The sequence below is a fragment of the Acanthochromis polyacanthus genome, chromosome 1, assembly GCF_021347895.1.
Source record: "Acanthochromis polyacanthus isolate Apoly-LR-REF ecotype Palm Island chromosome 1, KAUST_Apoly_ChrSc, whole genome shotgun sequence".
NCBI classification, from domain to species: domain Eukaryota; kingdom Metazoa; phylum Chordata; class Actinopteri; family Pomacentridae; genus Acanthochromis; species Acanthochromis polyacanthus.
The window spans coordinates 62,304,242-62,364,940 of NC_067113.1; the positions used below are offsets into that span (position 1 = coordinate 62,304,242).

The 60,699-nt window shown below is 42.5% G+C and overlaps 1 protein-coding gene across 2 annotated transcripts; it reads right to left on the reverse strand.

Moving 5' to 3' along the window:
• Nucleotides 1-19,284: 19,284 nt before the first annotated feature.
• Nucleotides 19,285-55,825, reverse strand: scaf11 (SR-related CTD-associated factor 11). Of its 2 annotated transcripts, none has more exons than XM_022214520.2 (15): nt 55,644-55,825; nt 41,670-41,716; nt 41,403-41,548; nt 41,009-41,086; nt 39,658-39,737; nt 39,442-39,521; nt 39,304-39,341; nt 39,154-39,224; nt 37,127-37,252; nt 35,960-36,057; nt 26,009-28,261; nt 25,167-25,498; nt 24,818-24,991; nt 22,915-23,034; nt 19,285-20,101 (listed from the first exon to the last, which is right to left on the reverse strand). In XM_022214520.2, the coding sequence occupies exons 2-15, from the start codon at nt 41,686-41,688 to the stop codon at nt 20,006-20,008; spliced, it is 3,711 nt and encodes a 1,236-aa protein (XP_022070212.2). In that variant the 5' UTR covers nt 41,689-41,716; nt 55,644-55,825; the 3' UTR covers nt 19,285-20,005. The 2 variants fall into 2 exon arrangements, with proteins under 2 accessions (XP_022070212.2, XP_022070211.2); XM_022214519.2 differs by having other exon boundaries at nt 41,009-41,092.
• Between the last annotated feature and the right edge of the window lie 4,874 nt (nt 55,826-60,699).

The following is a 60,699-nucleotide window of genomic DNA, read 5'->3' on the forward strand; positions in this document are numbered from 1 at the left end:
CTGCTGTGTGCTGCTTCAGCTATTGATAAAAGTCAAATAAACTGACCAAAAAGATCCAAAGGGACTTTGCTGAGTGGAATCTTGCTTATTCAAAACTTCAGATGCAAGGGTTTCCTTTCAAGTGTGGGAAATTGTGCAGTTGAAAGTGAATACACTTGACAGTGAAAAACCACGTCAGGCTGAGGAAAAGGCCCAGCGCTCCAGCCCAGCGCTCCAGCCCAAAAGCTCCAGCCCAGCACTTCAGACCAAAAGCTCCAGTCCAGCGCTTCAGCCCAAAAGCTCCAGCCCAGCGCTTCAGCCCAAAAGCCCCAGCCCAGCGCTTCAGCCCAAAAGCCCCAGCCCAGCGCTTCAGCCCAAAAGCTCCAGCCCAGCGCTCCAGCCCAGCGCTCCAGCCCAGCGCTTCAGCCCAAAGTTCCAGCCCAGCGCTCCTCTCAAAATCTTTACAGCAATTAAAGAAGGAGAGGAAGACTGCTAAACAGTGTTTTTCAAGGTCTGCAAATAATCTCCTAAAGCAGTGTAAAAGGATGTCCGCAAAAGAGCTGATGGACACATTCAGTAAAGTCACACAGGAGGCAGATAAAGTAATGGAGGCAAATGACGAATTGGAAGCCGCATATGCAGAGGAGGAAGGGGAGTCTGGTTCAAAGGAGGAGATAAATGCTGACGTTAAAAGCACTGAAGGAGAATCCGAAAAGAAAATGGAGGAAGTTGAAGAGGTTGTTCAACATGTCCTATGGAGCAACTTCGGCAATTACAAACTTTCGTTAGTAGCGAAGGCAGCTGAAAATGAGTGTGAGCGCTTCTCCTCAGCTCAGAATGAGTTGAAGTTGGAGGCGTATGACTTCATGCTCGGCAATCTTGAAAGGCTAGTCAAGGAAGCTAAAGAAGCTATCTCAAAGTGGAACCGCTGGATCCCCGAAGAGGAGTGGAAAGATTTTCAGAGGAGAGTAGAAAATGTGGAGGCCTGTCAGCTTGAACTGGTGTCGGGGAAAGCCCAGTTGATCCAGGCACATGTACAGCAGCGGAGTGTACCAGAAGAGGCTACCTGTGCACAGGTCCCTGCTATCAAGTTGAGACTGATGGCGCTCCCAAAGTTTGATGGGAGAAAGCGAAACTACTATCTGTGGAAAAAAGACTGGTAAGCACTCCAAAAACAAGGAGAACCCACTGGCTCCAAAGAGGTAAAGAAGTTCCAGCTGTTGGACAGTCTTGTAGAAAGAGTGGCAAAAGACCTCCGTCTATCCACTTACGGGTCGGCAGGTGAAATCTTTCGTGTCCTGGAAAATCGCTTCAGAAACAAGACTGCAATTGCCTTGGAGATTGTGGAAGAACTGCAGGCACTACCCCCTGTAAAAAGTTATCAATCTAGGAAGATTGTGGATTTGATTCAAGTAATTGAGAAAGCTTTACATGACCTTAGTGTGTTGGGGAATATAGGGGCCTTGAAAAACCCTCTTGTCACAATGTCCCTAGAAAGTAAATTGCCAGAAGGCCTGAAGAAAGAGTGGCTGATTTATGCGGGTGAGGAGGATGCGTCGCTTGAGGACCGATTTGACCTGCTCCTCAAATTTCTCAAGAGCCAGGAGAAAATTTATGAGCAATTGGAGCAACTGCGGGACGATGACTCTGCAAAGAGGGAGGCAAAAATTCCACAGAAACATGCCCGGACAAAAGCTACCAAATCAGCCAACATTCAAACAGCTTGTAATGTTTGTGGGGAGAATGGCCACAGGAAAAAGCTCTTCTACTGCAAGAAGTTTAAGACACTCAAGTTGGCAGAAAAGAAAGAAGCAGTGAAAAAACTTGGTGCCTGTGGGAAGTGTCTGGAGGTTCGTAGAAATGATGGAAAATGCAAGACCACCTTTCTCTGCAGAAATGAAGGATGCAAGGATGCTCAGAGTCCAGCTCATCATTACTGCCTCTGCCCCAAGTTTGGGGCAAGGGGGCTACGCCAAGGATCTTGAGGCTAAGGCCAGTCAGAAGTGGAGCGAAAAAGTATACTGATGCGCAGGAAGACTTCTTGACCAAATTGCCGCCTGAATTAGCCCAGCAGTGTCGAAACGTGTTTTGCAACTCTGTCTCAAAGACTTTTAGCTCAGCTGTGCCGGAGCGCAGTTTGCTGACAGAGTGTGGCCTCCAGGAGTTTCCAGTTATAATGATGATTTTAGAGGTGACTGCGAATGTGGGGCAAAAAATTGGGTCGCTTATTGACCTGGCTTCCGATACTAATTACATTACTCGTGAGGCCGCAGATGAACTGAATCTGAGGAGTGAGAGTGTGACGCTTATAGTCCATGGCGTTGGCGGCATGCAAGTCACCGTAGAAACAAAGCGATATCTATTAAAGATCAGAGTTACAACTTCAAAAGGAACCCTTAGATCCCATCAGCTTGTCTGTTATGGACTTGACAGTATTGCTGAGGTCAATTGTCATGTGTCCCCTCAGAAACTGCAGAAAATATTTCCCAATATTCCCATCCATGAACTGGTGTGCCCCACACAAATCAAGCTCCTTATCAGCCACAAGGAAGGCCAGCTGGTGCCTCAGAAGGTGCGGTCTGTTGGGGACCTTGTGTTGTGGGACGGCCCCCTGGGGAAGACTGTCGGAGGCTCCCACCCAGATCTTCTTGAAGATATCGTAGTCACTGCCTATGGGTCCAGAACTCATTTTGCACGCTCCATACGAACAGCTGCAGCCAGATACAAAGAGGTCAGAGACAAGAGCCCACTTCTGCCCCCTCAAGTTGTCAGTGCCACCACAACATCTGCCATCCGAGACTTCATGAGTTGGTGGAAATGGGACAGTATTGAGGCTGCCTGTGAGCCCAGATGTGGTGGCTGTAGACGTGGAAATTAGCACTAATCTGGAGGGCTGCAAAAAAGTTCCTGTCCAAAAGAGCCACGGGGACGTCAAAGTGGGAGGCCATCCCTTCATCTGGCTCTGTCACTGTGAAGGAAAGAGAGGATGCTTTCCGTGATCTCTGCTTGGCAGCCCAAGAGGGAGTAAGCTTTCCCGCCACCACAACTGATCGACTTGTCGTGTTTAAGGATGTAACCAGTGGATTTTTGCTGTGTGGGGGCAGGATCCAATATTACAGAGAAGACTGTGTGGCTGTCCCGCTTCTTCCATTCCACAGCTGGCTGGGCATCTTGTTAGCTCGACACAGTCAACAAGAGGGCCATGAAGGAGTCGCTGGCACCATGCTTAGAATGCGACGGCAGGCCTGGGTGGTGCAAGGGAGAAGGCTGGCTCAAAGGGTTGTTGACCAATGCATTCCCTGTAAAAAAGCCAAGGCAAGGACATGTCAGCAAGTCATGGGCAACCTCCCCGTAGAAAGATCAAGACCAGCTTTACCGTTCCAGTATACCTCTGTTGACCTATTCGGGCCATATCTTGTGAGAGATGATATTAAAAAGAAGGTCTCTATGAAGGTCTGGGGAGTTGTCTTTTGTTGTATGGCGAGTAGAGCTATTCATACTGAGTTGGCCAGCAGCATGTCTACAGAGAGCTTCCTAATGGCATACCAAAGGTTTGCGGCCATCAGAGGCCACCCCCTCACAATTTGGTCAGACCCAGGAACCAATTTCCCAATTAATCAATCCCTTTAATGTGCGCCTCCTGGTGCATGTACAAAACCACCAAAACCAAAAATACCCCAGTCGGGCGGGTGGAGGGGGCTAGGCCGGAGGGCCAAAACAAAGAGTCAACAGTCTGGGCGGCACATAGGCACGCTAAGAATGGCAACCCCAACACCAAAACAGAGTCCCAAGCCAGTCCAAAGCAAAATAACTCCAAGAAGGATATTGGAGGCCGCTAGCGAAGGCGCTCTGGCAAAGGCGCTCGGGGGCTGGCGGCGGGACCACTCTGGGGGCTGGCGGCGGGACCACTCTGGGGGCCGGCGGCGGGAACACTCTGGGGGCCGGCGGCGGGAACACTCTGGGGGCCGGCGGCGGGAACACTCTGGGGGCCGGCGGCGGGAACACTCTGGGGGCCGGCGGCGTCAGACGAGGCGAGGAACCTCTGGCGGCCGGGCTGGGGGCCGGCGGCGTCGGACGAGGCAAGGAACCTCTGGCGGCCGGGCTGGGGGCCGGCGGCCAGGAACCCCTCTGTTATCGCAGGAGCAGAGGGTTCCACTGGAGGATCGTCAGCGGCTGACACGGCACTCTGAAGGCCGTCTGGAGCGGCAGCGGCGGGAACACTCTGAAGGCCGTCTGGAGCGGCGGCCGCGTAGACAGTCTGTTGGACGGTGGCGGCGGTGGCGTAGACAGTCTGTTGGGGGGGCGGCGTCATCGTCCCACTCCAAGACGGCTGGGGCGGCGTCATCGTCCCACTCCAAGACGTCTGAGGAATAGACGTTCGGCGGAGGGACCTCCGCAACGCTTAGTGGCGAGGTCTGAGGTCTACTAAACCCTCGCTGTCGTCTGGACGGCTTTCTGGATGACTTAGGTGGTGTGATGGCTGAAACTGGGTGTGAAGGCCCGTGATGGGTGACAGATTACAAACTAAAAAATCCAGTCCGAACAATATTGGGATGGTGAGTGGAATGTGTAGAAACACAGACAGTTGGGGAAAAAGTTGAGTTGGTGGCAGGGATAGGTGGTGTCCAGTATAGTAAGGGCACGTTCATAAACTCTAAAATGTGGTCTGGCAGATGTTCTTTTAACCAAGGTATTTGGGAGGCTACACCACGGCCCCGAGAAGCAAGCTCCTCGACGAGAACCTGGTCCCGAGCCATAGTCCACTCAAACCACAAGTCAAACAACGTAACATAATAGTTGGTGTATCTCTCAGAGGTGAAGAAGATTGCAACGGATTCAGGGGTGGGGGCTGTGACCACCTGTTGGCCTGCTGGGTTCATTGTTGGTGGGAGCATACTGTCAAGAGTGGGGGAGGGAGAACCCAGGCGCAGATACCAACAGACAGGCTCAGAGGTCATAATGAAAAACAGGGGGTTTATTGTCAAAACACAACTACAGTACACCAAAACTTAAACTGGGGAGGCACTACGAAAAACCAAGCAGTTACCCACAAAATGGCTCCTGGGTTGTACTCACGCACACCAAAACAATATTACTGGCACCAAGCTGAAGTCCATTCAAAAATAGAGTCCGATCAGAAAAGTCCAGAAACTGCAGTAATCCCAGAAGAGGTGTTGAGGAACAGCATGTGGGTCGGTTCAGCTGTGATGCTCCCACACACAATGAAGGGAGCAGAGGGTTTTTCAACAGAAGGAGAAAGGCAGGTGAATGGTGTTGGCTGATTACTCCTCAGCTGAGTCTTATGTCGCAATTAGCTGTCCTGCAGCGGGCGATCAGCTGGGAGCGAGAGAGGGAGACAGGGGCAAAAACCGGGCAGGAGCTGGAACAGCATCCTGACAGAAGCAGGAACAAAAACCAGCCAGGAGCCGGGACGGCTTCCTGACACAAACGACTGAATGAAATAACGTTCAATCCGCCCCTGTTGATATATGAACATAGTTCTGCAAATACAGTCGTAGGCCGAATGGCGCACTATATGAACATCTACAACAATGAGGGTTTATGATTATCCGGCTCTACAAGTCTAATATGTCATAACAATAAAGGTTTGAGATCAATCTGGTTTCAATTCACCACTTCACCCTCCGGCACTGCCGTTCCCTCTGTCTCCAAAATGTGCGCAAGCAAGCATCAAAGTTGGCGCACCGGTGCGCACATTCTCACGCCAAGTTTGTTTTTAGAAATCACAGCGTACGCCACTTTCTACGCAAAGGTTGTGATTTACGCCACTTTCTAGCCCTGTTTTGTGCGTACGCAAGCATCAAGAATCAAGGTTGGCGCACCGGTGCGCACATTCTCACGCCAAGTTTGTTTTTAGAAATCACAACCTTTGCGTAGAAAGTGGCGTACGCCACTTTCTAGCCCTGTTTTTTGCGTACGCAAGCTTTATAAATGAGGCCCAAGGTCTTTAACCAGTATCCCTAAAATCCATGGAGTCACTCCAGAGAAATGAAGGAAGGTCAACTTTTATCAGCCTCCATCCAGATGTTCAACTTGATATCTTTACTTTGAGATTTTTAGCACCACAAACCTTTAGTATCACACTTTATGATCATTTATTAGGTCTTTAATGGAATCCACCAGCAGATTTAGTTTTTGTTGAGTAACTTTATTCTTGTCATCGTGGGAGTGCAGGATTTAAAACTGTTCCTTCTATTTGACCTCATGTTTATTAGTTTTAGTGGAGAAAGTTATTTTAATTGTCCATTAGTCTCTTAAAAACCAAATAAAAATTGGATTAGTCAAGAGGTTTAAACTTCTTACTTTGTCATGTTTTAAATATGACAAAAAAAGATAAAAAAAATAATGCGTCTTGAGACAATTTGACCTGTAATTGGTGTTATACAAATAAAATTGAAATAAAATTGTATGTATCTTTTAATGTTGGAGTAATTCAGCCAGATATGTTGGAAAACACATTTTCTTTGTCCATTAATCTGTTGTTTTCTCCAGTAATTCATTTCTTGTTTTGGTTTATAAAATGTCAAACCCAAATATATTCAGTTTACTGTCATAAAAACCAAAAACATTTACATTCATGATGCAGGAATCAGTTTTTCACTTTTTATCTTAGTTTAGTCAGAACTTTTAACTGACTCATTTTAATTCTTTATAATTTCTTAAGCTGACTTCTACTCATACATTTTTTATTCTTACATTTTTTATTACTATTTTATGTATAAATTTTTACTTTATACATTCTTTTCTCTTATCTTCAGTTTTATTTTCCATACCTTTTATTTATTTATTTATTATTATTATTATTATTTATTTATTTGTTTTACTGTTTTAGTCCCTCGATTTTCCAGTGTTTCCTCCTGGGGGCCTACCACACCTGGAGTTGATTCTGGTCCACTGATGGGGGTGCCGGCCCGTGGATGGCCCTGGCCCGGGTGGCTGGAGAGCTTTACACCTTCGTGTGGAGCCTCTTGTCTGCCTGGGCTGGGGTGGTCTTTGTGTCGGCGCCCCTGCAGTCATGGTCCATGACTCCACTCGGTGTGCGTGGCCCCCAAAGGTAGCTTCTTCCTCACTTCGGATTTCGGTGCCCAGCCATATCTCCTTTATATCTCCTTACCGACAGATGGTGTATGTGGGTGTGTGTATGTTAGTATGTTTGTGTGTGTGGGTATGTATGTATGTTCGTATGTCTACGTATGTGTGTGAATGTATATGTGATTGTGCATCTGTGTGTATATTTGTTGGGGGTGGAAGGTTTCGGGTTTTTCACAGTGTTTTGTATTGTGTTGTTTTTGTTTTTATCCTCTGTGGGGCACTTTGTGTTACTCTACTGTATGAAAAGTGCCATATAAATAAAGTTGATTTGATTTGATTTGATTTTGACGCGATTACCACAGACCTGACCGTGAACACTGTTGACACCCTACTGAGGGGGATGCTGCCTAAGATCTCCAGGCTGCTTGGTCATAGTCTTTCTGGTCCTGCTCCAGAACATCTTCATCAACTACGTCTTCTTTTGAAGAGGCCCTCAGATGCTGCAATCTCTGACCTTAAGGAGGAACTGCTACTTTCACTCTGTAACGAGACGGCGGTTATTTTAAAGACCCAGCTCCTGGCGGCTTTGAGTGAAAATTTAACATCCATCAAAACAGAACTGCAAACAGTTAAATCTGAGCTGGGCGTGCGTTATGGCATCCGACACCCTGCCAGGCTGTGGATCGAGGTGGATGGACAGCGCAAAATCTTTGACTCGCCGGTGGACGCCAGGAAGTTTTGCAAAGATAAGTTCGGATGACTGTCCTCCACTTTCCGCTGCTGATGTGATGGCGGCGCGTGAGCTGTGTACTTACGCCTATGGACAGATGAGCCCCTTTGTAAATCGATGTAAGTTTACCAATTTGGTTGTTATGCAGACTGCTGGTTTGAATGCTCCCCTGTTTTTGTCTTTTTTAGGGGGTAAGCTGAATGATGGATTTGGCATGTGTTTTATGATACTTCATGGTTATGTAGCCTTCTGTATTTCCCCAATGTTATTGTTTTGAGTTAAGGGGAAGGAATTGTTGATAGGCAAGGCTTTCCTATTTCTTTTTCTCTTCTCTTTTCTGACCACATTAGGTCGTTTGTTACCCATTTATCACTACAGGGTTCAGGTGATAACCTATAGTACTTCTCTGGAGGTGTAACACGTTGAATGAGGTTGAGTTAGAAGTTGGAACTGTTTATCATTAGTGAAGCTGGTAGATTTTCCTCTACTGTTACTGTAGCTTCAAAGGTACCTCACATTTTGGTGGGTGCCATGAGGGGTTTTTGTTATGTAATTTTGTGGGATGCTCATTGGGGGGGTTGGGTGGTCCAACAAGGTAGACAAGGGGTTTTTATCTTCTGCTTTCTCTGTGCTTTCATTTATGTTAATCTTGTATAGGCCGACTCTTAATCTTTTTTTAATTTTTTATAAGTAGCATACACTATAGTAATGACAGACCTTAATATTTTGAGCTTCAATGTTAGAGGGGCGAATATACCGCATAAACGCACCAGTATTTTAGAATTTTTGCGAAAAAAATCAATAGACTTTGCACTTATCCAGGAAACACATCTTCTACGACAACAGGCTAATAGGTTAGCTAATAAACATTACCGGATCCTGGCTTCTTCAGCTGAAACTTCTAGATCTAAAGGGGTGGCCGTTCTTGCAAGACGCAGACTCAAATTTGATTTTTTGGGTTGCTGGTCTGATGATATTGGGAGGATAGCCATAGCAAAAATTTGTTTTGAGGGCAAAATGATAGCCTTAGTTTCTGTATATGCACCAAATATGTTAGACAAAGAATTTTATAGTTTACTGACTAAAACTCTACTGGATTTGACAGATTTCAAACTTATAGTGGGTGCTGATTTCAACACCGTGTGGGATCATAGAGTAGACCACTCTACTGTAGCTGAAAGTAGGGAACAAGCGCAGACTTCTTCAGAACTGCGTGCCTGAGCTGGTCACACGGGTCTGGTTGATATTTGGCGCTTAATGAACCCGCTAGTTATAGACTATTCCTTTTTTTCTGGCAGACATTCTTCATTTTCAAGGATCGATTTCATTTTTGCCTCTAGTGATCTGTTTCACAAAATTGGAAAGGTGGACTTACTTCCGGTTGCATTTTCTGATCATAAAGCAGTGATATGTTCAGGTGCGCTGCGCACTGTAACAGAGAGAGCCCCCAGATGGCAGTTTAATTCCACATTGTTGCGCAGTACATCATTTGTGGCTCAAATGCAAACTGGACTGCGTGAATTCATTAATATTAATACAGATTCGGTGGATGACCCACGGATAGTTTGGAACTCCATTAAAGGTTACATCAGAAGTAATGTAACACTCTATTCATCTACAATTAGGAAGGCGCGTTCTGCTCGGCTGGATAAGCTGGAGGCTCAGTTCGCGGAACTGGATGCCTCTTTGCAAAACAACTTCAATGAGAATACAGCTGCACAAAGAGAGGTGATCAGAAGGGAGATTAATGCACTCCTCAAGCACCGCTCCGAATTTTTTGATAAAGCGCACAAGGCAAAACTATTATTTCAATAGTGCGAGGCCCAGCCATTTTCTGGCACTACGCCTCAAATCAAATGAACATTTTGCTGACATTGCGGCTGTTAAGTCAAAAGAAGGGGTGGTGCACACAGAACCTAGGGAGATAAATAAAACTTTTAGCACATTCTACTCAGAGCTGTATACCTCTGAGGTTGTCCATGAGGTAGCTAAATGTGAGAAGTTCTTATCTGAAATACAATTGCCAATGCTCAATAGGGCAGAAGCGGACTCCTTGGATGAGCCCATCTCAATGGAGGAGGTCAATGCGGCAATTCGAGATATGCGCAAAGGCAAGTCGCCCGGTTTTGACGGGATACCACCTGAATTCTACTCTACATTTTGGGATTGCCTTGGCCCTTCTATGTTGGGGATGTTTCATTACACGATAGAAAATGGGGCCTTTTCCAGAGATGTTAATGTGGCCATCATATCCTTACTGCTTAAGAAGGGCAAGGATCCCACGGAGTGTGCAAACTATAGACCTATCTCTCTCCTCAATTCTGACCTCAAGATTTTTGCCAAGGTGCTAGCACGCCGGTTACAGGTACATATGATTAAATTGGTTCACTGTGACCAAACTGGCTTTATTAGTTCCAGACTAGCCAACCCGGTCTCACGGGGATTCGTGAAACTGTCACGTAAGTTTTAGTTTCGGTTTCGTGCGCACCAACACGATTTCGTCATGTTTTTCGTGCCGCTCACCACGAAATGTTTTTCGCTGTGGTAATCACATCTGAAAGTGGTTTATACCGGCGGATTCATGACGATCTAAGCTGTCCATCGGCGTATACTGCTTGTGTGATCGCGTTTGCGGCCGCCGGCCGCCGGACATTCTTGAAATTCCTATGCAAATTGGTAAGTGTACCACCGGCTTATGGTTAGGTTATGGTTAGGTTATGGTTAGGGTTATGTTTAGGGACGATGTCATGCAAAATATAGCGTTGGATTCGCCACGGTTTTACATTAAAAATATAATATACACATTCTTTTGAAATACGTTCTGAGTGGCACGAAAAGTCCGCCGTTTAAAATACATTGGTGCGCATTTCGTGGTGAGCGGCACGAAAAACATGACGAAATCATGTTGGTGCGCACGAAACCGAAACTAAAACTTACGTGACAGTTTCATGAATCCTCGTGAGATCGGGCTGGACTAGCATCTGATAATGTTAGAAGATTGCTACATATCATTAATGGTGCAGTGAACATCAGGTCCCCGGCTGCTGTGCTCTCACTGGATGCCATGAAGGCATTCGATCGGCTAGAGTGGCCCTATCTGTGGGCTGTGCTCGAGAGGATGGGTTTGGGTGCCACTTTTATTGGGCTGGTTAAAGTGCTTTATTGCAATCCAACCGCTATGGTGCTAACTGGCAAGATCTGCTCCCCACCATTTAAAATAGGCAAGGGCTCCAGACAGGGATGCCCCCTGAGTCCTCTTCTTTTTGCCCTCTCACTGGAGCCACTTGCGCAGACAATTCGGCAGTCTTCTCTGATCTCCCCTATATCAGTCAATGGTACACAGCATCATATCAGGTTATATGCTGACGATATCTTATTATTTGTGGAGAATGCTGCTCAGTCCGTGACCCACGTGCTCTCAATTTTTGACCAGTTTAATGGCATTTCAGGTTATAAAATAAACTGGTCAAAATCTGCCCTTATGCCATTGAACGAAGCAATGAGATCTGCCACCGTATCACCTTTGATTCCAATTGTGAAGCAGTTCAAATATTTAGGTATAGAAATTTTCCCCTCCCTGCAATCCATTATAAAACATAATTTTGAGGACAACCTCAACAAAGTCTGCCTCGATTTGAACAGATGGTCTTCCCTACCCAACTCTCTTCAAGCTAGAGTGTCGATAATAAAAATGAATATCCTTCCCCGTGTCAACTTTGTGAGCTCAATGCTCCCCCTGCCCCCTCCAAGCAAATTTTGGAATAAACTACACTCTGCCGTCTCTAAATTTGTGTGGCATGGGAAGCGCCCCCGTCTCAAGCTGTCCTTATTACAAAGAGCTAAAGCTCATGGCGGCCTATCATTGCCTAATTTTGAATTTTATTACCGGGCCTTCACGTTACGCCCGCTTCTTAAGTGGCTTGACCCAGCAGCCAATGTCTCATGGCGAGAACTCGAAGAAAGTTTGGTGCATCCCATTGAATTAAAGGACGTCTTATATTCCAATGTAACCACTCAACAATGCAGGACTTGTTTTGGACCTATAGTTTCCCAATTAGTGAGTGTATGGAGAGCTGCAGAGAAACTCTGTAAGATTTCTTTAAAATGGAATCTGCTCTCTCCTGTGTTCAATAATTTTGGTCTTCTCCTAGGTGGACAGCCTATTAAATTCCCGAGTTGGAGTGCTAGGGGGATTCACACCTTGGGGGACTTGTTTAATGGGAATGGTTTACGTACATTTCAAGATTTACGAGAGAGTTTTAATTTACCAGGCACTTCTTTCTTTTTTTATTTGCAATTGAGATCATCTATGAAAGCCTATGGGGTCCCCTGGCAAACTCCACTTGCAATGCACCCTTTACATGAAGTATTCAGCAGTTTCAGGTCCTCTAGGGGTCTGGTATCACGGCTATACTTGTACTTGTTGGAATACAGCTATGAACCTTTGATGTTAGACACGACATGGAGGAATGACTTGCCAAATCTGGACCCAGAGTTCAGCTGGGACTCTGTCTGGGACAATATCCCACTTACATCAAGGAATCCGGACCATCAGCAGATCCATCTGAACATTATTCATAGGACATACCTGACTCCTCGCAGACTTCACACTATGAAGCTATTGGGTAGTCCCAACTGTACATTATGCTCTTCAAAAGCACTGGGAACTTTCTTCCATATGATGTGGGAGTGTCCTGGGGTTACAGACTTTTGGGCTATGGTTGCGAGAGAACTCTCAACTCTTCTGGAGACTGGCATTCCCCCCTCCCCATCTGTGCTATTGTTGAACGATGTATCCCAACTTCAGTTAAGGACTACACAGAAACGTGTCTTCTTCTCTGGACTAACAGCAGCCAAGAAGTTGTTGGCCTTGAGGTGGAAGCCCCCTCACACGCTGTCATTCCGCCAATGGGCTCTCACATTTTTAGACGTTGTATACCTCGAACTATCTACTGCTCGGCTGCATGGTGCAAGAGAAGATAATGTTAATATATGGTCACACATTGCTGAGAAGATTAAGGAGTTGGTCTGATATACCTACGGCTTTGTCACAGAATCACTTGTTATTTTTTGCTTTGTTTTTAATTTTTGTACCTGTCTGCTAGTTTTTGTTGGACCTGGGTGGGTGGGAAGGGATGGGTTTTATGTTTTGTTTTACTGTCACTATTCAAAGTGGTTGTAATCTCTGGCTCAGATTTGCAATAAATAAAGAAAACATTTGATCACAAAAAAAAGTCTGACCCGGGTGTCCTAAAGCACGCTGTGGGTGAAACAGAAACTTCAGTCTCCACATCACCGACGACATCGACACACTCTAAAGCAGAGCACCTGTCTGCTGAACAGAGAATAATAAACTGCTGAAACAGTTGGTCTGTCTTTCTGTAAGTGAAAGTTGAACAGGAAGTGGTTCACTGAGGATGTCGTCCATTCAGTCTCCTTGTTCACAACCAGATGAGGTTTTCCTTCTGTTGGCTTTACTCAGAAGATCCTCACAGTGAACATGAGACACCTGAGACGAAGACAGACATCACAGCATCAGCATCAACAGCAGAGGTTCATTTTAAAGTGACCCTAGAAAGATTTCCTCTTTCATATATATTTTCCAAGCACTGAAGGACACAAAGACCTGTAGTCACTTTAGCTTTAGAGGAGAGGATTTTATTATCCAGCTTATCTGTGCTGCAATTTAAATGTAACAACTGTAATATTCATCATTACTTTGGACATATTCTGGGAGGTTATTTTTCCAATCTGCACCGCAGGAATACGTACTACAACATGGGAATCAGTCATTAAACAATGTTAACAACTAGACAGTAGATTTACTGTTTTCTCCATTTTAACTTCAGAGAGCAGATATTCGGGACTACTGACAACACAGAACCTTAACCTTTCTGTTTTAATCACATTTAGGTTTTCTAAACCTTACATTAATGTAAGTTTTACTAACTAAATGCACCACATTACACAAACACAACACACTTCAGCTGTTTACATGAAACACACACAAACATTGTTAGCTTAATGCTACGTTAGCTTTAATCAGGCTACGAATAAGCAGCGAGCTTGGTTAGCATCACTAACATTAAAACTAATATTTACTGGATGCTAACTTTCTTCTCTGCTCAATACACACAGAAATAAACTCCAACAACATCTGGAGTGCATGGTACACATTATATTTGACGCTAAAGCTGCATATAAAGTGCATTAAACGCGGCACCGATAAGAAAACTAGACGAGCCCTCAGTAGATGGCAGAACCATCTTGCATATGAGTCTGTATCAATTTTGGTCATCCTACGTATATCCCTTCCTACTTGATCTGCTGACCTGTAACTCCACACCTGAGCAGGGGACCTTAGACTGATCTTCAGTGCCAAGTTTGATCCTGTCTTCAGCACTTGCAGAGATATCGGACTGGACATACATACAGTGCCTTGCGAAAGTATTCGGCCCCCTTGGACTTTTCAACCTTTCGCCACATTTCAGGCTTCAAACATAAAGATATAAAATTTTAATTTTTTGTCAAGAATCAACAACAATTGGGACACAATCGTGAAGTAGAATGAAATTTATTGGATATTTTATACTTTTTTAACAAATAAAAAACTGAAAAGTGGGGCGTGCAATATTATTTGGCCCCTTTACTTTCAGTGCAGCAAACTCACTCCAGAAGTTCAGTGAGGATCTCTGAATGATCCAATGTTGTCCTAAATGACTGATGATGATAAATAGAATCCACCTGTGTGTAATCAAGTCTCCGTATAAATGCACCTGCTCTGTGATAGTCTCAGAATTCTGTTTAAAGTGCAGAGAGCATCATGAAGACCAAGGAACACATCAGGCAGGTCCCAGATACTGTTGTGGAGAAGTTTAAAGCCAGATTTGGATACAAAAAGATTTCCCAAGCTTTAAACATCTCAAGGAGCACTGTGCAAGCAATCATATTGAAATGGAAGGAGTATCAGACCACTGCAAATCTACCAAGACCCGGCCGTCCCTCTAAACTTTCACCTCCAACGAGGAGAAGACTGATCAGAGATGCAGCCAAGAGGCCCATGATCACTCTGGATGAACTGCAGAGATCTACAGCTGAGGTGGGAGAGTCTGTCCATAGGACAACAATCAGTCGTACACTGCACAAATCTGGCCTTTATGGAAGAGTGGCAAGAAGAAAGCCATTTCTCAAAGATATCCATAAAAAGTCTTGTTTAAAGTTTGCCACAAGCCACCTGGGAGACACACCAAACATGTGGAAGAAGGTGCTCTGGTCAGATGAAACCAAAATTGAACTTTTTGGCCACAATGCAAAACGATATGTTTGACGTAAAAGCAACACAGCTCATCACCCTGAACACACCATCCCCACTGTCAAACATGGTGGTGGCAGCCTCATGGTTTGGGCCTGCTTTTCTTCAGCAGGGACAGGGAAGATGGTTAAAATTGATGGGAAGATGAATGGAGCCAAATACAGGACCGTTCTGGAAGAAAACCTGTTGGAGTCTGCAAAAGACCTGAGACTGGGACGGAGATTTATCTTCCAACAGGACAATGATCCAAAACATGAAGCCAAATCTACAATGGAATGGTTCACAAATAAACGTATCCAGGTGTTAGAATGGCCAAGTCAAAGTCCAGACCTGAATCCAATGGAGAATCTGTGGGCAGAGCTGAAGACTGCTGTTCACAAACGCTCTCCATCCAACCTCACTGAGCTCGAGCTGTTTTGCAAGGAAGAATGGACAAGAATTTCAGTCTCTCGATGTGCAAAACTGATAGACATACCCCAAGCGACTTGCAGCTGTAATTGCAGCAAAAGGTGGCGCTACAAAGTATTAATGCAAGGGGGCCGAATAATATTGCACGCCCCACTTTTCAGGTTTTTATTTGTTAAAAAAGTTTAAAATATCCAATAAATTTCGTTCTACTTCACGATTGTGTCCCACTTGTTGTTGATTCTTGACAAAAAATTAAAATTTTATATCTTTATGTTTGAAGCCTGAAATGTGGCGAAAGGTTGAAAAGTTCAAGGGGGCCGAATACTTTCACAAGGCACTGTACATTCCCACATACATACTTACCCAGCCAGATATCGCACCGAATGCAGTAACCCCGCTGACGTTCGTCAGGCGTGGTTAATTAAAGGCATTATGGAGGATGTTTTTTTGTTTAATTTGTCTGATTCACATAAAATGAATATACTGACCTTTAGTGGACTTGTATGTATGGTCTCTAAAACAATAAAAAAAAAAAAAAAAAAACTGCAGACATGGCAGGACCTGAAAAACATCAGCCAATCAATGCGCTCGGACCGAGGCGTTTGGTTTGCTCCCTTTCCTGTCAATCAAAAATCTTTCGGCTCAGGCCTAGTTACGTAGATTACGTATGCCTTGGACTTACGCGTTTTCTGTATGTGTTGCTTTGGTATAGCTTCGTAGTTAGCTGGCGACTTGTTTTGCTCATCTTTTTTTTACATAATGGCAGATAAACATCCAGGGAGACCCAGCCGTAAAAGACAACTTCACGAGTGCTACGCAAGTTTCTGGAGGGGGGCGTTTCTTCGTAAATGTTTAGAGGAGGGAGGTTAGAGGGGGGTGAGGAGAAGTTGTATGTGCGCATGCGCATGCTACGTTCAAAGTCGTAGGAAATTAAATCTCCTCTAATGCCTTTAACACTTACCGAACAATCAGTCCTTTCAGTGTCTGCTGGTAGAATCAGCCAAAGTTAGAAAACGGGTTAAAACAAGGCAACAGGCAGAAAAACTGTTTGTGGAAGAGGTTCTGCTGCTCCACCGATAAATAAACCAACAGTTATTATATCAGAGTTAATCCAAACGAGGAGAACAGAATCTGGGTTGTCTCCTCCATAGGACCCGTCAACGATTCCAGACCGGACTGTCAATCAAGTAGCCCCGCCCTCTGGGTTTGCAAAATTTTAATGCTCTATATAAAATTCAATATTGATTTATTTTAAGATCGGCCACCTGATCTCTCATTTTGACCATGAAAACTAACGAAAAACATTATATACAGTCTATGCACCTTACTCTGTTTGGCTCCACACTTGCTGATGACCACTTCCGGTCTCAGAAAATGAAAAAAAAAAACTGAACTTTTTTCGTTTCTGTCTCTTACTGATTTTATTTTCTTGTTCTTGTAAATATAAAATGAAAACCAAAGCATTTTTAAAATGTCATTAGAAAGTTATACTGTGAATAACAAACTTGCAGACAACAGTGCAATAATTATCTTTATTCATGATGACTAGATATCTGTGAACACTATTTTGCTTGATATTTGATAATGCAATAAAAGAACATTGTGATGTTGTAAAGAATAGTTGGAGATTAGCCCTTTAACTGATGTTCTCATATTTGTGAAATTTAAGTTGTGATGGAACTGTTTCCTTGCAGAGGAAAAAGAGATGATAGTGTTATTAGAAAGTGCAACACCTTTTATTTTATTTTTTAAATTTAATATTTTATTTCATTTTTAAGGTTTGGATATCCTTGAACACTTATTTGAACAGAATATAGATTCTGATATTGTTGTAAAGAATAATGTTGGAGATGTGCACTCATGTTGGAATATATGCTCATTGTGAAGCAACCCTTACTTGCACTGAATTGGAAATATTTTATGAAAACACACTGAATTACAATACAAGGCTCAAATTACATGATTTTAATAGTAATAGGTCATGATCTAAAGTGGGCCGGTCTAAGGCATGAAAGTCCAGGGCTGAAAATGAGTCCCACTCCGGCCCTGAATTCAGTCAAACTCTATTTGATTAGTTAGAGCTGTTCTTGACCTACTGCAACATGTCAACATGTTTTCAATGAATAAGACTATATTAGATCATGGAGCTGCATCCGCCATCAACACAAGAACCTGATTGATAACAGCAGTGTGGTGGTCAGGGCCTTTAATCATCACTGCCAGCAGCTTGATGTCCATCTAAATCAGGGGTGTCAAACTCTGTTCCTGGAGGGCCACTATCCTGCATGTTTTAGATGTTTCCCTCTTCCAACACACCTGATTCAAATGATCAGCTTCTCATCAAGCTCAGCAGAAGCCTGATAACGAGCCTGATCATTTGAATCAGCTGTGTTGGAAGAGGGAAACATCTAAAACATGCAGGATAGTGGCCCTCCAGGAACGGATCTTGACACCCCTGATCTAAATGGAACACACACAATACCCAAATTTCAACAAAATAAGCAAATGTTAAGTACCGTATATACATGGGGCTCCATAGTGGTTTGGTGGTTAGCACTGTTGCCTTGCAGCTAGAAGACCCCCAGTTCTCTTCCCAACCTTCCCAGGATCTTTCTGCATGGGGCTTGCATGTTCTCCCTGTGCATCTGTGGGTTTTCTCCAGCTTCCTCCCACAGCCCAAAAACATCCAACTATCCATCTATTCTCTATACACCGCTTTATCCTCACTAGGGTCATGGGGGGTGCTGGAGCCTATCCCAGCTGACTTGGGCAAAGGCAGGGGACACCCTGGACAGGTCACCCTTCTGTCGTAGGGCTACATATACAGACAAACAATCACACTCACATTCACACCTACGGGCAATTTAGAGTTATCAATTAACCTCAGCATATTTTTGGACTGTGGGAGGAAGCCGGAGTACCCGGGGAAAACCCACGCATGCACAGAGAGAACATGCAAACTCCATGCAGAAAGATCTACGCCACTGTGCAGCCCAGTCCAAAAACATGCTGAGGTTAATTGATAATTCTGCATTGCCTGTGGGTGTGACTGTTTGTCTCTATATGAAGTCCTGTGATAGACTGGTGACCTGTCCACGTGTCCCGTCTTCCCTTAAGTCAGCTGGGATAGACTCCAGCCCCCCACCACCCTAATGAGGATTAAGTGGTGTATAGATACTGGATGCATTTACATACAGCTGAAAACAGCTGCCACCTTGTGGCTCAGAGCTGTAAATGCAGCCTAACAAGTCCTGACAGAGCTCATATTATGCTTCAAGTGTGTAATCCAGCTTCATAGTGCATCTAAAAGTTAAAAGTCCAAATCAAAGGAATTAATCTGTTCCTTTGAAATCACTGCTCCCTCCGTGCCTCAAACACCTAATTTTAAGTCCAGATTTTTCTTTCATTCCTGATTTGCGTCATGTAACAAATTAGCATACCACCTGCTAGCAGGTAGCTCAGCTCACAATCAGAGGAGTTGCATCTCTGCCTTTCTACTCAGAGATTCAAGGTTACCACATATAACTAATCCTATCTTGCTTTCATCCACTGACCAATCAGAGTAGCTGGGGCATGTAGGGAGGAGGGCCTTAATGAGGCTGAACTAAAACAAAGCATTTCAGACAGAATGTGAGAGGATCAACTGTAACAATGAACAACATAATACTAATATGCCTTCTGCACCTGTAAACATTCTTGTAGACCCAAAATAAGATTGTAAATGTGTGTAATATTAGCTCTTTAACATGTTGGTTGATATGGAGCGTAAAGTGAGAGGAAGTCCTCTGACAAACACACTGAGCACAGTAGGAAGCAGCTAATTTATTTCACTACTCTCTGGATACTTTGCACAGTTCATGTTCACGCATTGACATTTATTACACATTCAGGCAGGGGGCGGGGTCAATTTCACCTGCACTACCCCCCAGGACCATCGCTTTACATTATACACTCACTGCTGATTGGTCATTGGACCACAGGTGGGATGACTCACCAGATGCCAGGCCGTCACTGGGCCACAGTTTAATAAAGGCAATGCACTGTGTTTTTAAACTAGACTTTCATCTGAGATATTATAGAATATTTGAAAAGAACATTGACATTATTCAATTAATAAGCTAGCCGATCAGGATGCCATACAAGTGAAGTTCAGCGTACCAGCCGGCACCCCTGGGAGAAGCTCTCCACTACATGAGCTGGCGTGGTTCCCCATGGGTTGCATCAGCCGTCCCACCCCCCTACGCTACCCGGCGCTCTTTACAGTAGTTCCCAAGTCACATGATCTATGCAAAATAAAGGGCTCTTGCATTACAATTTCTGATTGGGTCATCGTTTTCTAACAAAATATGAAAATCTATAGAAAAAAATCTTCATCATTCAATAAAAGGTAGAGATATCAAAAAAGAAACGCCGGCACTCCGTCGTCTTTCAGCTCGGAGGCCAAATTCCAGCTAGAAGAAATTGCACTTGAGCAGCTGAATGGGTCTGTGAGGGCGAGGCTGGCCCAGCAGCAGGGCGGCGGGTCATTTCTTGCGGGCGTGTTTGTATTTGTCCACGTAGGCCTTCACCAGGTTGGCCACCTTACTGGAGTTCACCTCACCACTCTTGCTGTGACACACCTCAAGAAGAAAGGCAAAACAGAGAAGCAATATTAGCTGCCCGCTAGGAAACTGTGGTAACTACAAAATCAAAACAAAAACAGAACAGCATCAGTCTAGACCAGGGGTGTAAAACATGAAGCCAAACCGGCCCTCCAGAGGGTCCAATCCGGACAGCGTACTTGATAAGTGCAAAAAATGACAGAGAAGATGATAACTGTAAATTGTAAATGTGGAAAACAATAAATTTAAAATAATTTCTAGACCATGGCAAGTTGTTTGATCACAAAGTAAAATACTACATTGTTCATTGTTCTTTTGGGTCTCATTTTTGTAACATTTTGTCTGTTTTTAGTTGTTTTTTTGTCTGACTTTTGTCGTTTGTCTCATGTTTTTGTGTTGCTTGTGTTTTTTTGTCTTATTTTTGTCATTTTGTGCATTGCTTTATCGGTTTGTGCATTGCTTTTGTTGGTTTGTGTTTTATTGTCTCCCTTGTCATGTTTGTCTATTTTGTTGTCATATTGTTTCTCGCTTTTGTCATTTTGGGTCTCATTTTTGTAACATTTTGTCACTTTTTAGTTGTTTTTTTGTCTGACTTGTCGTTTGTCTCATATCTTGCTTGTGTTTTTTTGTCTTATTGTCATTCCGTGCATTGTTTTTGTCATTCTGTGCATTCTTTTTGTCATTTTGTGTTTTATTGTCTTCCTTGTCATGTTTGTCTATTTTTGTTGTTATTTTGTTTCTCGCTTGTTATTTTGTCTTTTTTGGTTGTTGTTTTTTTTTGTCTGATTCTTGTAGTTTGTCTCATGTTTTTGCTTTGCATGTGTTTTGTCTTATTTTTGTCGTTTTGCCTTTGGTTTTTTTGTCATTTTGTGCATTGTTTTTGTCGGCTTGTGTTTTATTGTCTTCCTTGTCATCTTTGTCTATTTTGGTTGTCATGTTTCTTGCTTTTGTCATTTTTTGTCTTGTTCATGTCGTTTGGGTAGTATTTTGACTCATTTTTGTCATTCGTCCATTTTTTTTTATCGCTTTTGTCTAATTTTTTGTGTCATTTGTTTTATTTTGCACCGCTCGATTTAGACGGTCGCCAGGTCACCATTTGCGACTAAAAACTGATTTTGGCGACCAAAAATGACAAAAAACACGCTGGTTAGGGGCCCAAATATTTTGATTTTTGCTACTGACCTCCAAATCCAAGTTTCAGGGATGGCAATTTTCCACGGATCCCCGGATTTCCGCTGATTTAATTTCAAATTTGAACACTTTATTGTCGCTGATGTTAACATCGTTAACATCTTGCGGACTCCGTCGGATCCAGAACCAGCCCGGAATGTGGTGGCGGCATCCGGAGGACAGCACCAACTGAGCCTGAGCACCGCGAACGGAAAGCACCAAGCCACCAGAGCTGTCATTTTTAACTCGGCGGGTCCGCCGGCTGCTCTCCCCGGTCACAGACTGCTCGGACTCTCCGGCTGGCTAGCTATCCCCTGCTAGCTGGTCGGCTAACACCTGCCGCTCCTCGCCGCTCATCTGCTCGGCACAAACCGCACCTGTTCCGGCTGTCAACGTCCCAGTCGCCCGCTAGGAGCTCCGGACAATGCGCTGCTCATTCGTGGGTGACTTTTCACGGCCGTGGGGGGTTTTAAAGCACACTTTGCCCAGCGGATTAATTTTTTTGGCCACTAAAAGTTGATTTTGGCTCCTAAAAATGTCTAAATTGATGTATGTTGGTGGCCCAAAAAATGTCATTTGGGCGACCGGACCTCTCGGCCTTAAATCGAGCGCTGATTTTGTTGCTCGCTTTTGTCGTTTTGGGTCTCATTTTTGTAGTATTTTGTCTTTTTAGTCGTTTTGATCATAAAGTAAAATATTAGATCGTTCAGTTCCAAATGCTAGTTATAATATGTAAACAACAAACCGAGGCTTAATGTGGTTGAAATTAAATTTATTTTGCTTCAGAAATTTCAGGTTGTACATAATGTTTTGCAGAAAGATAATTCCTTAAATGTGAACATTTTCAGGCTGTACTTATTTGCACTACAACAAAAGGAAAATCTGGAGTTGTGGTTATTTTTGATAGGTTATTATGTTGTAATTTTACTGGTCCGGTCCACTTCAGATCAAATTGGGGTGAATGTGGAACCTGAACTAAAATGAGTTTAACACTTCTGGTCTAAACACTAAAATAAACAGTGGCTATCTGCTTTTTATTTTAGTTGCAATTACTAGATTACAGTTATTAGAAATAGTCTAAATCAGGGCTTCATACAAAGTTTTCCACTGGTAGTTCTGGTGCTACTAACTTTAATAAGATGGGTGCATTAAGATGTGATTTGGTAGCGAGCACCCATCCCAGTTTACGGTTACAGCATGGTATTAATTAACCTTGCTCGCTGAAGAAGTGTCGTCTTCACATGAAGTTTCAAACTGATTTAAATCTCTGCAGTCTAAGGAAAAGACTGGTCACAAAACCAATACATGTTGAAAGCTGTCTTTTGTATGAACTGAAGGCTAAACAACTCACTCTCTGAACATCTGAACAATTTATGGATGTTCTCTAATGTCTCCTTCCTATGGAGGTTGTGGTAGAAGCTTTCCAGTTGGCTTCAGCACAGAAACATGCAGTCTTCATTCACTTATTGCAGCACAGAAACTCATACTACTACTATTTTCAACCACAGTAGCTAGCACACAATTACGTCTGTTTTCCCCGTGTCCTTCTCAATGTTAAATCTAGAACCAATGTGAACTGCGTAGTGTGAAAACAGAAAGCCTGGCAGGTGCAGCAGTCATAACTGAAGGGGTGAGAGTCAGGTGTAAAAGTGAGTGTTTACCTTTTCTACCGCCTTGCGGACAATCTCCTTGTACTCCTCCTTTGTGATTTCCTTCTTTTGGTAAAATGGTTTGATGGCTGTCTTCACTTCATTTATAGCTTTCTCTTGGATCTGTTGTTTCTGGAGCACAAACAGGAAATCAAAGTGATTAAAGAGAACCTATTTTACTTTTTCTTACTGTTCTATGTATAATGCTACAGTGTCATGGTCAAAGTTTCAAATAATGAGGTACATGTATGTAAAAATAATCCCACTGAGGAAGGGCTTCAGATGGCTCTGAACACTGACTGTCCAACGGTTTTCTTCTAACGACTAGCTGACGTCAGCTCATTGTGGATTTATGGACATCTGCCTCTTACAAATGGTGGATTTTTTTTTTTTTGCAGGGTGGCTGAGGAAAATTGATTAACATCCATGAGGAACGTGCTGCCTGACTGATCGGTGAATGAGGATGTGAAGACCGAGAAAGGTTCAGGTGAGCATGTCAGTGTCAGCCAATCAGAGACAGAGTAGAGTGAGTCGAGCCTTTACCACTCTGCAAAACGAAAATTCCCCTCCAGGAACAGTACACTATGAAGTACAGGCAGTACAGCTGACAAGTGAAGGAAGAAGGCAGGAGCTATACTGGCCAGTTGCATACACACTAACAGGATGAATAAAAGACTATGATAAAACAAATAAGATATTTATAAACTCTTCTTCAAACAAAGCTACTCTAGAGTCTCATAAAACTGCAGAACTGAAAATTTAAAAAAAATATCTTCTTTTAAGAAAGACAGAGATGGACACACAGACAAAGTGGAGACAGGTGGCTGTACACTGCAAAAACTAAATCTTATCAAGCATTTTTGTCTTATTTTTAGTCAAAATGTCTCATCCCACTTGATTCAAGATAAATTCACTCAAGTGACATTTCAGCAATATGGAGGGACTTGTTTTAAAACAGTGCATCTTAAATATCTGTTTAAGTCAAGCAATCTTGAAATTATCATGTTTTGAGTTGTATTTTACAAGAAAATTCAAAATAAGTCAAATATATCTCAAATTAAGAGGTTACATGAAAGCAAAAATCTATTTTGGAGTGAAAAACTACCGTATTTTCCGCACCATAAGGCGTAGTCTCCATTACGGGGTTTATTTCTGTACTTAAGCCTTTTTGATAAGGCGCACCGTACTATTGGTCGCATGCTAAAACAAGAAAACGGAAGAAAAACAGTGAGTCTGGTTGAACTTTTTTCTACTATGTATTTAAAAATACACTCACATTATTTTTTTTAACAATCTTTTAACAAATCCATCAAAGTCCTCATCTTCTGTATCTGAATTGACCAGCTGGGCAATTTCGACATCAAACATGCCGGGTTCCCTCTCGTCATTGTCGGAGTCAGACTCATTGCCGGGTGGGTGTTCAGCAATGATGCCGGCTTTCGCGAAAGCTCGGACAATAGTCAGTACTGTACGTAGCTTTACGTAATGTTCTCCAATAGGTTTATCGCTGCCAGCGTGTGTAGTGTACGTATTACATCCCTATGTCGGCGGGAAATGGTCCGACAGTCAGATTTTGGAACTCAGTGCACACATAAGATGCACGGGGTTAAAAGGCGGTTAAAAGGCGCACCATCGATTTTTGAGAAACGTAAAGGCTTTTAAGTGCGCCTTATAGTGCGGAAGATAGCATATCTGGCTTATTGTAAGACACTTAAGCCTGACAATCCTGGTAAAACAAAGCTTAAAGTAAGTTTTCCCAGCTAATTTTAAGATCTTAATATTCTAAATGTCATATCTTATGTTAAGAAATTTTACCAAGCCATTTTTCGCTTGTTCTATTGGCAGGTTTTTCACTTATTTCAAGGGAAAAGTTCCTTGAAATAAGTTTTTTTTTCCTTGTTTTGAGAGAGTTTACCTTTTCTTTTTTGGAGCTGTCGGCCTGAGCCTTGTTGTACTGGCCTGGCTGAGTTGTGGAGGACGGCAGCACCTGGCTGGGTGCTGGCTGGCCCTGGGTCACTGCTGCAACACCTGCTTTGGTTGGTGTAGGAAGCAAGGCAGGTTTCCCATAACCTACCATGGTACTTGCCATCTGGGGCGAAGCAAATCGACAATAAAGATTGTGGGAGAGAACTGCTTAAGGAAAGTATTCGTGTGTCTGAGTTGTTTCATTTTAGCCAATTTTGATTTGAATGCACATACAGCATCTGGAACTTAATTCAATCACACACCTGGAGCACCCCCATCTACGCCTGAGTGCACCATACCTGTGTGGAGTGGCCATCAGGCTGAGCGGCGGCTGTCTGGCTGCCTTGCTGCATGGGTGGAGGTGGTGGAGGAGGGGGAGGGAGGCCCTGAGCGCCAACAGCGGGCACCTGAAGCAGTGGCACGGCAGGGTGAAGGTGCATGGGGACCTGAGGAGGCATGGCGTAGGGCGCGGCGGGCTGCAAGCTGACGGGCAGGGCTCCTCTTGGGCCCTGCATGGGGTAGTGATGGTGAAGAACATTCATCTGAGGAGGATGAGGAGGAATCATGTTCATCACGGGCACCGGAGCATTACCCGGGACTGCTGGAGGAGGAGGGTCACTCTTCGAGGAATCTGAGGAACAAAGTTAAGAAGCTGTAAAGATTTGTCATTCTGTCAGAGCCTGAACATATTCTTAAAGTACTGAATATTTATACAGTAAAGAAATATTAAACTGATAAACAATGAAAATGTGCAGAAGATACTGAAGAGGTGGTGTTAATAGTGCACATGAACAGCAGAATCAACCCAGTAGACTTAAACTAAAAATAGAAGCTGTGGAATTAAACAACTGTGAGACTTTCACAGGAATAAATTCACTTCAAAGGAATCACTTTTCCCTCTCAGTTTAATAAAGTGTATGTGCCTCGGGCTAATTTTTGATTTGTTTTCTTTTCACACTGCAACTATAATTATCTTCCTCTCCGAGCCTCAAACAGAGCAGTGATACCAAACACCATGACGGCTGCTGGCTAATCCATGGCAGACTTTTCTTCCTCCACTTATTCCAACAGCTCCAGAAGTGATAACTGTTCAGAGGGGTTAGGTTTACTCTGTTAAACAGGAAAACTGAAGAGGACTGACCTGCTGCTGCCGGCTGCTGCTCCTCCTCTTGTCGGTTCCAGCTGCCCGGCCCTCCTCTCTCCCTCTTTGAGTAATAGTCCTGGACGTCGGCAGGTAGCGTCCTCCTGACGGCCCAGCTGGACGCCGAGGACCAGCCTGAGCGGTCGAGCATTGACTCTCCCGGCTCGGGGTCTTTCCTCCGACCCCCACCGCGGTTTTCGTTGAAGCGACTGTACGCGTCGTTCCCTGAATTGTTGCCTGTACCTGAGAAGTTGTTTCTGGGCTGCCAGCGGCTGTCGGCAGATTCTTCCTGTTGGTTGTAGAAGCTGCGGTTGCCGCCACCTCTGCCTGCGCCCCGACCACGTTCAAACCCCCCGCGGCCCCCCCTGCCCCGTGCTTCGCCTCTGTTGCCCCCACTGTTGCGGTTGTCTTCCCAGCGTGAGCCACCACCGAAGGTAAAGTCGCGGTTCCTGCCGTCAGCTTCACCCCGGCTCTTGTCTGTGACCCAGTCAGGATTGTCCGACCAGCCCTGGTGCTCAGGAGAACCTTCTGGAGGAACGCCGTTTTCAAAGCGGCCGGCGCCTCCGTGATATCTCCGTCCATCACCACCAGGACCAGCGCTGGGTCCAGACCTCCAGCCACCCCTACGCTCCTTTCTCTGGGGGGAATCCTCTCTGGATGCAGGTCGTTCTGGGCTGGGCCCACGTCTGTAGGACCTAGTTCTGGATCGAGATCTAGACCGAGACCGGGATCTGGATTTAGATCGACTCCTTGATCGTCGCCACCTCCTCTCTCGACTACGGTCCCTCCTAGAGTAGTCTCTCTCTCCATCTCGGTCCCTGTCTCTTTCTCTGCTGCGAGCTCGTGAAGAGCGACTCGAGGGTGGGCTGCCATCACGGTCTCTAGACCGTGAACGCCGGGATGATTCTCGCTTAGAGTCCCTTTTGGGTGACCAGGTGGAGGTTGGGGAGTGGAAACGAGAGCGCCGCTGCTTGCCGTTCTTCCTCTCTTGACTCCTTTCTTTTTCCTGCCGGTCCTTGCTGTCCTCGTCCTTGGTGACTTGACTTTCAGAAGCAGTAGTCTGAGGTTCTGCAGCAGCTGGGGAAGCACTCTCACTCGGAAGTTCCAAAATGGGATCGTTGCCATGCTCACTCATGGGTGAACTGCAGTCCATGGGGATGACGTTTGTGTCATCCTTGGATGCTTCGTCATCCTTAGCTCCTTCCCCACAGCTGTCAACCTCTGAACGCTCTTTTGAGTCGAGTATTTTTGAGTCCGTGTCCTCTGAAACTTTTGCTTCCAGGTCAGCTGCATTTTCTTGTGACTCTTCAGCAGCGGGGGAACCAGGCTGTCCCAAGTTCTCACATGATTCAGCCTTCAGCTCCTTTGGAGAGTCTTCATAGTTGGTTTCTTCTGACTCTGCACAAATCTCCATGTTGTCGTGCTGCTCGGCCTGCTCTTCACGCTGTGGAGACATCGGGTCTTCCAGTGGAGTGTTGGGAGAGTCAGAGGGGGACGGTGACTGCCTTTTCTCTGAATCTTTTTCTACACAGGACGCTGGGCTGGCTGCTTCGTCCTCCTCTCTTCTGCTCTGAACATCCTCAGAGCCTGAAGCAGGGCTGCTGGGAGCTGAGTCTGAGGGACAAGAGAGGTCATTGTCTCCTTCGTCAGCTTTCTGTTCTTGTTTGTGTTCATTAGATTGTTCCTGAGTCTCATCACTGTCCTGCTCCACGTTGTTCAAAGATCCTGCAGTTCCTTGATCATCAGCAGAGTCAGCACCATCCTGCTCTTCTTTGAGGCCGTCTTCAGCATCAGACGGCTGCTGTTCCGACTTGTTCACGTCCTGCTCCTGTTCAATTTTATCCTCCTCTTCCTCCTTCTCCTTGTTGCCACTTCCTTCATCCTCCTCTTCCTCCTCACTTGCTGCTGGGCTGTTAATGACTTCAGGAGAGCGTTTTTTCCTTGCTGGGGCTTTCCGTTTCCCACTGGCTTTGCGGTTTGTTACCCGTTTACCCTTCCTCTTGGCTGGCACCTGAGAAGCCTTGCCCGGCTTGTTGGATTGGCTGGCAGATGAGTCAGAGTCCGACACACTGGACTGTGGTGGAGATGGTGGTTCAGCTGCAGGAGTCTCATCCTGGGTTTTACTGTTGCGTCCAGAGCGTCTGGCCGGCAGAGACTCCGCCTCTTTGGAGGGAGCTTTGGAGGTTGAAGCTCGGCCGCCTCTCTTCTCTCCTCCTTTGGGACACGTGATGGCGCAGACGACACCCTGAAACACTGCAGGAGACACAAACGGTTGTGAATAGAACCAGTGAGTTCTTGAGAATTTCAACACATACAGCAGGGCTTTCTCACACAAAGTGTAAGTGTGACACTGAATGCAACAAGGCCACTGCCAAGCCAGAAAATGAACTTTGTGGTGGTTACGTTAAGGATGTTCTCAGTCAGTCCTACTGACGGGTATCAGGGCTGATGTCACTGATCTATAATAGACCCTGGATGTTGCATCCGACTAAGCAGGCAGCTAAACTTTGAGGTAAGTGGGGCTGGGCTAGCCGCCATATTGGGGGCCCCAATAAGCAGTAGTGCAGAGTCCCGGGCTTTGGCTTAAGCATATAGTTTTATGTGAAGGCCTGCTAAATAACAGCCTCAACTATTATTTCTTGTAAATAAATTCTGCGCGTCTTTAGCTTGTTGTAGTTATGTCTATAATATAGAGGGGAGAAGTAGAGATGTCTTCAACTTTAGGCAAAAAAATTAAACTACTTAGACTGTAAAAAAACAGACACTTGCTTTAGTTACAGTAATCAGTACTGTACAGTACTATATGCACAATGAAACTGTTTTCTGGTTATGCAAAATGAATAACAGATTTGTTTAAAATTCAAATAATATTTTATTTTTGTTATGCAATAAACTTAAAGTTTTAATATGTTCACAGTATTATTTAAGTGAAATAAACTGTTTTTCACATTATTACAGGAACAGATTATTATATTATTCAATATACATGTAATACACACAAATGTACACGTGTATATATATATATATATATATATATATATATATATATATATAATATGATAAAAAGATAATAACACACACCAATAGAAACAAGCAAATACAACTGAATAACAAAATTAATAAATACAATAAAGTTACATGTAGGCCTAGCTATACATATCACAGTCTACTGGTGATTAAAGAGAACCAGTTTCGAAAACTGTTTTCTTACTTTTTCTCCTGTCATCCTCTCTGTATTTAGCAATGTGGTGCATGTGGATTTTACAGTAACAGCTAGAGAGGCATTTAATTAGGCTGAAAACATGATTGTTTTCCGGGGTGCAGTCAAACATGTGAGGGCCGTCTTGAGATGTGCAAACGTATTTTGCCAAAATTACCGAAGCTGCAAACTCGATGATAGAAACATTATACACCCATGGAAAGCTTTAGTATTTCCGGTTACCTCAGCTTCAGCAGTCCAGTACAAAATCCAGGGTCTATTATAGATCAGTGGTTGATGTGTGCATCAGTTAAAGCAGGGGTATCAAACATGCGGCACGTGGCAAATGTGGACCGCGGGACGACTTTGTAAAGTGCAAAAATTACAATGAAGACATTAACTGCAGATTGTAAATTAGCAAAACTATAAATTTAAAATAATTTCTAGACCATGACAGGTTGTTTTGATCAGTACAATACTAGATTGCTCATTGTTCCTTTGTGTCTCATTTTTGTAATATTTTGTCTCGTTGTTTTAGTCTGACTTTTGTTGTTTGTCTCATGTTTTTGTGGTTCTTTTTTGTCTCGTTTGTGTTTTTATCATTTTGTTTTGCTTTATTTGTTGTTTTGTGTCATTTTTGTCGTTTGTTTTTGTCTCATTTGTGCCATTTTTGTAATTTTTTGTCCAGTTTTTGCTGACTTTTTTGTCGCTTTGTAAGTTTTTATTGAAATTTTTTCCTCTTTTTCTTGTTTTGTGTCATTTGTCTCATTTTTTTGTCATTTTATTTGTCAATTTTGTCATTGTGTGCCTTATTTTTGTAATATTTTGTCTTGTTTTTGTCTTTATTTGTAGTTTGTCTCACGTTTTTGTAGTTTTGTTTCTTTTTTGCCATTTTTGCCTTGTCTGTGTGATTTGTGCGATTTTTTTTTGGGATGGCTCGATACCACTTTTTCACATCCAATACCGATATCGATATTGCAGCCTTGAGGATCGGCCGATACCGATCCGATATGATTCTTTTTGTCATTCTAAAAGTTGTTAATACATGGATGTAATTTGCTTGATACTGACATCTAAAAACACCATGTTCACTGTACAACAACTGTTCTGGTCCCCTAAAGAAAGTAGGAAAATATGTGACAACAACTGAAGTAGGGCTGGACCCTAATATCCCGAATATCCGGATATTCGTTCGCTACGGCACTATCCGGATATTAATTTGGTATCCGAATATTCGCCCCCACCCCCCCCACCCCCCCACCCCCCACCCCCCGTCGGATGTTACCAGGCGGAAAGAATATGCGGCGTTACTGTCTTCCCTCCGCCTTCGGCCCACATCCGCACTTATCGGCTCATCTCATCATGTGATCACATAAACATATACACATATGTCTATGTGATCACTCCCTCCTCCCCCCAGACGAAAATATTCAGAGCTCGTCTCTTCCCTGTGCCTTCGGCCCACTTCGGCTCATCCCGCCGTGTTCTTTGGCTCATTTCAGCTCCTCCATTCGTGTTTGTAAACACCACCCGAATGGCCGGGTGGCTGCCGACTCTGATGTCGCGCGTCACTTCGTTGCATAAACACAAGACAAGAAGACCTCTGCTGAAGACAAAATGAAGGCAACGAAGGTCGGTTTACACTGGGTTCAATATGTCATCAGGAAATTTTGGTCAGAACTTTCTAAAAATGAAAAAGGATCCGAATTTTCGGGCCGTCTATGTCACAAGCCGCCGCGCCGCGCCCCCCCCTCGTCGGACGTTACGGGGCCGAACGAATATTCGGATATTCGTCTTTAATAGGGCCCGAATATTCGGAGGCCAGAAACCAGTATTTGGGCCAGCCCTAAACTAAAGTTATGTGTAACTGCTGTGGCTTTATTAAAACTTAGAGCTCACATTGTTTTCAACAACACTGTAAACACAGCAGATCCAGCTGCACCATTCAAATGTTTGAAATAAAATAAAGGTGTAACTTTGTGCAAATATGGAAATGAAAATAAACAATCCAAGTGTATAAACGGAAAAGTCACATTACAAAAACAGAAAAACAAGGGTAAACAGAGACAGTGCAATCGAGTGTAGAATGAACATTATTTCAATACTAACATTAAATAAAATATTTACAGAAAATAAAACGTGTTAGCTGCCTGACCTTGAACTGAAAATGCTTAAGCTGCCTTGTCTTGCATCATGTGGGGCAGATTTTTCTTTAGAAAAATTTACATTTCAGCCTTCTCAGCTGTCAGTCTGCTCCTCTTGTCATCAATAATGTTGGAGGCTGTGCTGAAGAGCCTCTCACTCTCCACACTTGTTGAAGGTGCACAAAGAAATTTAGCAGCCGTGACTGCCAAGGAGGGCAGTCTCCTAGGTGTGGGATAAATAATTTCTATTCTTTTCTATTGTTAACTGGTCCAATAAAATCACAATAATAAATGGTTTATGTACAAGTGTTTAGTATAATTAAGTATAGTATAAAGCACTAGACATATATTGGTACCACGTCTTGCATTCTTGTATGGAGCGATAGGAGTGCCAAATCAAAATATAAATAAATAAATAAATAAATGTGGAAATATAAAGAGAAATAAATAAATAAATAAATAAATAAATGTGGAAATATAAAGAGAAATAAATAAATAAATTAATAAATCTGGAAATATAAAGAGAAATAAATAAATAAATAAATAAAAAGGAAAATTTTGTCTTTGCTTTTACCTTTTCTGTTTTTTCCTTTTATTTATTTATTTATTTATTTCTCTTTATATTTCCACATTTATTTATTTAATTATTTATTTCTCTTTATATTTCCACATTTATTTATTTATTTATTTCTCTTTATATTTCCACATTTATTTATTTATTTATTTATTTATTTCCCTTTATATTTCCTCAGGTCCACCAAGAAAAGGAAAAATGCAAATCAGTTTGCTCTTGGCGGGGATTCTGAACACAGGAGTCCTGCCTGACCCCAGCTCCCAGCACGGCTGAAGTGAAGCCATGTCACCGTTGAGCTTCGGCTGATTCTGCCACTGATAAGAAAATAAACATTAATTTACCGAATTAGCAGCGTCCTTTCAGTGTCTGATGGCAGAATCAGCCGAAGTTCCACGGTGACACGGCTTCACTTCAGCCGTGGTCGGAGCTGGCGTCAGGACAGAAGCCTGTGTGCGGGTACGACTCCCCCCCTGAAAAGGAAGCCCCGCCCAGACGAAACTGATTTGCATTTTTCTATTTCATGGTGTCAGGCCATTATGAAATAACCACCAAGAAATAAAATGCAAATCAGTTTGCTTTCACTTGGTGGACTGAGCTGTCAATCAAATGGCTCTAGGCGGGGCTTCCTCGTCGTTCCTGATCACAGGCCGCTCAGAGGGGCGTGCCGTGTCTACTCTTCATATGCCTGTGATAAAAAATGATAAAACAATCCACATTTTCCACCACACAAGGTGGTTGCTCATCCAGCAAAATGAACTCAACAATTTTCTCTGTTATATTTTGGCGTTGGAGCGAGTTTTGTACTCTTCTGTAGTGCTTCCTGCAACGATGGTTGCCGCGGTTCACTTTTTTTTTTTTGCACTCGCCTGTAAAAAGTCTCCGTACTGCTCTCCATGATGCTTCTGCAGATGCTTTATTAAGTTCGTTGTGTTAAAATGTCTGGTTTTGCTGCCACCCCTTGAGACACTCATTTTGCAAACATTGCACTCAGCTATTTTACTTTTCTCCTCCATTCACATATAGTAATTCCACACGGCAGACATGACCACAGCTCTGCAGGCTTCTGTTCACTCTCTGCTCACGTGACGAAAACACGGGCACTAGACAACCATGGCAACAGCTCGTCTGTGTTACGGCATGTCGCGCAAATTGAACTTGAGTATATATCAGACAGATTGGGCTTATGGATCGGATCGAACGAGTTCTAATTAAAAACTCCGATGCTCGATCCAGTCATTTTGGCCTGTATCGAACTCGATATCGATCCAGCGGATCGGATCGAACCATCCCTAATTTTTTTATACATTTTTTTTTTTTTTTTTGCTTTTTTGTTTCATTTCATGTCGTTTGTCTAATTTTGTTTCTCTATTATACTGTGATTTTACTGGTCCGGCCCACTTCAGACCAAATTGGGCTGAATGTGGCCCCTGAACTAAAATGAGTTTGACACCCCTGATTTAAAGGATCATATTGACCACAATATAACTGCTGAGATCCTTTTTTGTAATTCAGTCTTGGATTTTTTCTACATTGTCATCATTTATGAATTGCAACACTGATGTCTATTGAGTTAAAGGTTAATTTTGAGCATTTTTGGATTTATTTAACTTTGTACAGTAGATTTAAAAAAATGTGAAGACAGAGACTTTGCCAGGGGAATTCTGTTCCATAAAGTATGCGCTCTAATCATGCATTCATTTAGATTCTCTTATTTGATATTGAGCATCAACAGTATTAGTTTCAACTACCAGATTTCTATTATCATCACATTCATAGTGCGGACTTTATGCTTTTCTCACCATAACCAGCTCTAAAGGAAAATGACCAGCACAACAAAAAGAACTAGGAATACAATTTTAGCTTATCAAATTGTCAGAAAATAATGGAAAACACATAAACTTTCTATCACATAAGGCAGCCCAACCTCATACGTCTACTATAAGTGATTTTTTCCCATCAGTTCACTTCCACTGATATGGTATCAATAACACAAGATGACCAACTTCATAGTTTTGATCCAGGAACTTTGGTGTCTGGACTCAGAAAAATCAAAAGGTGCGAATATTTCTGGCCACACTTGTTATATAATCTTCTACTGCTATGTCAAAATGACTCTAGTGATAGAATACTCATTCATAGAAACAAAGAACTGTGATCTGAACTGGTTAATTAATTATTTATTTTAATAATTAAATATCCATCACCTAGCATCAGAGTTAGTGGTATTATTACACACGTGGACAAAATTGTTGGTACCCCTCAGTTAAAGAAGGAAAAACCCACAATTCTCACTGAAATCACTTGAAACTCACAAAAGTAACAATAAATAAAAATTTATTGAAAATTAAATAATCAAAAACAGCCATTACTTTTGAATTGTTGATTAACATAATTATTTAAAAAAAACAAACTAATGAAACAGGCCTGGACAAAAATGATGGTACCTCTATAAAAGATTGAAAACTATTTGACCAGAGTGACATGATTAACTCAGGTGTGTCATTTAATTGACATCACAGGTGTTTCCAAACTCATAATCAGTCAGTCTGCCTATTTAAAGGGAGACAAGTAGTCGCCCTGCTGTTTGGTGAAAAGGTGTGTACCACACTGAACATGGACAACAGAAAGCGAAGGAGAGAATTGTCCCAGGACATCCGAAAAGAAATTATAGACAAACATCTTAAAGGTAAAGGCTATAAGACCATCTCTAAACAGCTTGAAGTTCCTGTGACAACAGTGGCTCATATTATTCAGAAGTTCAAGACCCACGGGACAGTAGCCAACCTCCCTGGACGTGGCCGAAAGAGGAAAATTGATGACAAATTGAAGAGACGGATCGTTGGAATTGTATCCAAAGAGCCCAGAGCAACCTCCAAAGAAATTAAAGGTGAACTCCAAGGCCAAGGTACATCAGTGTCAGATCGCACCATTCGTCGTTGTTTGAGCCAAAGTGGACTTCATGGGAGACGACCAAGGAGGACACCACTGCTGAAAAAAACTCATAAAAAAGCCAGACTGGAATTTGCAAAAATGCATGTTGACAAGCCACAAAGCTTCTGGGAGAATGTCCTTTGGACAGATGAGACCAAACTGGAGCTTTTTGATAAGGCACATCAACTCTATGTTCATAGACTCAAAAACCAAGCATACGAAGAAAAGAACACTGTCCCTACGGTGAAACATGGAGGAGGCTCAGTAATGTTTTGGGGCTGCTTTGCTGCATCTGGCACAGGGTGTCTTGAAAGTGTGCAAGGTACGATGAAATCTGAAGACTATCAAGGCATTCTGGAGAGAAATGTGCTGCCTAGTGTCAGAAAGCTTGGTCTCAGTCGCAGGTCATGGGTCTTCCAACAGGACAACGATCCAAAACACACAGCCAAAAACACCCAAGAATGGCTGAGAGAAAAGCGTTGGACTATTCTAAAGTGGCCTTCTATGAGCCCAGATCTGAATCCCATTGAACATATGTGGAAGGAGCTGAAACATGCCATTTGGAGAAGACACCCATCAAACCTGAGACAACTGGAGCTGTTTGCTCATGAGGAGTGGGCCAAAATACCTGTTGACAGCTGCAGAACGCTCATTGACAAATACAGAAATCGTTTAATTGCAGTGATTGCCTCAAAAGGTTGTGCAACAAAATATTAAGTTATGGGTACCATCATTTTTGTCCAGCCCTATTTCATTAGTTTGTTTTTTTAAATAATTATGTTAATCAACAATTCAAAAGTGATGGCTGATTTTGATTATTTAATTTTCAAAAATTTTTTATTTATTGTTACTTTTGTGAGTTTCAAGTGATTTCAGTGAGAATTGTGGGTTTTTCCTTCTTTAACTGAGGGGTACCAACAATTTTGTCCACGTGTGTACATAACTATGTACTACAATCCATTATTAAATTAAATTAACTATCAAAACTTTCAAATGACAAGTTCAAATAAGGAAAGGGCATTTTTCAGGAACACACTTAATTACACGGCTTTGTACAAATCTGTTTACCATTATCATATTAAATCAAATCAGCTGTGACTCACCAAAATGGCTCGGGCCAAACAACGGTGAGCTGGAGGTGAAGGGAGATGAAATGAGTCCAAACGGGCTGTGGTTCCAACTGGTTCTGTGGAAACTCTGTCTGTAAATGCACAACACAAAAGCAAAGGGACTGTCAGGTTTGATTTCAGTGACTGAATCATTCTTACCACATACTATGGATCCACAGTCCTGTTTGCATAGATGCTGATCACTGAACTGTAAAGAACATTTCAGGTATTGTCCCTGATAACACAACCACAGTTAGCCTCTTTGGTCTGAACCAAGATACTGTAGCTGATGTATTTTAACTAGGGCTGGGATTTTAACACGTTAATTTTGATTAATTAATTGCAGAAAAAATAGGGTGTTTAAAAAAAATAACGCATTAATTGCACCCTCGTAAGTTCCCTAATTTGTGGCACAGCGGTAACACTGATGAACACTCCAGCCCAGTAGGTGGCAGTAATGAATCTAAAGTCTGTTTTCCAGCCATGAATAAGGCTAATTTCAGACTGCAGGGTTTAATGCTCAATTCCGATTTTTTGTGAAATCCGATTTTTTTGCGAGTTCATTCACATTTCCAATTAAATGCGACTTGTATGTGATCTCCTGTGTGAACCTCACACGACCCAAAAGTGTCCCGCATGCGCAGAAGAGGACACAACAACGACACGCAGAGAGCATGTTCAGTGTTTACGGAAGTAAACATGGACGCTAACAGTAGAGCATGTCTGGCCATTTTAAAGTTGTTGTCCAGCCAGAGCCAGCATATTTATAACTTAATCATTTTAAGGAGAAGGTCAAGAAGGAACAGACCAGGATTTTGGCCCTGGCGTTTTGTGGGGCAGTGGCAGCAACATCTGTCCAGAGAACTGTGTGGGTGCGGAGTCGCAGCCAGGAGTGGTGGGATAGTGATATGAGAGGCTTCACAGATGCCGACTTGATTCAAAATTTTCGAATGACAATGGCGACCTTTACCTACATATGTGAGCGCCTCTTTTTAACACTCACGGCAAGACACACGTCTTCGGCAGCCCGAAGACGGTATCGCCTCAATGTAAAACATGTTGCTGTTAGCACCAGAGCTAACGTTAGCTACAACAGTCCTGATACCGGCCAACAGCGTAGCCATCCCATAATAGACCAGTGGTGGGTTGGACTCGCGATACCTTGAGGTGCCGTCAGCAGGGATGAGAGTAGCAGGAGAGAGCCAAGGACAACGTTGCGCCTGGGATTTGCACTGCTTGAATCCAGTGTCATATGGTATGTCCTCTGCCAACCAAGCAGGATCTGCACTGCAGGATGATGAAAACAAGATGAGAGTTAACTATGAAGATCTTTCTAAAAAGAGAAAACTGAAACACTGACACAGATGACATCCCTCCTTAACGTTAGTCTAGTGCAGATTTACTTTTTTCAATTCAAGTGTGATCAAGAAGTTCTGAGGCCACGACTATAAAAAGCAAGAACCCTCCTATGTGTAATTTTGGTCTCTATCCCCTTTGAAATTGTCTTCTTGTTCTGTTCTGACCACATCTGCAATTTCACCATGGATCTCAAACATCCACTTCTGTGCTAAACTCACTCCTCCTCCATGTCAACGATCCCCACTGGGGATGAGAATTTGGTGTAAACCCAGAGAACAAAAAGCAGTCTTCAGCCAAAGAGTGAGACTGAAGATGGTGCGTCAGGTCAGCAGTGTGACTAACAGAATGCTTCTCGTTTTGTTTAGCATTCACAAGGCGGTGCGCTGTGAATTCATCCCCCAGCATCTGTCAGCGCAGAATTTCCCCGACCCATTCTGAGGCAACAGAGAGAACATTCAATGCAAGCAACCTGAACTGTGGCACATGTCAACGCACACCTGCTCACACAGCACTGAAAAATGCACCAACAATTAATGACAAAAATGTTTGATAATTACATTTTTTTCCACAATACCACACTAACATTTCAAAACAAGATCTGTGACACAAAAAAGTTAAAATGTTTGTTGTGCCAAACAATAAAACCTGTACAATAAAGTCTTATATAATAAGTTGCAGCTCCTGATTAGTAAAAAGTTTCCTCCACCACTCTATATCTCTTGTTCAGAAGCAGATTTAGTTATTTCACCTCTTGCACACACAATTAACCCTTTGATGTGCAGTGTGGGTCCGGAGTTACCCATTTTCCATTAGATTTGGCTCACTTTTGAGCTATCTTATGCATCAAAGGGTTAACTACCGTCACTAAGAATGTAATGTACAAAAGCAATGTTATCCGAAGTTTAGGGCTGCAACTAACGACGCGTCGACTAATCGTCTGAGCACGATACGTCATCAAAAGCAGAAGTGAGCACGCAATGCGACAGAAATCAGCGTCCGACCGGAGCGCGGAACACGGATGGACGTTGGCGCTGCATCGTACATGTATTATGTATGCACGATGCAACGTGGATGTTCGAGTTTAGATACAGCTGTATAGTAAACGCTGACATCCGTGTTTACAATAGATCGCGGATGTCCGCACTGTATCGTGCATACATAATGCATGCACGATGCAGCGCCGATGTCCGTCCATGTTCCGTGCTCCGGTCGGATGGTGATTTCTGTTGCATTGCGCGTATTCACTTCCGCTTTTGATGACATATCGTGCTCAGACGATTAGTCGACGTGTCATTAGTTGTAGCCCTACTGAAGTTGTCAGGTTTTGGCAGAAACTGATTTTTTACCAAATTCAACAAGATTTAAATAGCAGACAAATCCCAAACATATAGGCAACAGTAGACATTTATGAAAAGGTAAGCTAACATAGCTACACTCCAAAAGAACTGGAACACTGAGGTCAGTTCCTTCATTTTTGCTGTAGAATGAAAACAATGTAAATACCGGGAAATAAAAGCTGAAATGTTGACCTCTTGTCTCATATTCCTCTTTTAATATCAAACCCAAATGCTTTCAGTCTGCTGGAAAAATATATGAAGTGGCCTCCTTGTTCCAGTACTTTTGGAGGCGAGTGTAAATCATCCTGTAGATGTGTTTGGTATCTCTTCTCAAGTGAAACCCAGACACTGAATATATGCTCTGTAATTATGTAGACCCTTTAAACTCTCAACGTGCACCACCCCTACACTACGCTGCAGTGTGAATATTCAGAAAACACTAAGAGCATTAGCAGATTCATCATAGGCGACTGGAGTCTCATCATGACTTACATGTCTGGTGTGGACGTCGTTACTGAGACACATGGAGGCGGAGACCAAGAGCAGCATTCTGTTCCTCTCACCTGAATAAAACACACCAAACACCAGTGAGATTTAACTAAGACATGCTGGACAGTGAAAAATGACTGGAAGAAGAAGCACCTTTTTTCTGCTCAGTGAAGACGGGTCCTCGTCGTTACCTGGAAGAACCGTTAACACACTGTTAGCCGGCACAATGTGAGTAGGTCAGACAGATGCTGGGAGGAAGTTACTGGAATAACTGGAGGGTTTCTAACATACATTTCCTCACAAGTCCTTTCGTTTTGGCGTCCGATGTCCTCTCCACCTTTTGCCGCCTCGGTCTTCTTGTGGTTTTGCTTCTGAAAAAACACCAACCAACATGGTTTAAAGCTGATTTCATAGTCAAACTCTTAAAAAACTAAGTTATATATTGCAACATCACTTTGTTTTCAGTAGTTTCTGTGACTTAAAAGAAAAAAAGAAACTGACACTCACTTGAGACAGACTTTTTGTTCAGGGTTTCTACAGCAGCAGCTCTCAGCTTCAGCTGGAGTTGGGCGCTTCCTCACAGGAACCTTAAAACAAGGAGGATGGAAGCACATAAAGGCTACGTTCACACTGCAGGGCTTACTCCTCAATTCCGATTTTTTGGTGAAATCCGATTTTTTGCGAGTTTGTTCACATTTCCAATTAAATGCGACTTGTATGTGATCTCCTGTGTGAACCTCACATGACCCAAAAGTGTCCCGCATGTGCAGAAGAAGACACAACAACGACACGCAGAGAGCGTGTTGAGTGTTTACGGAAGTAAACATGGACGCTAACAGTAGAGCATGTCTGGCCATTTTAAAGTTGTTGTCCAGCCGGAGCCAGCATATTTATAACTTAATCATTTTAAGGAGAAGGTCAAGAAGGAAGAGAGCCAGGATTTTGGCCCTGGCGTTTTGTGCGGCAGTGGCAGCAACGTCTGTCCAGAGATCGTCCTGCTCCACGGACAGCAGTCGGCGGAACATGCGCAGGGCCTGCTCGGTGAAGCGCCTCCACTGTAACGGCACCGTGTTCGTTCTCCTTCTCGCTTTCCCTCCATTGGCTGGACTCCACAGTATCGTCCGCCATAGTTCTTGTTTTGCTTGAACGCAGAATAGTGACGTTTGTCGAGTACCAATGACGTATAGGTCGGATAAATGTGACCTGGCCGTTCAGACTGAAGTCGCATGGCAAAAGATCCGATACGTATCGGAATTAGGACCACATATCCAAGTGGCCTGGGTCGCATTTGGGGGGGGGGGAGGAATCGCATCTGTGTTGTTCAGACTGTCATGAAAAGATCAGATACAGGTCGCATAGGGGCAAAAAAAACAAAAAAACAAAACAAAACAAAAATTGGATTTGGGTCACTTTAGCCTGCAGTGTGAACGTAGCCTTAGTTTCAGTGCAGTCATTTAGCCTGACACGAAGGTCGGCTGAGGCTGTGTGTTTGGCTGGGACATCAACACTGTAAACAAACTCTGACGGGCAGCTGTTGCTTTCCAATCCAGGCCAGACTGTCATGAACTACTTCCAAACCGCATCACTTAAACACCTAAACTGAAATCTGTGGGCTTGTTTTGAACTAGACAACTAGCAAATATTATTCCTAATGAAATGTTTTGACTGGCTTCGTGCAGAGAAGTTCTATCAACAGAGACAGATGACAAGCAGAACGCAGACAGGGACATGAGAAGGGAAGGAGAGACATAATTTCAGAGGAACTTTACAAAGCAGGTCATGTCAGGTCACCTTGAAAACACCAGCAGCAAACAGCCTCATCTTTGACAAAGAAAACAACTGCAGAACCCAGACTGACCTGCACACAGCTCAGATTCCCATCCCATCTGTAAACATTGCTGAAAGGTCTTCTATCCACAGGGCAGGACGGAGCCATCTGCAACTTCACCGGAAAGCAAATAAAACACTGTTAATAATAAAACATGAATAAACAAGCATCCTAATGACCTACAGGCTTTCCTACAATGACATGAATTACACTGGGGGGAATCCATAAATGCTATTTTTGGCATGTCGGTTGGCAGAAGGCCTTTAAAAGTCCACTACATTCATCAAACCCTCAAATGGAACGACAATTTACAAAAGAAGCTAATTTTTTAAAACAAATTTGTGGGAAATTCATCTTTTTTAAGCGACCAGCACGACAAACTCTAAACTGCTAATATTATCTGATAACATGGTGGCTCTGTCACCTCCGCCCAAGTGAGGAGGCATCTGAGGCAGAAGACATGGCAGCAGCTGTCAGGCATGGCGAGCTCGCCTCCAGACAGGACGCCCAGGCAGATCGGACATCTCTCCGCCTCCTCAGCGTCTGCCCCGTCAGGCGGGCCCTGGCCGCCTGAACACACAGGAGAGGACTCGCTTTCAGAGCACTATCTGGTTTCTCATTCATGTCAACCAAAGACACACTAAAGGTTTTAAATGTCATCAGCAGGTGTGTCGGTTTGTAAAAACCTCACCACTTCCAGCTCCAGTCATGTCTGGCCCCAGGCTGTCCTGATCCCCACTACGACACAGAGAGGAGGACAAAAATGAGTACAGTGGATAATATACACTAGTGGAGTTACTGCAGGAAACCTTTCAATAAAGGTGTTTGAAGTCACATAAGAAAAGAGCATTACACTTAGCTCACCGTGTAGCGTTGTGGTGATATAGATAACATAAGATAGTCCTTTATTACTCCCTACGTCAGGTGGAATTTCCTGTCTTACAGCAGCAGTGCACAGTAAACATAGTAATTATAACAACAATAATACAACAGAGTGAAGGATGAAAAATGAATAAATAGAGCATTACTACACTTTAAATAAATGACATCAGCAAAAAGTTACTTGTGGAATAAATGTAAAAGTGCAAAAAATGCCAGCAGTGCATGTAATGCACTATTTAGAACTTCTCCACTGCCTACTACAGACTACAGCTGCATCCAACACTTATTTTCATTGTCCATTAATGGGTTGATTATTTTCTTAATTCATTCATTCAAATATTTTCAATGATATTCAATGTTCAGTTTACTGTAGTACAGGAGAAACAAAACAGAAAACAACCACATTTAGGAAGCGAAAATAAAGAATTTAGACTTTTCTTCTTAAAAAAAATACTCAAATCTATTAATTAATAAAATTAGTAGTAGACTAGCTCAGACTATGACTCAGTAGTAGACTAACCACCACAGTTCTACTACTGAGATTCAGAACAGTTTTAGATGAGATGGTGTTACAGGTTCAGTGTAAGGTGTCGGAGCCTCGGTGGAGTTATGTGACGATCGGCATTGGTTTGTCTGTTTGCAACATTACTCAGAAACAAACTAAACAAAACAGATTTGGATGGACACTTCAGGAAAGGTCAGAAATGACACAAGGACCAAGTGATTAGATCAGGGGTGTCAAAATGTTTTAGATGTTTCCCTCTTCCAACACACCTGATTGAAATGATCAGGCTCATTATCAGGCTTCTGCTGAGCTTGATGATAAGCTGATCATTTGAATCAGGTGTGTTGGAAGAGGGAAACATCTAAAACATGCAGGATAGTGGCCCTCCAGGAACTGAGTTTGACATCCCTGGATTAGATTATAGCAGTGATGCAGCTTATAGTCTGGATCCACGGATTTGTTAAAGATTTCTGTATCATGGGCAGATAGCAGCACAGAGTCACTGTAACCATGACAACAAGTGAACGCTACATCAGCTGCCTGCTGAGGATGACATGATTGTGATTCCAGTACAAATCCCCTGTTGCGGACGTATCGGAAATGATACAAGGAACAATTGATTAAATTGTGGGGGTGTTTCCGAGTTAATTCCCACCACCTGCTACACATTTAGGTCACGTGATTCAGTATCCATACATAACACACACCTGTGCGCAGCGCAAGGTTATTTCGTTTGTGGGAACATCTATATTAAAGGGACACATTCCATAGTGCTTGTGGTTTCTGTCACAAATTTTGTCCAGCTTTCAGCTGTCACAAATGGTACAACTAAGCAGCCTTGGTGGAGTGCTCTCTAAGTGATTTTCTTGTTTGCATATTTATCTCTTCCTCTGCTCAGACCGATTGGTCCCTACCTACTCTAGGATTGTGCTAGCTGATCGCCACAGCGCCATTGGCGCATCGTTTTGCTGGATGGCGCAGTCATTCTGAACCGTGTGAGCCACAGTGGCGCTCTATTTTTCTTGTAAAAAGCAACAAAAAAGGGTTCGACTTACTACCCGAGCGATACTATAAGAAAAACAAACTTTCTCTCGGCAGGCATCGGAAATGGTCGGAGCCACCCGAATCTTGATCACGCGCCCGGGTCATGACCCGCTCTCGGCTAGGTCTGAGGACCGAACTTCGGTTCTTTAATGGCACCGACTGAAATGTTTCGGTAGTAATGAGTATTAAAATTAGCCTCGTCTTTCGATTCCATGTTCCGGTACTTATCACGTGATTATGATAAAGCAAACCTGTGATTGGCTGTAACATTTCATGTGATTGCGGCAAGCCGGAAAAAAACATGGCGTGGCGTGGCGTGGCGTGGCGTGGCGTGGCGCCCCCCCCCACCACACTTTACTGCAGTTGTGTAGCGTGTCATCGAAGTGGAAAAACATGCCTCTGAGGTCTAAAACGTGGCTCTACTTTTGTAAAATGGACGCCAATAGTGCGCGGTACAGTATATGCCAAAGCGGGTGGTAAGCTCCATCTAAGGCTAAATACCGGCACGAGACCGATAGTCGACAAGTACCTTAAGGGAAAGTTGAAAAGAACTTTGAAGAGAGAGTTCAAGAGGGCGTGAAACCGTTAAGGGGTAAACGGGTGGGGTCCACGCAGTCCGCCCGGGCGATTCAACTCGGCGGGCCAGGGGCGGCCGCTCGGTGCGGGAGGATCCCCTCGTGGGACCTCTCCCCGGGTGTGGGCTGTCCCCCGCTGGGTGCATTTCCTCTGCGGCGGTGCGCCGCGACCGGCTCCGGGTAGGCCACGAAGGGTCCGGGAGCGAAGGTGGCCTAGTATGTACTGAACTGTACATTGCTTGCAAATGTTCTTTTGCACTGGAAATCACTGGAAAATTAAACTCAAGATGTGAAAAGTAATGTGTAATGCAATTTTCATACTGTTAGAGTATATATTGTAAAACTGGTATTGAATAAATTATCATTTAGGAACCGGTATTGAAGTGAAGGTATCAGTATTGGTACTGGTATTGAAACTTTTAGATTGATACTCAGCCCTACTCTCAGCCAGTCACAGAAAAGCATGCTATTTTTACCGCGTGAAATCTCTGAACCGTGTGCCACAAGGCAAGTCATTTGCGATCAGGAAAAGTGAGAAAGAGGAGGTTTTTGTTAATTTTATGCTACAGTTGTGAGATATGGTACATAGTGAGGGTTGAAGAATTGGACATAGGACCAAAAGAAGGCAAATTGGACATGAAATTAATATTTTTATGGGTCAAAAGGTTTTGATCATGAACATGTTTCAGGTACAGGTTTTTAAATGGCGAAATGCATATATACATGGGAATGTGTCTTCTCCCCCAAATCCCTGTTTTTACGAAAAGAACATTAAATTTGGATCTGAAAGTTTAGCAAAATGATATAGACTCACACTTTGTGATGATATTTATATTCAGGACTTAGACTTAAACATTTCCCATTGTGTGTGTGTGTGTGTGTGTGTGTGTGTGTGTGTGTGTGTGTGTGTGTGTGTCGGGGGGGGGGGGGGGGGGGTCAAAGGTCAAAGGACCCCCCCATCCCAAACATTCACAGATATGTTTTTAAATACTTTAATGGCAGCATGAAGCAAACCAGCCTGCAAGACTCCATTTTTTCCGCTATCACTGACACAGAAATTTGTGGCTTTTTGTGGCTCATTGTTATTCTTATGAGTGAGCCAGAGTGGCTCTTCATTTCAAATTCCTAGTACAAGCATAGCTACTAGTAGCTCCTACATAGTATTTAAACAAATGTTAAAATCTTCCAGCCCACTTTATTCTCTTCCACAACTAAGGAAAATCACAGCAAAAGAAACAAATCAAATGTGGATAAATGGTCTTATCTGGATCTGATCAATGTAAGATCGAGACCTGCCTCTACTAAGGCTGAATGCTTGCTCTGAAATACCAAATGATATAATGAAATACCACGGTATTTTAAAACCAGAACCCGACTGAAGGATCCACATCAAAGCACTGTGCTAGCATAACTGCTCGTGCTTTCAAACAGCAAATACACACCAGATTATTTGGAGAAAGGCAATCTTTAGCTATGTACAGGTGACGGAACAGCTCAGAGATGAGTCTCATGTAAGTATAAGACTAGGAAACCAACGACTCTCATAGAAACAGAGTATTTAAGACCAGAATCAGAGCTGGAGGATGTGGAGATCTTTCCATGCTCCCACTGTCACCTAAATCCAGACAAACAACAGAAAATGTGCATCTACGTGGTATCAATGAAATGTCTCTAGCTGCAGCGCTCAATTTAGACGGTCGCCATTTGCGACTAAAAATCGATTTTGGTGACCAAAAATGACAAAAAAAAAAAACGGTGGTTAGGGGCCCAAATATTTTGATTTGGGCTACAGACCTCCAAATCCAAGTTTAGCTTTAAATCACCGAGCTGAACCGCCTATCATGTTTTCTTCATGGGGGCAGCGATTTTGTATGATGTCATCAATCTCCCATGATTCCCGGCGCTCGGTCAACTTACTAGCCGAGTTGACTGAGCGAAGTCTCAAGCTTGACAAGCTGCCTTCAGGCAAACTCCAGCTCAGGTCTGATTGGGAACAGGGAGTTGCAATTATGTGAAAATAGAAGCAATTAAAATTGATGGCTGCTGCAGTTGAAAGGTATGTAAATCACACTTTTGCCATATTATAAAAGAGTAAATTTCACATCAAAATACTTATTTCTATTTCTGTCACACATTAAGCTGATTTGCCTAGTGAGTTGGGAAATAAAAACATATATTTTTTAAAAACACATGAAATAAATTTTTGGCCAATGTAAATAATTGTTGCTTTCTAATTTGTTGTAGTTTTCTTTCAAAAATTAAAATCAGTTTAAAACTTATGCTGCCTGGCTAAGGACCATGTGGCTAATGTGTAGAATGCATTGCAGTGCTGAAAAAGAAAATATAATTTCTAAAAAATAATGGAATGTGCAGAAAAAAAGAGTGCAAGCAATTGACAGGAAGCAAATACAATAGGCATTTTCCAATTTTGGTCTACTCTTAACAGTAACTTAGAACTATACCCAGCACCAAGCACTGCAATACTACCACTCATCATGCAGCTATGTTAAGTTCCAACAGGCATGCTACAAAGGATGACAGAGGCCCAAGGGCACATAAAATGCACTAAACATCTACATGTGACACACACAGACAAATTATTACACATTTAACGCACAAAGAATGCAAAAAGTAGGATTAATTTTTTTGGCCACTAAAAGTTGATTTTGACTCCTACAAATGTCTAAATTAACGTATGTTGGTGGCCCAAAAAATGTCATTTGGGCCACCGGACCTCTCGGCCTTAAATCGAGTGCTGTAGCTGTCACAGAATCTAGCTTTTTAACATCAGCTTCCACCAAAGCAGAAATAACCCACAGCAGACAAGCTCAGTTTTTACTAAGAAAGTACTGAACATGGAAGATGAAGCAACTACAGAGCTGTAAGCAGCTCCTCTGGCAGCTGCTGTACAACAACAGAAAACTGCTGTGAGCGACGCACTCATGTTTTAGCATGATTAGACACTGACGGATTGCTTTTGCCAGCAGCCAATACTTTAGACAAAAACATTGTGAACTTTAATGTGTGCCAATATGACATACACCTTTTACAGCAGAGCTTTATCCCTGTCAGGGTAGAACAACTTTATCCAGTCACAGAACACCAAAACTGTTGTGTTGTTGTACACATTGAGAAGCCAACATCAGCTCAGTGTACAAGTCTGAATCATCAAACCGACGAATTACAAAATTAGTCCCGTTTCGGTAGTTTAAACACAATATTTCTGAAATATATGACGATCTGTAATAGCAGAGGGAGATGCTAAAGATGAAGCCTGATGACATGCTTCAATCCGACTATGTGCCACGTACACTGAGTTCACATTACTGCATGAAGAGGAAAAAGTAGAAGTTCATACACTTAGTCACTGCAGCCTGACCATAGGTTTGACTGAAGAAGCTTAAAATGATGGGACAACACACCAGGTCTACAAATGTGACATGGAGGCCACTGCCTGGACTGTTTTGTGATATCTGTGTTTAGTTTAAATTTAAAGCTTGGCATGTAACTGGGCTGTTGAGGTTGGGTATTTTCAGTATAGCAGATAAAACAACAGAAGCACATAAAATAGGATGTTTGTCATTTGACAAATATAAATGTTTCACTGTGGCTTGTTGATTGTACATAAATTATCTGAACATTTGGATACTACCGTAACGACCGAATATTCGGATATTCAGGTTCAGCCCTAATAATTTCTGACATAAGTCCCAATAAGTCCGCAGTGGTGGATTTGTAGTAGGATCACACGCCCGTGAATATCTATGCATTAGTCACATCATTGTATAAGCCGCAGGGTTCAAAGTGTGAAAAAAAAGTAGCGGCTTATAGTCCAGAAAGTACAGTAGCAGGATCACAATCATGTGATCATCAGCAGACAGCTGATGTAGTGTTCACTTGTTGTCATGGTTCCAGGGACGCCATGCTGCTATCCCACAATGATACAGAAATATTTGACAAATCCGTGGATCTAGAATATAAGCTGCATCACTGCCAAAATCTGATCATTTGGTCTTAGTGTCATTTATGACCTTCCCTGAAAAGTTCATCTAAATCTGTTGGTCTGTTTTTGAGTAATGTGACAGACAGACAGACGGACAGACAGAGAGACAGAGAGACGTCGATCGTCACATAACTCCACTACGTTCATTGGCAGAGTTACTATGGTGTTCATATTCAAACTGATCCATTGGCAGGCACAAACAACCCCTGAAAATTTCTATCTACGCAAATTAAATAAAACTTAAAAACAGCATTCGATTCTCCACTATCTGACGTGTACTCTGCTACATGTGCTGCAGACAGTGCTGAAAGTCTTTAAAACTAATAAGTATGAGCTGCTGTTGACAGTGTTTAAAATTACTCCAAACATCGTTTTCAGAATTGCCTTCTATAGAAAGGTTTTCATATGGGTATTAGGGGTGGGCGATATAGCCTCAAATCTATATCACGATATAATCTGAAATTTGTGCGATAACGATATATATCACGAAATTTTTTCCCCCAGTAAAGATGCATAAAAATTACTTTTTTATGCAAATACTCCAATATATTGCAGCAGAATAAAAACACTTTCAAAAAATTATTCAATTTTAGGAACATTTATTTAACATCTCAAAACATGAGGAATCTTAAAATTAAATAATAGTAAATCTTTTGAAAAAAAAAAAAGCTATATGGCTTGAACAAAAGTGCAAATTGTAAACTAACAAATAATTGTTAACTTAAGTCAAACAAGTCTCTTTTCCGTCAATGTAGAACAGCAGCTTTCATCAGTAGGCCTATCTAGTGCAAATACCAAGAATGAATATCAGTGAATATCAGTGCTATGCTCCTTGTGTGCAGTGACTAAACATTCTTGCACATCAGAGGTTGTTTGCCAGGAACACAAGTGTGTCCACTGTCTCAGGCTTCAATGCTGATCTGTGGCATGTTACAATGTTGCCACTGGTGCTGAATGCCCTTTCTGAGGGTGCACTTGTGGCAGGGATACAGAGGTATTTCTTGGCTATGATTGCCACCCTGGGAAAGTTGACCTGGTGCAGCCTTCACCACTCCAGTGGGTCAGTCTCACCATCAACTTCCAGTACTTGCAGGTACCTCCTCAGCTCAATTCCAATATCTTCTCTGTCAGTGTGGGCAGCTGGCTGAAGCTGAGAGGCTTTTTTGAAAAAACTGCCCAGACTTTGTTTAGTCTTCTTGGGTCTCTCTGGTCTTCTTCAGCAGCTCCTGTACTTTTACATGACGGTGCTGGCTCTTGTGTCTCCAGCAGTGCCTGAATTTCTGCTGTAGCTCTTGTGAAAATAAACTCTTTGCGGTCATCGGCTATGTAAGTCGATCTGAATCGTGGGTCTAAAAAGGAAGCCATATCCAGGAGGTTATCAGTTGCAGGGTCTGAGTACTTTTCATTTAAATACTGGAGGATGCCCCTCTTGATCTCTTTTGTCGGATCTGTATCATCATCATCATGGGGGGGGGACTGTGTTGTTTAGAAGGTCAAGCACAGGTTTGACATATGATACACTCACGTATTCTTCTCCGGAGAGGGCGTCCGTGAACTCCATCAAGGGATTGAGGGTCTTGTTCACTGATTCTACCACGTCAATGTCCTGCCAAGTTGGTAGCAGGTGTCTGCTTTTCCTGTCTTCTTTAAGGACCAGGGATATGGCCTTCTCTTGTTCCAGCACGCGTTGAATCATTTGCTGCTGAGAACCCCATCTTGTTGGTGTTTCTGTGATTAAGCGGTGAGGAGGCAGGTTTAGCTCAGCCTGGGCTTTGGTCATTTCCCTCTTCTTTTTCCAAGAGTAGGAAAAGGCACTCACTATTTTCTTGCACTTACTGATGGCACGCTCAACACGGGCATCTTTCATGCTTCTCTCTGAGGACAAAATTGAAAGACATTAGCCCTATGTTCCTTTTATGCAACACAAAAGACACCAGATCTTTACCAACAAGTTAAGATGCATGTGCAAACTAATTCTAGAAAAAGCCAAATATTACATTTAACCACACACACCATACTTGTTAGTACTATATTTAATTACATTCAACATTAGTAATAGCATATGCTCATTTCAAATTTTTGAGCTGGGCGAGGCAATTACTTGGAAAGTGCATCTCAAACATAAAGCAATTCGTTCTTTATCCTATATGTGGAGGGTAAAATGAAATGCAATGATTAATAAAAGAAATTCAAAAGATGACTAGATAACACAATACAAACTGCTTGCACTAGGGAAAATTTGTCTCTAGCCACTGTGGCTAAAGTGCTAGAATTTTGTTTAGCCACATTTAGCCACACTTTTTCAGTATCTTTACTGCAGCGCATGAAAATTTAGAAAAAATGGGAGTCCTTTTCCTACATTCTGGTGCATTTTGAGGCCAAAAATTCTGTTCAATATTGCTTCAGTTTATTTCAACACATACTCGGTAGCGCTCTTCAGTAAAGGAGACGCGGTTTGTTATTTTATTTGATTATCGCTCGGCAAATTACGAAAAAGTTGTAAGTTAACCCTTTTTTCACATTTATTAGGCATAGGGTGACCATATTCTGTTTCTCTGAAAAGAGGACGCACTTCCAGCTCGTGTGCGAAAAATTTTCAGTCCCCCCCCCCCAATTTTTAGGGGTTTTCCGTGGGTCAGGGGGCTTTCTGTGCTTCTAACTCAGTTAAACAAATATTCTGAATTCCCCAGAAAAGAACACTTTACCTGGATATACTGAAAAATAGCCCAAAAAAACTCAAAAAGTTGCTTTATAAATAATATATTTATTAATCTAAAGCAATTCTAAACAATATAATCAGTCACATAAAAATATGGCATGCTCTAGTCTTTAATAGTTATTGACTCAAGTTCTGTAGGAACACAGGTATTCAGATGTTTAACAAAATAAGAAATAATCATCTCTCTTAAGTCTCTTAAGTTGGGGAAAGTGAGGTAGAGTACCATTCTTCAAAATAACCTCCAAATTATTAATTATATAAAAATATAAATAATGCTTCAAAATATTAAACAAAAGAAAAAAGAGAGGTAGCCTATTCTTCAATGTTCAGTTAGGCCATTCTTCAAAATAATGTGTCTCATGGAAAATGAAAAAAATATATATAAATAATGTCTGAAGTCAACAGTCCTTTTTTCCTTCTTTTTCCTTTACTTATTAGCCATGGAGACATAAGTCCCAGCTTTACAGACTGTACATTCTGCCTCCCATTTGTCACGACCCTGACGAAAACAGGGGTACTTTTTTCACATTTCATCAGTGAAATGACATTTGCTTTTCGGCATTTTCTTTCTGTTCGAGTGTTCTCTCGCAGTGTGCCTACCTGCAACGTGAATGATAAATACACTGGTCTGTGACGCGTTCAAGCTAGGCAAGATCAAAAACCTGGACATTTGAAGGACTTTATAAACGCTGACCGGACAGCCTCTCAAAAGAGGACATGCCCGGGAAAAAGAGGATGTATGGTCACCCTAATTAGGCAAAATTAGCTTCGCCACCGTGGCTAAACATGCTAAAAATGGCTTCGCCATCCTGAGGAAGGCTTCGCCTATGGCGAAGTGGCAAATGGCTAGCGCAAGCACAGACAAACATAAAAGCGAGCAAAGTATAATAATGAAAAGGCACAAATAGCCAGGACTTTTACATCAACCTACCTATGGCGAGGTGTAGCCTGTGCTCGAAGCACTGCAGTCTCGTCCAGCCGCTCACCTCCACCGCTTTGACAATGTTCGATGACGATGACGGTGACGATACACCGTTGTCGGTGGTTATGCAGACTTGTAGTTCTTCTTTAAGTCCCCATGACTCAAGAGCCGCTGTTAACCCCTGGGAAATCACTTCGCCTGTGTGATCCTTGGGGAAATAGGATGTCTGTAGGCATCTGTTGCACAACTTCCACTCCTCGTTGATAAAGTGGATTGTAAGACTGATGTACGGCTCCATTGTCCAACTTGACCATAAGTCCGTGGTTGTCGCGTAGTGTTTCATGCTCTCGAGATCATTCTCTACTTGCTGACCGACTCTGTCATACATTTTGGGCATTTCAGTCTCACTGAAATATTTACGGCTTGGCAACTGGTAACGAGGGTCAAGTGTCTTGATCATCCTCTGAAAGCCACTTTTCTCTACTGTAAAAAACGGCACCATGTCCTTGCATAAGTGAACGGTAATGGCGTTTGTGACATCAATCCACCGCTGATTCTTTTTATCATATGGAGTGCCTTTTGAAAAAGCTTGCAAAATGTCAGTCTGCTGGTTTGATGGTCCTGGACCACCTTTTTTCTTTTCGCTTGACTGCTTTGATGTTTTGGGGGCACGCAGTTTTTGGCAATCTTGGTATTCTAAAACGTTCTTCGTTTCGAGATGATAAAACAAACTGGTTGTATTCCCTGACCTTGTCTTAACTGACGCTCGACTTTTTTGCAAAAAACGTTATTCTGTTCAACATCTGACACCTTAAATCCAAACCAGTTCCATATAACCAAAGTAGCACCGTTCTTCTTCACTAGCCTCTCCTCCTCCGTTAGCTCCATGTCTGCAACAGCTGCCATGCTTTTGCGAAATGTAGTCACACTGTGATGATGTCATTAAAATGCGCTATCGCGATAGGCCGGTATGGTTAAAATCTCTATCGTGGGTCAAATTTCTATTGTCTCTACCGTATATCGTTTATATCGCCCACCCCTAATGGGTATATATCAGAGAACCCCAACATATTTGTGATAGATGAACACTGACTGACCAATACATTGGTTGATGACATGCATGCTATAGGTAATGCATTGCCAAAAACGTTTTTGGTTCAAGTTGTGTTCTAAAATTTCTGTTCCTCACAGCGAGTACATCAACATAAATAGACCTCTGGCAGGAACCAAACTGAGGAGGTCTCATGTGAAACTGAAGGTCCACTATGGTATGACAGCTAAACAGACCACATTTAAGAAGCAGAAGAAAGCCTCAATTGTTCTCTCCTTTTCAGTAACACAAACCTAACAAAGTCATCTCCACAGCAAAACATGTGCTCACTATGACAACTGCTATCTGCCACGCTGAATGAATGAACATGAGCTAAGCCACTGTACGGCTGCAGACTCCTTTCAGTCATCAAAGTAAACAGAATTCACCTGAATGTAGCTCCAGTCATTTAAGTCTGAGGGTAATCCATTGTCACTGCTACCTAAATGTGAATGAAACAATCTAAGCACAGCTGCTGTAGATAAATCCTGATCAGACCATACATCTGTCTAGTGTTGTGGTGAAAACAGGTGCACTCCCATGGTGAACTTTAAATTAAATGGTACAAAGTATGCACATGTGGCAACAGGACTCCCATTAGGTCCAAATGTCGAGAACTAAACCACCTGTTCCATGTGTGTCTATGTCAGAATAAAATGCAGAAAGCTGCATAGCCAAGCAAGGACAATGATATTTTTTATTGTATTGAAATGATTACTTACACTACCGTTGTCTAGATTGGATTTACGATTAACTTAATGTTATCTTCATTAGAAAGAAACTGCTTTTTTTTTTTTCAAAAATAAGGGCATTTCTAAGTGATCCCAAACTTTTGAACGGTAGTGCAGATATAACAACAAAAATTGATATTTGAGATTCACAAATACGGTAACAACACATTAACATAAATTAAACATTTTTGATATGGTTTCCTAAAAACCAGCAGCCAAATTACATAATGGAAACAGTATTTCTAAACCAAAACAGAACGTAGAAGGCATCAAGGATGTTAATCAGTAATGGCTCATTAGTTTATCTGCATTACTAATTTAATGGTTGAAAAATATATTAACCAAAAAGGCAGAAGATGCTGCTGTAGTACCTGGTTGCATCACCAGGTGGAGCCTCTTGCTATTTATAGAGCTGGAGTTACAAGTGTGTTTGCTGACCCTCTGTATGGATCGCTTAAAACAAGCGCACCTCTTGGTTATCCAAACGCTAACTGTTGCTGACACGTTGGTGAAGTCTCCAGCTGGACGAAACAAAAAGGTGCCTGAAGCTCAAGCTAACACTAAACTATGATTTTTATTTTATTTTTTGCAAAGAGCAGTTGTAGCTGCTAACGCTGCTAACATACAGAAGCAGCAGCAACATTCAAATGAAAGTGATGAAGTGTATTAGCGACACTGTGCTCCAAGTATAAATACATTTTACATGTGGAAGTAAAAGGTGACAGACTTTTTGGTCTGAAAAAGATGCTGCAGCAGAATTCTAATCACCTGTTGATATCAGTTAGACAAACTACAGGAAAAAAAATCACTTTATTATGAGGATACTTTTTTATATGAAACTATTGCAAAGCAAATAATCATGGTACTTTAAAGCAGAAAACTGCAGCTCATTTACTGTTTATTACTATTATTTGGTGTGTTTGTGTGTGTAAATGGCAATTTCAAATGGAGGTATTTTCTTCTGCTGTGAAATTAATTATTCAGTGAACTCCTAATGTAACTATGCTGGCTTTGTGGTGAAAAATGTGTGTTAGCAGTTTAAAAACAGTGTTATCAGCATATTGACAATCATTCACTGTACTTCACTCATCTAAATGATTATGCAATCTTATTTTTTCTCTCTCGCTCTATGCATATATACAGGCCATCCATAGAAGAAGCCTGAGGACAACTTTTTATTACATATACATTAAGTATGTAAATAATTGTTGTCATGGTTAGTTGTTGTTCTAATGTTGAGTTTCTTGTGATCTAAAAGTGAAAGTGAACTGCAAAGATTAGCCAGACTCCACCTTAGACCTTTACCACAGCTTTCTGTATTGGTCTTTGGCCTCTGTGGAGTATCAAATAAAAGCTATTTAACAAGCCTTTACGTCCACAATCCAGACTTGAGTTATTTACAGTGTGAGTAGTGTTCAACAACTCCAGGAGGCCATCACACCCCTCTAGCCAGCTGACAGTAGTACACAACCTGAGCCTAATATCTGATCCACAACCACTTTCCCTGTCAAGATTTTAAAATTTACCGAAGTGAAATCTGTGCAAAAGACTGACACCAGAGCCTCGTTTTCTAAACACTTAAAGCAACACAATCAACACAGGCCATCAGTCATTAGTCCTGTACTCCAGCTGTCATTATCACTCTGTTATTGGCTGTATTTTACCATCTAACACCACTGGCTAACTGATAAACCTGGGAGCTCCGATCAAACGCTAGCCAACAGTTTAATTTTTTAATCTATGTGTTAATATATAGTAAATACAGTGATTTGTGTAGTGAAATCACGGTTACGTTGGCAGGCAGACACTTGTGAATGTCTGCTGTTGTTTTGCCAGCACGGCCTGGCTGCTGGAGGCACAAAATTAGCACCAAGTTGTTCAAGCAGTGCCAACACGACGGTGACAACATGGTTGTTATTGGTTAGCCGGACTGCTACAGCTAGCTAAAAACACGGCTACCTAAGGGCTAGTCCGCTGTTGTTAGCACGGCAGCAAACACGGCTAAATGCAGTTTAATAATAGCCGCGATGATTGCACTGAAGGTCATAAGTAAGTTAGTTAGCTAGCTAGCTAGCCAGGTAGCATCAAGCGAGTTTAGCCGAGAGCTAACTAGCGGCTTTGAACAACAGCACCTGCTTACGTCGCTTTTAGCCTCCTAGCGGCTAGCTCCACTTAGCTAAGTGTCGGTACTCACCTCTGAGTGCAGCTGCGACTCGTTTGTGCCGACTAAGCCGTTTGCAGCGTCCAAACTCCCGCTATGAAATGCTGACAAATAGCACTACCTGGGAACTGTTTTGGGCTAAAAACGGAGCGTAGCTTTCAGAAAGTCTCAGCCACATGTCTCGCAGTCTGGCCGCGAGTTTGTGCCGTTGGCGCCCCCTGTTGGAGCCGCCGAGCGTTACAGAGCACAGGCATTTATCCATCTGTTGTATTTACATAACAAGGAACAGCGGAGAAAATTAATACATGCACACATAATTACTCCTATGAAATACACAATTTGTAAATATCAAATAAAACTCCCCTGAAATCAATACAAGTAGTCATTTTAAAACGTTTTTTTAAACTATTTTTGATCAATTATTTCATTTATTTATAAATTCATTGCCTGATTAACACATTTATTTCAAAGCCACACTTCTTTATTTTATGGCAGTGTTTATTAATCAATCAATTCATTCATTTGTCTTCCAGATACACAACAACAGGTGGTAGAAAACCCCACAACTAAAAATCACCCTTTATTAATTTATTTACTTTACATGGATATCACTGACGTGTGTATTTGTGGTGCCCTAAAGTTGCTGATTTATTAGCCAAATAAAACAGCAAACTGGATGTATAAAATCAGGTTATTATCATTTTTTAAAAAGTAAATCTACACACTGTCAGGCTGGCGGCGTCAGGGTGGGGCTTGGTTGGGCTAAAGCCCCACCAAGAATTGCATTAGCCCCATAGACTGTATATATAATGGACGTAGCATCTGGCTCCAGAATTGAAGCCAACCCGGAAGTGTCAAAAACTTGCAATATCACGTCGTCCGCTAGGGTTGGCTCCATAAAGCTTTTGCTCCATAGACCCCAATTCATTTTTGGAAAAAATGAAATTTGATAGACTGATTTTCTACAGCTCAGGATTTTTTTCCCGTTAGTTTTCATGGTCAAAATGAGAGATCAGGTGGCCGATCTTAAAATAAATCAATACTGAATTTTAAATAAATCGTTAAAGTTGGCGGAGCCAGGGGGCGTGGCTATACTTGATGGACAGCAACAGAAGCCTCTGCGGTAAAACGTGGGCGGGATAAGAGAGTCCTCAGCCAATCCTGCCCCTAGTTGTTCTCCGGTCCAGTCTGTTTGATGACGCTTTTTACGTCACTGGCTCCAAAAAATCCAAAACGGCGACCAGGAAGTAGCAAAATCCGGGCTTCATATTCTCGGCGTTGAAACCAATGGGTGACGTCACGGTTAGTTTATGCCTGATTAGCCCTACAAATCGGACGAGCTATCGCACGATTTCGGAACGAGATTTGCTTTCTAGCGTCCTGAGATTTGGATACAGACCACAACAAAGAGCAATCGGCAGGTAATGTGGAGGTTTTCATTCACTTCTCATCTCTAGTATGTTGTGGGACACTCATTGAGACTATCCAAGCCAGTCAGTGTGGGGAGAAAAGCACTTTAGGGCGGACTTTGACGCAGGGGGTCAAGTTGCCCCATACTTTTCGCTAGCTGAGCTGCTAGCTGAGCTGCAAGCTGAGCTGCTAAGCTGCCTGCCTGGCTAAATACTGGAGCTATGTCGAAAATTCATTTTTCCATCACACATGTATGAAATGACATATGAAAACAGACCCCAGGTTGAAAAAAACAAAGTTCCCCTTTAAACTTAACCTGGCTCTAATTTGTGTTTGCGGCTTATTGTCACTTGTGACAAAGTTAACGTTAGTAAGCTGGTCAAATATGGATAAATTAGTTTTTAAACGTTGCCGGATGGAACAACGGACAGTGGTGGCGGGTGAGTTGGATAAAACTACAGACACATCTGCAAGGGAAGATGACCACTCTGGTCCCGAGTCTCCCATGTTCAATGCTCGGGAGGATGAAGATGAGCAAGACAAAGAGGAGATGGAGCAGGACGCATCATTGACAACTTTGCCTCCAGTCACAAAAACCGGAGGATTGTGCTCGTGTGAACATCAGCTGGTGAGTTATTGTTTTGTTTACTTTGTGAAGCGCTGTGGTTTCCCTGCTTGGCTGCATAGCCTGCTTAATTTGTTGGAGCTGTGTTAAAACTCTTGGCTACTCCGGAATACTGTAAATGGCTTTAGGTCAACCAGAAAATGTGTGCTGTTAAATGGGCTGATCTGTGTGTTGAAGTTTGCCTTTTGACCATTCTGATCTTATGTTGGTCTCATCGCCTCCTACCTATACCGCTGAACAACCTGTTGTACTGTTAAGGTAACTAGTGCTGTAACTGTGCATGTTTCTTAGCCTAGCCGTGCTAGACCCATGCTCTGAAGACGCAAGGGTCTAGGCACGCTCGACAGGGAGGGAGGCGGGCTAAAAGGTTGTCTTTCAAATCACTCTGCAGCAATTGGGTAGGTATACAACCAATCAGCGCAACGAATAGGCTCCGAGAGTGCCGGAAATCAGAGGATGCGGTAGTTCGGTGAAGCCTTATTTATACAGTCAATGGGTGAAGCTCACGTATATTACGGACATGTTAACAGAAAGATTATTCAGAGTCGGTGCTAATGGAGGTCAACGACTGTTGTCGTTTTTGTTGTCGACCCTGGCAGAGAATTAAATTCGTTGCCGTGGGTTGTCTAGCGCGGCCAGGCTAGTTGTTTCCGGTTATTTCTGTCAGAATCATCGCGCCTCTGTCGTCACTTAGTTACGCCCGCTTTCTGACTCTACACTTCATGGTGATTGGTCCGGCCAGTTTTAGGAGCATCCAACCTCGAGCCTTATGGAGGGTAACTAGACCCACCCTGGCAGAGAATTAAATTCGTTGCCGTGGGTTGTCTAGCACGGCTAGGGTACCTGTTTCTAGCTGTAGTTGGAGAGTGTTTTATTAAATATACACTCACATTGAAATTCTGGCATTTATTTGAGCCCCGCCACAATATGGGTTAGCCCCACCATAGCTGAACCAGAAAAAATACTCTGGCACCGCCAGCATTAGAAATATTATAAAGGATAAAATCATGTCTTTATACTTTTCTGATACAAACAAACATGCCACAAATGTCACAAACAAATCAGATTTAAAGCAAACAGAGCACTGAAGACTGGTAATTGTAAATATTCCAACATTGCACATGAGCGTCACACAGACTGCAGACTACATACCATAAATATGTCCATTTTACTTGTGTGCATTTCTTGTATGTTACAGTTTTACCTATTTGCACTTTTTGTAATAATTATATTTTTGTTTTGTGTTTTATATTTTTACCTATTTTTACATTTTGTATTCATAAGTCCTGGTGGACAGTCACTGCATTTCACCGCCATACTGTTTGTGTATGTGACGAATAAAAAAAAAACAAATCTAATCTAATCTGGTAAGTGCAAGAGAAATAGTCCAAAGTCTGAGTTCCTGTCAAACACACCTTTTATATACAGCTGTGAGAGATCCAAATCTTGATCTGCGCAGTCAGACGAAAACAGTATAGTAGCACATGAATCTATTGACACATAGAAGTGGAGAAGTTGGCTATTTTATGAGCCACTAATGGAAAACAATTTATTATCATCATGCACTAAAGTGAGGCCAGGTTTGATCTCATCAAAGCACAAGTGTTCACTGCCTTTGAGCATAAAAATCTAGATATGTATTTATGGATAACTATACTGCACAGCATAAAAACTGTACGTATTAAGAGTGGTTTAAATAGCAAGAAAACAAAAGATATCAAGTCATGAATGGGAATATATTTGGAACAACTTGTTTCATTTTGACTATAAGCACACAAATGTTTTTACTATAGATTCTATATGAAAGATGGACGTAGCCTCTGAATGTCAAACCTGAAGTCCTTGCAGAATTATCTTTAAACTATTTTTTCTAACAACCAGTAGAGGGCAACTCTTCTGGATAAAATAACAACTTAATATTCTATGAGACAATGGCCCTAGTTCTCACCTCATGTGTTACCTCAGCAAAAATGTTCCTCATGAGTTTATGATGTCAGTCGGTAGTGTCACGTCACCTTCCATACAGCATAATGTCCATTTTGTAAATAATGGTCCCATTTAGATTAAAATAAACAGTAAAGTAGCAGGGTAGGACTATCATGTGATTGACCTCTTGCTGCCATATCAGCAATGTCCTCCACTTCTGAATCAGATCCATCCCTGACTCATTGCATCCAGTTTCAAAGGACCAAGATGGCAACAGCCAAAGTACCAAACTCTAGGCTTCAAAACAGTAATCTACCAACCAATGGGTGGTGTCAGTGTTGCTATCTAATAAATTAGGTGAAACACATAGTTTCATAGACTTCCATTCGATCAGACTTGTCGCTAATGTTGCGTCTTTTCTGTCTGATTTGTGTTTTTCTCCTCTCTGGCTGCAGAACTATACATGTCTGAACTGCTGTTACTGGCCTCATCAAACTGGCTTCATTAACTGATTTGAATAAACTTCATTTTGCAGCAAGAGAAGCTGCCCCCTGTTGACTGCTAGGAAGAATGCAGGGTTAAGGAGTTTCCCTGGTGGCTTCACTTTTGAGACCTGGAGGGTATGTTCATCATTGTCTGTCAATAAATGATAGTGAATACTGGACAGCAGATATAGACAACTCAACAATGAATGCTAATATTCCTTTATCTTGTCAGTGTAAATAAATTAGCAATAACTAGCCTCAAAGAGCTAAAAATGTGTGCTTACCCTCGTACCCTAAAATAGAGTTTTTGTGGTCTACAGTTGTGTTTTCATACACAATAGTTGGCATGTAGAATTGTAATGCTAACTGCCCCTCAGTGAACCGTACGTGAACAGTGAGGAACTGCATCACACCCAAACATAATAAAGCATCACTTCCAGCAAATGTGCGTAACTCATGCTGCTGTTGATTATTGTTGCAAAAGAAAGTCCTTCATTTGTTTTAAATGTCTTGAAGTCAGTGAGATCTTACACATATTCAATGCACTGGAACATTTTTACTACATTGTTTTGAGTAACCTTGTTATGAAAATTAAACAATATAAAAATGACCAATAAAAAGCATCAAATAGTTTCAAATTGGT

Coding starts and splice junctions, on each gene's coding strand:
- scaf11 (XM_022214519.2), bottom strand. Junction 39,738..41,008: donor GGAATCTGAGCTGTGTGCAG/GTCAGTCTGGGT, acceptor CCTTGTTTTAAG/GTTCCTGTGAGGAAGCGCCC. Junction 20,102..22,914: donor TCCGCAAGGCGGTAGAAAAG/GTAAACACTCAC, acceptor TTTCTTCTTGAG/GTGTGTCACAGCAAGAGTGG.